Source organism: Anser anser (genome assembly GCF_964211835.1).
Source record: "Anser anser genome assembly, chromosome: Z".
NCBI classification, from domain to species: Eukaryota; Metazoa; Chordata; class Aves; order Anseriformes; family Anatidae; genus Anser; species Anser anser.
In genome coordinates, this window is record NC_139723.1 from 76,142,091 (window position 1) to 76,214,179 (window position 72,089).

At 41.4% G+C, this 72,089-nt stretch overlaps 1 protein-coding gene and 1 long non-coding RNA gene across 4 annotated transcripts; one reads left to right on the forward strand and one right to left on the reverse strand.

Moving 5' to 3' along the window:
• The first annotated feature begins 2,962 nt into the window (after positions 1–2,962).
• On the forward strand, positions 2,963–51,562 carry NPR3 (natriuretic peptide receptor 3). 3 transcript variants are annotated; one of them, XM_083816277.1, is made up of 9 exons: positions 2,971–3,610; positions 4,302–4,515; positions 10,310–10,432; positions 15,216–15,382; positions 33,299–33,434; positions 37,368–37,462; positions 40,486–40,621; positions 41,208–41,295; positions 43,803–51,562. In XM_083816277.1, the coding sequence occupies exons 2-9, from the start codon at positions 4,302–4,304 to the stop codon at positions 43,912–43,914; spliced, it is 1,071 nt and encodes a 356-aa protein (XP_083672403.1). In that variant the 5' UTR covers positions 2,971–3,610; the 3' UTR covers positions 43,915–51,562. The 3 variants fall into 3 exon arrangements, with proteins under 3 accessions (XP_083672402.1, XP_083672401.1, XP_083672403.1); XM_083816276.1 differs by having other exon boundaries at positions 2,963–4,515; positions 41,211–41,295; XM_083816275.1 differs by having other exon boundaries at positions 2,964–4,515.
• Positions 49,299–57,918, reverse strand: LOC310889178. Its single transcript, XR_014576422.1, has 3 exons — positions 57,645–57,918; positions 57,005–57,093; positions 49,299–55,099 (listed from the first exon to the last, which is right to left on the reverse strand). It is a non-coding gene; the product is annotated as an uncharacterized lncRNA (long non-coding RNA).
• Between the last annotated feature and the right edge of the window lie 14,171 nt (positions 57,919–72,089).

Sequence of the window (72,089 nt, forward strand, 5' to 3'; positions counted from 1 at the left end):
GTGGAAGCCATGGAAGCTCTCATTTTGCCTCAAGTGTTCTATCTCTGCAAAAGTTTCCTGATTTGTTGTTTTTCACCATATTATCTCACATTCAATATTGCCTTGTAGATGTGAGGAAACACAGCAAGTACTGATTGGGTTATATTGGGATATATCTCTCTATATATTTGGATAGGGCTGGGTTTTAGCCCCACAATTTATATATTTTAAGAGTATCTGCTTTTACAATACTCCCTGGGAACATGAGCAAAATCTATGACTAATGGTGGGGTGTCAGTCTTTTTTCATCCTAGGATTTGCTTTTGCATACTCGAGCAGCACATCTCCCATCCGGCTGAATTTCAGTGCACTTTTCAGGACCAGTGGAAAGGAAGGATAGGTGCAGCACTGTGTCACCAGCAGTAGGGGACCATCAAGATGTGACTTTCGCAGCACTAATGATGATCAGTGGTGTAGTGGAGGGATGACCTTGGGATCACCCTATACCTCTGGTACGTCCCAGTTTGCCTTCCCAAATTTTGTTCTCCTGAGTCGTAAAATAAAAGAAGATTCATCTGCTCACCTTACCTTACTTTGTGCTGTGAAGTGGAAGCTGTTGACAGCACCAGTAACTAGTTCTGCAAAGTGTTATTACTATATATATGCTTATGTTTACTGTGTGTAATTTTGTCATTTTGTAGCTCTTATATACAGATTTAGACAGAATTTGGTGTCAATCAAAAGACAGAACAAGTAAATATGACCCTTTTTTATTTTTTAGCATCAGATTTGTTCATCTTGATTTTTCATGCTGCAAGATTTTTACCTAAAGGCTGTGGTGCATTTTCACATAACTATACAAAGGTAAGACCACAAAATGCAAAAAGAGACATACAGATCCTACATGTAGCAATAAGAAATCCATTGTGTGTGTTCCAAAATATAGATTTCTTGAAATAATGAGAATAGATTTCTAGAAAAACAAGGAAAGAATTTGAAAGTCTGAATGGCACGATATATTTGCAGTGCAGATGGCACTAAAATATTTCATCTTTTCAGCCTCTAGGGGGGACTATGTTTTCAGCGAACCTGTCTGTGAAGGATTTTCTTAATCTGCAGCAGGCAGTTCAGACTGTTGCTAACGCTAGTTGGAGCGAGTCAAGTAATTCTTGATTTGTGTATGAGTTATTTCTGTGGGGAAAATAGTCTATGTCCGTAATGCCTTTAGTCCTAAAGGGCTAGTCTGAAGTCTCTTGCTGCAGTCCACGGGCATTCTGCCTGCTACTGATTCACGATTGCAGGATTTGTTCCTATTAAAAAGCATTTATGTAGCTGAAAAAAAAATTAACGTCGGTGGAGAAATGTTGGATTTATAGCTATGGAAAGTACTGTAAGTGAACTAATGATGAGGTGGATTAAGTGACATTTTGAATTGGGATTAACGAGGAAATTCTCATGCATAACTTTTTGGCTCGGAAAAATAAATCACAGGCTGGGATTCTTCTTTGTAAATTGCGTAAGGTGATGGGGAATGACTGAAATGTTCATGACACTTGGGGCCTGCAGAAACATTGTGACTCAGGTTGAATGCAATTGCTCATGCAAGAAAGGACCACATACCGTGGACCAAATCTTTTTCCAAAAGCATTGAAATCAATCGACACGACTACTGCTAAACAGTACTGGCTCAATGTTTTTTTCCCCCTTACTCTGGCCGTGCTTCTCCCACTCTTATTCATTCCCAGCAGTACTTTTACCTCACAAGGAGCAGCCAATGTGAAGGGTGGTAGCCTTGTGATTTATGGGCTTACTATCTCTTCCATCATGTTTACACAGCTTACACTCAAATAAGACAGCCAGAAGAGTATGGAGCTCACACGTAAAATTTAAAATATATTCTGTCGGGGGAAAGGAGGGAATCAAAAGAGATCCTTCCAGATTTCGGTGCTGTAAACACATCTGTAGGGTCACCATAAAGCAGTGACTACAAAGGTCAGCATTTCAAAATGTGTCTTAAGAAAATGTTTTTGCAAGCTTTGTGGTGAAGATGGCTGGCATGTTGTATATTGTAACATTCTGCTTAATCTCCAGTATGTTATACGGAGTCATTTACAGCAAAAAATGCCTGACATAACTTACAGTACAGGAACATACAAAACGAGCTTCACCAGGGTGGGTGTTTATGTAATTTTCAAGAACACTCTGAAGTTCGATTCAGTAATCAAATAAAACTACATTAGAGGCACATTTCTCAGGAAAGCTACCCATCTTTACATTTGTGACCTTTTTTTAAAATTTTATTTTACTGAGCTCTCAGATCCATGCTCCTAAAAAAAAAAAAAAAAAGATTTTTTTTTAATGATTATTTCTGTACATTGTATTATCTGTTGTTTTCATTCCACTTCCTGGTTGCAGTTGCACAAGCACTTACAGCTTTCTTTTCTTTTTAATCAAGGAACCTTAAAGGTGAGCAGATGGTCACCCCAGGAGCCCTGGTTTCCCATTCATGGGCTGCACAGTGAAGGCAGCAACAACTGTAAGTTTACACATACTGCCCTGACAACGACCTCTGTGCTGAACTAAACAAACCCCTTCTGTAAAGTGAGGAGCCGTTCACTCACCTTCCCAATGCAAACCTGGCACTCGCTGAGTGATCAGAAAGCATCAAACCGCGCAGCCCTGGCTCCGGGTTTGAGGATGCGTACATAGAAAAATGTACAGAGAGACATCCTTTAGGATTTTGCTGTTGAAAAGCATCAGGTGTCCAAAAGCCTCTTTCACAAAAGACTTTGCACGCCTCACACTGACATTGTTCTTTATTCCAGAACAGGAGTGTCCGTTTTTATACAGACTGTGACAAAATCTGACGCTTAGCAGCTTTACCATCAGTAAGGAGAGCTGAACGGGGATGCGTTTGACATGCTCTGATCGGGCAGTGCTGGCAGTGCTGTCAAGATAATCAGAAAAGTTAGTTTTCTTTTTTTTTTTTTTTCCACTCTGAGAAAATAATCTCTGAGCAACACTTGTCACGGGGGAAATCCGCGCTGCTTGTGGCATGAGCCACCACGGGTGGGAAGGGACCCAAAACTGTGCCTGAGCTCTCTGGGGGGCTCAGAAAGACCCCGGAGGGATGCAGAGCACAGCAGGGTGGTGGTGGTGGTGGGGACACCCCAAAAGCTTCTCTCCTGTTGCAAACCCCTCCATTCCCCCCACCCTCCCTGCCAGCGGGGACCCACCCCTCGGTGAAAACAGCCGCCCAGCGGCGAGCCCCCCCTGCACCCCGCACCGCCCAACCACCACGGGGGTCCCGTGAAGGGTCTGCCCCACACCCCCGCCCCGTGTGCTCCCCACAGCCCGGCCCGGGGGCGAGGTGCGGGGCCCGGGGGGGTGGCGGCGGGCGGGGCCGGGGGGGGCGGCGGGGCCGGCTCCTCCCTGCGCACAAACCCGGCGGCGCCGAGCCGGGCGTGCGGAGAAGCCGCGTTACTTAAGCGGGGAAGGGAGCAGCGGGGCAGGCAGCCCCGGCGAGGGGGAGGGAGGTGGATGGGAGAAAAAAAAAATTAAAAAAAAATAATAATAATAAAATAAAGGGAGAGTAGGCGAGGTGAAGCACGAATAACTTCGGAAATGAGATGCTCCGTCCGTGACCCGCAGGCTGGGGCAGGTTGTTAGTCTCGCCACACACCTGAGAAATAAAGCACGGCCGAACAAGGGGCAGGGGGTTGCGAGGGGGCGATAAGGGGAGGGTGGTGGCGAAAACTTTGCCGGAGTTGGGGTCGCCGCGGGGGGCGGGCGCGATGCCGCCCTGGCTGCTCGGCAGCCTCTGCTGCGTGCTGGCGGCGCTGGGCGGCGGCCCCGCGGAGGCGGCAGCGGACGAGGAGGAGGAGGAGAAGCTGATCCGGGTGCTGGTGCTGCTGCCGCAGGACGACGCCTACCTCTTCTCGCTGGGGCGGGTGCGGCCGGCCATCGAGTACGCGGTGCGGAGCCTGCGGGAGAGGAGCGGCGGCGGCGGCGGCGGCGGCGGCGGCGGCGGCGGGGGGCTCGGCCTGCCGCCCGGCTACGCCTTCCAGCTCACCTACGAGGACTCGGCGTGCGGCAACCGCGCCCTCTTCAGCCTGGTGGACATGGTGGCCCTGCAGCGCCGCCGCCCCGACCTGCTGCTGGGGCCCGTGTGCGAGTACGCGGCGGCGCCGGTGGCGCGGCTGGCGGCCCACTGGGACGTGCCCATGCTGTCGGCCGGGGCCCTGGCGGCCGGCTTCGGCGCCAAGGGCGGCGAGTACTCGCACCTCACCCGCGTCGCCCCGGCCTACGCCAAGATGGGCGAGATGCTGCTGGCCCTCTTCCGCCACCACCAGTGGAGCCGCGCCACGCTGCTCTACAGCGACAGCAACCCCGAGCGCAGCTGCTACTTCGCCATGGAGGGCGTCCATGTGGTCTTCCAGGAGGAGGCCTTCCACATGGCCGTGCACAGCTTCGACGAGACCAGCCGGCACCTCGACGTCGACGACGTGGTCCGCGCGCTGCAGGCCGGCGAGAGGGGTGAGTGGTGGTTGTGTGGGGCTGGGGGCGGGTTTGGGGCTGCGCGATGCCATGCCGGGATGTTTTTTGGGGACTGGGGTTGGGGACGGGTCGCCAAGAGTCATCTGGGAAGGGATTGCATGAGGGATGCGTTGTGGGCTGGGATCTATGGTGGAGAAGCTTGGCCGTGAGCATCCTGGGGCTGGGTGCGCACCAGAATGGGGCCGTCACGAAGGCTTTGCCCCATGTAGGTCTGTTAGCACTTCACATCCCCCAGCAGGGATGGAGGATCGCCCTCCAGGACTGGGATGGGATTGTTTTGTGGCACGGTAAGAAATGAGCCTTCTGCTGATGGTCCGGTTTACAAGCACGGCCAAAACTGCCCACATCTCTGCACATTTACGCAGACCAGCAAGTCTGTTGCTCATTCTGAGATACTTTTTTAAAGTGACTCTGGGTAGGTTCAAAGGCTGAGCAAAGATGTGTTTTTTTTCTCACCCTGCTGTGTCTTGCTGTTGGGATCCTTTTCCCCGCTCCTGCTGTTAGAAGCCCCATCGAGTAGTTCATAAATAACAAACCCATTTGGGGCTAGCTCTCATTTCAGGGGATGTGTGAGTGCTAAACCCGTGAGCGTGTGCAGTAATATTGCCACCAACTGCTAGCAAAACACCGTGCAGATAAATGCCTTGTAAAACATGCTGGAAAGTCACCCCTGCACCGGATGAACCGGCTTTGCATCAGGAAGCAGTAAAACGCTCCAAGTACTTTGGGGCATACAAATTTGTAGTTAGATGTACTTGAAAGTGAGATCTTGTCAAATGATGTGTGGATACATGGGCTCATCAAAAAGGTATTTTCTGCTAGAGGCTTTTACCAACCATGGATTTCTATAGTAAGTGGTTGTAAGAAGGGAAGAGATGTATTCCAGAAGTGGACTGCAGGATCAACTCAGAGAAAGTCCTCCGGTGTTTTTCAATAGAGGCATAGATGTGAAAAACACTTTGTGCAGCTTTTACATCCCCAGTTGCAGAATACTAAGGAGGTACCAAAATGAAACAGATAAAAGCTCGTGCTACATGTGACTGGCACAGTTCACGTTGCCATGCCGTAGGTTGCGGTGCTTTGACTGAGCAGCCTTGTGCTGGTGATGCAGTTACGCTGCTGTGAAATCCTTAACCTGCGAGGTAACTGGGGTCTAATGATGTATGCATCCTTAATTCTCTCTTTGTGGAAACACCGAAGCAGGTGCTTAAGACAGAGCTGTCCTAGTTAGTGCCATTAATGGAAATACACTGAATGAAGAGAAAGAAATGTAGAAGTGCTAGGGGAAACAGCTATGTATGGAAAGATGCTTTTCTGTTTTTTTAATCAGCCTAACTTGTGTGCATGTGCTTGCCTTTCCCAATGCAAAGAACGTAACAGTGTGATTGTGGCAAGAACAGATGAGTGTTTTCCCTTAGCCAAAGGGAGCTGTGAATGTGCTGTGGGAATGTGACTGATGGCTAAGGGCAAACCCCACTGTTCAGACCATGCTGACAGCCAAGGAAAAGACGCTTGATTTCAGCCCAGGCTTAAATGCTTTGTGGAACTGGGACCTTTGGTCTTGCCTTGTTCTGTGACTTGCAGACGAGTGAATAAAAGCAGCCTTCTGTGCCCGGTGGGGTCCCTTCCCTTCATCTCACCTCCTAATTTGTCCTCTGGTTCATGCTGCTACTGCAAAATGCAGCAAGTGAGGCCCTTCTGCCTCCAATGGTGTGCTTCTGGCTTTAAAGACTGACTGCACAGCTTGCCTTGCACATCCCTCAGGGTCTTAGGGGTGGTCCTGCTGTTTACAACATCTTGCAGGCTGTCAAAATATTTTAAAAGTCGTCTATCATGTGAAGGACCCACCATGTGCCTTAGCTTACCAGATTAGGGCTTCGTTTCTTCTTGGGACTCTTAGGAGGGTGCCTCAGGGGGTAGCAGGGCTGGTGGATAAGGTGTCACTGTCCAAAGCACTTCATTTTTGTTTGCTTGGTTTTCTCAGCAGTTTTTAAGGGTGCCTGTGTAACACCCACTGTGATACCATCCCATGCTCTCCCTTTTTGGAGATTGCTGCAAGTGGTGGTTCCACCTGCACGGTAGGGCTTTCTTGAGCCACCCTGAGTAAGAAGAAGCTTTAAAATGGATATGGGATATTTGCTCAAAACCCTTCCAGGGCTGAGAAAGAAGTTGCACCATCAGTTGGCCCAGGCCATCAGTTGGATGGGGGGATCAGTTGGCCATGGGGACCCATGCTCTGTGCCTTATTCCTAGGGCAGAGGCTGGCCCTGTGGGTTAGGTTGTGTCAGGCTGGGGGGTTGCATTGGGTTTTCGGGCCCCCAGCAGGCGGGGGCACGCTCAGCCACCCATTGTGTTTGCCAGCAGGTGCCTGTCCAGGCCCTGGAACCAGTTCAGATGTCTCAGAGTCATAACAAAATCATGAGGAAAAATACAATGATAAAAGTTAACTGCTCGTCTTTACTGAATGTCATTAACAGCTCAAACTCACTTGCGGGCTCGGTTCCCCACGCTGTAGACTTGATGCTGTAGGCTCAGGTCAGCCACAATGTTCATGAACCCAGCACTGTGCTTAAACGTGTTCTGCCCAAGCACGTAGTCCGAGGTGTCCCCTTTGCTAAGAGCTTACTCCTCTAACTGGAATTAAACTAAGTATTTGCAGGATGAGTCAAGAAATGCAGAATATTAGTATTAGAATGACCGTGTTCTGCATGTATTGTGCCAGAGGGAGACCACTTTATATCTGTGTGTATACAATAGTAAGGTATGGATGCAGATTAAATAAACATAATTTAGATATCTGGAAGATTGTGAGAGACTTGCCCTTAGCTTATTTGCCTCAAAATCCTGAAATATGTAATCTTTGCTCTCCTGCTGGGTTAAAAACCACATCCAAATAGTTAATATTACTTCCCTTACATTCCTTTAGAGGCTTACAAAATATGACTTAACATATTTTAAAATAGTGTTTTTTTTTCCCCACTCTTTTTCTTATTCCATTTGCTCAAGATCTTTTACTGGTGTTGTGGGAATCTCTTTGATTCCATCTACAGATTACAGTTTTATGATAGATGTGAATTATAAAGGCAAAGTCAAGGGGGAGTTGGGAGGGCAGCAAGGAAACATTTCAGAAGGAAATCTCTCACCTATACTGAAATTAGGAACAGCAAGACAAATTCATTCCTGATGTGTGTCTGGAAAAGATTTGATCCAAATTTTATTGTAAGAAATTCTTTCTTCTTTTCGTCCATGCTAATATACCTCACAATAGTCATGAAATATGCCTTGCTCTGCTGCTCTGGAAATTGTTACGTTGCTCTGCTGTAATCAGTAGGACAGAGCTGTGCATGGTAAAGCTCTCCTGGAGCATGGGGATGTACCAAACGTGATTCACCCCTGTGGTGCATCTGGAATTTTACGCCTGTCATGGCACCCAACCAGAAAAGCGATGGAGAAGATTCATTGTCTGAGAAGAAAGGCCAAACGGGCCAAATTTTCATTTCTTATAATAGCAAACACTTCTAACCAGAAAAGCTGAATGTGGTTTTGATTCAGTTTTATTGTTGGGGTGAAAACATTTGCATTCGTTATTGTAGTTTTTGAGCCCTGCCATGTGTGACGGCATCCTTGGAAACGTGCGTGCAGTTGGTTTCAGATCATCGTCCCAACAAGTTCTCTTATGACCTTGCTGTAGGATATAGCCACAAAGCACGCACTAACACAATACTTTGCGGTATTCTGTTGTCAGTAGCTTCATGCTGATAGTCTTGTGGATGCATATAAAAGTTTATGGTACAACATGCTCAGGGTGAGAGGTGTCTCCCCGTTGCTGAAGACCTCGCCTGAATTTCTGCTTTCTTTTTGCAGAGAGACTGTGTGAGAGGGGCATAGTTTACCCTGCCCAGCAGGTTGGGGAAGCAATTTCTCAATCAGCATCATTAGTCTAATAAAGAAAAACACCTTAGGGGTATGTTGATGTATCACAGAATCGTCTAGGTTGGAAGAGACCTCCAAGATCACCGAGTCCAACCTCTGACCTAACACTAACAAGGCCTCCACTAAACCATATCACTAAGCTCTACATCTAAACGTCTTTTAAAGACCTCCAGGGACGGTGACTCAACTACTTCCCTGGGCAGCCCATTCCAATGCCTAACAACCCTTTCAGTAAAGAAGTTTTTTTCCTAATATCCCACCTAAACCTCCCCTGGCGCAACTTTAGCCCATTCCCCTCATCCTGTCACCAGGCACGTGGGAGAATAGACCAACCCCCACCTCTCTACAGCCTCCTTTAAGGTACCTGTAGAGTGCGATAAGGTCGCCCCTGAGCCTCCTCTTCTCCAGGCTGAACAACCCCAGCTCCCTCAGCCGCTCCTCGTAAGACTTGTTCTCCAGACCCCTCACCAGCTTCGTTGCCCTTCTCTGGACTCTCTCGAGCACCTCCATGTCCTTCTTGTAGAGAGGGGCCCAAAACTGAACACAGTACTTGAGGTGCGGCCTCACCAGAGCCGAGTACAGGGGGACAATCACTTCCCTAGCCCTGCTGGCCACACTGCTTCTTATACAAGAAGCAGTGCAGAGAAGTATGATAGAAGTATGAAGAGATTGAGGACAGACCAGCCTGCTGGAGTGGAGGTGGTTGGGCAGTGCTGGGCTGGGTGGAGAGCAGACCTCTGCTCTAATTTCCCAAGCTTCTGCTGCAAAATCTTTCAGGATGGGACACAGTGAATTTAGCTTGAATGCTCAGGCGCTGGGCAGGGTTGCCTGAAGGCCTTCTTACCCCTGAAGATCACTGGCAGCCATTTGGGCACCCAATAACACTATGTAAGGTTGCAGCTGTACTGTCTCCATGCCCATCTCTGTTTTGCCTTCCAGGCAGAAAGGGAGCTGGGGACTGGTGGTGACATCCAAGAGGTTTGTCACAGCTTTCCTCCCATGGGCTTGTGGAAGTGGGGATCACAGCGCCTGCACGGAGCACACCTGTGGGGCTTGTAGGCACCAAAGCCCTGGTTCAGCTTCTGATCTGTCCTAAGCGAGGCTCTGTGATATTTAATCTTGTAACCATGTTTAATCTTCGCACCCAAAAAGCAACAGTCATTTTTCCATTTGTAGCTGGCTGAACATTGTGTCCTGTCAAAGGTGGTTGCCAAGGCTCATTATATAGTTGTTGGAGGTAGTTGTGTCCTGGACAGATTTGTACCACTGTCCCTAGAAGCTGTCTTGGGATGGAGTGAATCAGCTGCAGAGATGCTGCTATATGATAACTGTAGAGAGGCAACGAATTCTACACTAGATACCCAAATTTTGTGTAGCTGAAGTGTAGGTAAGATGAATCTACCCCAGACGGTTCAATAGAATGGAAATCAAAATGGTAATATCACTGTATCATCTCAATTCTCCATCTTCAGATCATCCTATGCTCCATTTGAAGTATAACTGGCTTGTGATTGCAGTCAGTTCTACAAATATATGCAGTTGAAGAAATTTGAAGCTAGAACTTAACACATGTTGCAGGAGTAAGGAAAAAAAGATCACATATAGGCTCCATGTAATAATTTTCAGAGGAGACAGCAGTAAAAAGTCAGTCCGTGTTTGGTACCTGTCTTCTGTGGGCGGTTTGGGAAATCAGCTTTCGTTGTTGTTTGCGTTGTCACGTTTGTTGCAACATGGGGAGGACAGCTCGGGTCATCGTCTTTGGCAGCATTCGTGCTTAACAATCTGTTCCATAAAGTTCTTGAACTGTTCCTTATCTGTGTTTTCCATTTTCTTCCACCAGTTGTAATCATGTGTGCCAGCGGTGACACAATCAGGAACATCATGTTGGCTGCTCATCGGCAAGGAATGACCAATGGGGACTACGCTTTCTTCAATATTGAACTCTTCAACAGCTCGTCATATGGTAATGTTTTTCCTGCCCAAGTATGTTGCAAAGTCTTCTGTAAACCCAGTAATATTTTTAGATTCCTTAGTCTCAAAATACGCTGTACTGAATTCCAGAATACACCACTGTCTCCCCATCGTTGCAATTACCTTCCACTTAGGCTATGACATCGCAGGAAATAAAAGGGACCCGGCAGCTGTTGTTGCCACTGAGTGGATCATGGGATAACAAATAATGGTTTTAAACTAAAAAGGGTAGATTTAGCTTAGACATCAGGAGGAAATTCTTCACTCCAAGGGTGGTGAGGCTCTGGCACAGGCTGCCCAGAGAAGCTGTGGATGCCCCATCCCTGGCAGTGCTCAAGGCCAGGCTGGATGGGGCTTTGGGCAAAAAAATGGATGGTGCTTTCAGTCTGATGGGAGGTGTCCCTGCCCATAGCAGGGGGGTTGGAACTAGGTGGTCTTTAAGGTCCCTTTCATCCCAAACCTATGAAATCCACTGTAGGTGTTACTTACTTTTAGGGGAAGCAGCACTAGACAGGCATGTTAGCATCCAGGCGTTGGCATCCCACGCTGCAGCGTGTGTGCGCTCACCTCCAGCCTGATGACTATCAGATCTCAGAGCAGGGGCACTCCTGGCTCCCTGGTGGGCTGTGGTCCATGCAGCCAGCTGAGAGGAGGCATGAGTGATGGCAGGGGCTGTGGGCAGCTGCAGGGCCTGGGTCTCCAGAAGTCACCAAGTGAACCAGTCAAGCTTGTTAACTTGAGCTTTTGATTGCAAACTGTATCTGCAAAACTATCCAGCAGTGTTCTATTTAAGGGAAAGCACAGACAGTCCGAATGTACTAGACTAGGGTTCAAATGAGTGGCTGATTTCACCCCAAGTAAATATGATAAGATTTGTCAAGTTAAAACCTGACTTAAAAATATAAGTTGAATACATTTGCTTTTTGAAATACACCTATGTTTAGTTACATCTGATACTATGGAAGTGCATGGTAGGGGCTAAACCTACTCTCAGCTGCTATAGCTCAGTTAAATTGAAGGTAATACTGGAGCAGTGTGTTTACTGACAGAGTTTTAAACAATGTCAGATGACTGAAGCTGGGGAAATCCTGCCTGGGAACTAGGTTTAGCTGAAGTTGTCAAAGTAGATTTTGAATGGAGCAGCCTCTTTTGCAGGTGCATAAAAAATAGTTCCCCTCACAGCAGGCTCCCTTAACTAATCCAGTGCAAATTATTTTCAAATTGAAAACCAGGTGGGAGTTGAGAAAGAAGGAAAATTGTTCTTTCAAGCCTAAAAAAGCTGATGAACAGAAATAACTGAATTCACAAAGGGATGATGTATTTTGTTTAATGAATCAGTTAATTGCAAGTTAAATTCTTTTACATAAACTGTTATCCATCTACCACCTCTGAGATTATTTTACAATAAACAGTGCTGTTTGTTGAAAAGCTCTATAATGAACACATGTAACTGTTTAAATTCAGAGATACAGATAGGTACAGAAGTAAAGATACCCATACATGTGTCTAAGTTAGCTAAAGAAGTGCCAAGTTCTTCCAGCTAATAAGGAAATTACTTAAATAACTGAAAGATAAAACTGCAGAGCACGATCAAAGCCAATGGTTCAAATGAAGGTTTTCAGTTTGCTGACTGAAATTCAGTGTGACTTCATCCCCGGTAGCATAAGTGAAGCCACTTGGCATTACAGTCCTAATCGGGACCATGCAAAAAGCTGAGTCCATATCGGCAGTCACATAACCCTGAGGTTTCAGCCCATCCGTAGACCATGGGAGCTTTGCAGATTTGATTTTACATGTGCCTAGAAACCACTGATCAAATAACCCCTCTGGCTGCCATTGGTGCCTTGTTACCACTGCACTGCTGCTGCGTTTCATCTCACAGAGTAAAAATGCATCAAAAGTGATTCATCTGGCCCCAAGTACAAGTCTGCTTATGAGCTGGGCACCCTTTGGAGTCACAAGAGAGAATTAGGCACCCCTGGACAGTGATTCATCTCATCCTTAGGTGTCTGAAATGTCCCAGGTGAATTATTCCCTAAATCTGATGGTTTTCTTGCCTTGGCTGAAATGAGCAGGGTAAGTGACTTGGCTGCAGAGAAGGGGAAACACAGGAGCTGGCTGGGACAGGTGATTCCCAAAGTCCTCTTTGAGCAGGTGATGCTCCTGTAAGACCAGGAGGTAGGCTGCTGCATTTTGTAAAGACTTTTGCATTTCAGAACAGTGCTTGCTAGGAGGCAGCATTGCAAGCCCCCAGATCAGCATCCTGCCCCCGGGGGACCCTGGCACTGTGGCCAGTGCAGTCGCATGGGGGTCTCAGCATGATCCTGCTTTGCATCGCAGGTAGCACAGCTTACTTGCAGCTTTTCCAAGAGATAAATGACAACTGTCTGCCTCCTGTCTGTGGTGTTAGAAAGTGCAATTTCCTGATGTTTATAAGTAGTAATTCTTTTAAACCAATTTTTCTGTTCTGTGGTTTTTTTTGTGGATGTTTCCCACGAGGATCAAAATGACTGTTAGAAAATGACTTCTGTGCAGGTGGCTATCACATGTGGAAAGCAAACATAAAAGAGAAATGCAGAGAAATTCCACCTAAATTCCTTGTTCCCAGTGCTGGGAGATATAAGAATTGTAAGAGGCACAAAATCTAAAAGTGGCAATGATAGACAAATTGGCACTTTACCTTCAAGTTCAGATGACTGTATTGCAGTTTGTTGTTGCCCTCTGTTCTGAATATTTTTAATTTTTCAGAAGAGTAGACATATTAAATGCCAAGGCAGCAATAATTGCAGAAAAGTGCTGTGGCAAGACTATATCCCGCAAAATAATCCATGAAGGAATTTAAATATGGAAATTATTCTAGGAACTCTGTTATGCAAGTGTAGCTTCCCTGTTCCCAGTGTCAGTATTTTTAAAAATAAATATGTATAACGGCTAGGACAGAAACTTACATTCCACCAGCACTATCATTTTTTTTGTATGTAATCCCACTCTTAGCCATCTGCTTCTGTAAATGCAAAACATAGCACACCCCTCCATGTAACAATCTCTGCAGAACATTTTAAATGCTGTACCTCTGAAATGCAGGTGTGCAGCTGGGCTGAGTTTTTTTGGCTTCAAGGCTCCAGTAGAGCTTTTCTGTATCTTCCCATTTCTTTTTTTTTTCTTTTCTTTTTTTTTTTTTTTCTCAAAAGCAGTAAAAAGGACAGGGTGCAGACATGGAAGGGAACAGTGCTACCTCTGAGGGCAAAATCATGCTGCACGATGCTACTTGCTGTCTGGTGTTTCCACCAAGCCTGATGAATGGATTCCTGCTGTAATTAATTTTAACCAGCTAAACTTTGGGTTTGGAAAGAAATCTCAAAACCAAGGCAGACCAATCTAGACCTACTTGTGCCTCCTGCCCTATGCTGGGGGTACTGGGAGCTGCCATTGAGCCAAGATCAGCATGAGGAAAGACTTGCTCTCCTGAGAAGTACAAGTCCTTCAATGTTTACGCTGTACTCTCTGAGGAAGGAGAGCAATTTTTCAACCGACTTTAAAAAAAACAAAAAAAAAAGAGGAAAAAAAGGAGAACCTGGAGGGTCTTGTTCATGCATTTGCTCTTCCACAGGCACCCAGTGCAGCCTGTAGTGCTGTGCAAACAGCACTGAGAGTTTGGCACCTAGTCTCTGTTGCCATTAGTATCTTTGCTTCCAAAGCACTCACTTTTCTTGGTCCAAACAGCACTGTGGTCCTCTAACCAAGCAGGGCAGCCATGTACACTCTCATTTCAGGGTCCTGTGTGCCTTCAGGTCACCCTTGGGACCTTGGTATTAGTCTTCGTCATGGCTCATTTAGCCATGGCAGGGAGTTCCTTGCTGTTGTTCCAAAAATAAAATGACTATCTAGCTTTTAATTATTTGTTAGTTTTTAAAAGCACATTGCTTAGGGCTATCGTTGTTCTCTGTAGGTCTCTCTTGTTTATTGTTTATGGAAAATAGCACAAAATCTGATCCAGGGTAACCTTTCCATTGATGTCCTGAAGCTATGGATCAGGATCTCAGGACCTGCTAGCGTCAGTGCCTGTTAGGCAGAAGGCTGTTAACTAACAGCCTGTCAGCTGTCCTGCTTTTTAAATTCTGATTACTTTACTGGTGGTCTGAGTTAAATCATGCACCTTCTGTGACACAAACCATGTAAATACAGCATAGGTGCAGAATCCCATTTATTTGTAAGTGTTTCTTTTCCATTAAGAGCAGGGCTGGTCTGGCAGCCGCTGCACACATGGTTTTCTCCTCCACCGCAGTGGGAGAGCTGTGGGAGAAGTAACTACACCATCGGCCTCCCATTCAGGGTGATGATCATACTATTGACTTTACTGGTGCCTTTCTGACTGCCCAGGACTGAAGAGTGTTGCCAATGGGATGATATGATATAAAAACTTCATGGTCAGATCCTCCCTCACTTGTTCTAACTTAAATATCTGTGTGTTCAGGATCTGGCTTGTTTTTTTGCTCTGAGATGTCTTCTCATGCTTAGACTTCAGCCTACCCCTTAAAAATAAGCAAGCACAGCATGGGAGTAAAGTTGTCTTTCTGTTTGCACGTTTACTTCCCACCAGCTGTTCCTCACTGCCTGGTTTCCAGCTCTTTTTGGAGCAGGACACCTCCTTCGTACTGTGCCATCTCCTCACAGTGCAGGAGAGGGGACTTTTGGGTGGAAAAAGGAAGGTGGTCCTGTAGTGGTACCTAATTTGGAGTTGGAAATAAACTTTTTTTTTTTTTTTTTTCGCTTAGGAAATGGTTCTTGGAGGAGAGGAGACAAGCATGACCTTGAAGCAAAGAAGGCATACTCGTACCTCCAAACCATCACTCTGCTGAGGACCGTGAAGCCTGAGTTTGAGAAATTTTCCCTGGAGGTGAAAAGTTCTGTTCAGAAGCAAGGTCTGCATGAGGATGATTATGTAAGTACTTAACAGGCTTCAGGTATCAGCATCTTTTTAAAATACACTCTCCTAATCAAAGCAAAAGTAGCAGTGAGCCCTCCTCAGGACAGAAACACCTGTGTTCAGTTGTAAAAACCCACTCTTGCCTATGCAATCTATTTTTTTTTTTTAATTTTTTTTTGTGGTTAAAGCAAATAGCAGCTACAATAGATGTGTTTAGGTTTACAATAGATGTGTTTAGGTCTGTGCACCATCATCCATGGCCACTTGTCCTGTGTTTATCCCAAGTACTTCCCTGACAGTCAACCCTTCCCTATGACAGGGAGTAAGCCTTCCAAATACACTAAGAAAGGGAAGGTGCTTGAAGAGAGATTGGTCCATTTTAGCCATAGGAAATGAGGGCTGTAATACAAGTAGTTCCATAGGAATAATAACTGTTGGGGGAAAAACTGTAATCTCTTGCAGTCAAGAGCATGAGACAAAACTTTCCTTTTTCATACATGCCTACAAAGAGAGGAATAATGAACCAATGAAGACATAAGAAATTTTGGCTTCATAGACCAAGGCAGTATATTATGTTGTTTTTCAAGTAAATTCAAGTGTTGCTGTGAAGTAGACCATGAAATAAGATGCTCCAGCAAGGCTAAATTGGCTTGAAAGACATCACCTTAGCTGAAAGGAAAAAAAAAAAGTGGGACATCTGGAGCACCTCCTTTAATTTCCTAAAGAAAGATTTGGGGGAATTTATGCCCTAAACTCAAGAAAGCAACCCAAACCCCTCATTTGATTGCTCCCACTTAGGCATCTACCTCAGCTCTTTACTTTAAGCTTTGTCTCTACCACATGGAGGTATCATCTTCTAGTTCAAAGCAAAAGCGTGGCTATATTTTATTTAAATATTCTAATTAGAATGTAATGCTGAGTCATGTTGGTGGCTTGTGTTTTTACTGTGGAGCTTTCAGAGTGTAGGAAAATAGTCTTGTTGACATTCTTTGCCTTGAGTTGAAAGAGAAACTCCAACTGGCACGTTCAAGGTGCTGCTCTCTGAAGAACCTGCTAAATGAATTTTGAACAAGGTATGGGACTAATTTGTGCTGTCCTTCCCTTTCCCTCTATGTGCCCTTTTGCAGATGTCACTTAACCAGACATGTACCTTGAAAAACTGCTGCCTCTTCTTGGTTCTGGTTGGGGAGAAGTACAAATCTAATAGTAAAGATCCAGTCACCCCCAGAGAGTTTTGTGGGATTTCTAGTCCAGGCTATGTGACATTTTCCCAGATAAGAAAAACTGCAGAGAGCTCAGGATGCTTTCTGCCCAGCTCATGGGTGCTGGGCCATGTTTGGGAGAACAGTTTGGAGCAGGAAGTGTGGAAGCTTTGCTGTTCTGTAGGGTGGGGATCCACTGCAAACCATATGCCTGTTTAGCATAGATGCTGAGAAGAGGCCACTGGACAAATATGAGCCCTGTTATGGTCAAGCAGAACTACATCCATGAGAAAGTAAATTTTGCAGGCTGTTTTTTTGAGGATACTCCTTGAACACCCTTGTACTTGCTACCAGATATCCTTTTTCCTCAGTCCATGGTTGCTTTTGCAATCAGACGTCTGCTGGTGATGCTCCTGGCTGTCGCAGGGGAGCCTGGCTCCCCACTGCCTCATCCTCAGCCTTTTTCTGTCTGGCTTTGTGGGCTGCCTGCCCATATATCCTCTTCCCACCTGGGATCCAGAGCCTTTTACGTTGTTCCAAGCACTCCAGCACTCAGAAATGTCAGCCTTTGCCAGGGCGAGGCAGTGGCATGGGGCTACTGCTACTGACTCTTCTACTTCTCTTCCTGCTCTTCCCATCCCACCTGGCTTTCTGAATACTTCCCAGCCCATTCTCACTGGAGCGGAGGGAGGACTCATGATCTATCTATACCCACTGCAATTTCTTCTTGTCTGAAATAGCAGTTCTTGACTTTCTAGAAGCTGATGGTGGAGGCTCTAGGGATCTGGGGCTCCCATGTAGGAGCTTCAGATCTTGGCTATGAGGAAAAGAGGTTTGGTTTCAAGCACTGAATGTCCTGGTATTACGTGGGTATTTAATGTATATGGATCTCAGCAGATCCTACCATACTTCATTTTTTTAAATCTTCGTAACATAATGGGAAAATAAAACTTGTTTAAGAGGGCTAGCCATGGGCTGGGTATAACGAAAACATTAGGTGTGATATTTCATTAACAGTATGTGAATTTTATCTGACTTCAGATGCAAAAACATTTATGATGAATTTTGCATTTCCCCAGTATGGTCAGTGAGGAGATGGTTCTTATTCCCTTAACTGATTGTCTTACTGCCATGTTGAGAGGACAAACATTTCAGTGAAGTCTTCAGGCTTAAGGAAAAAACTGATGTGGAGAAATAAAAAGCCAAACTGAGGACTAGTTCCTTCCTCTCTGAAAGATATGTGCATAGTGGACACCTCGTTAACAGTACTTCTTCTGGCAGCATGGGAGGAAAGTGGCAATATTAGCCTCAAAGCATGCTGACCAGGGCTGTTTTCTCCAAGGAAAACTCGCTGGGGAGAGGTCATTCAGCTGAGTGGGCTGGGAAGTGACAGAGACAGATTTTCTCTGCTGGATTCTGCTCCTAAAAACAAAACCTATGGGGAAAGACAGTCTGTGGTACAGTCTATCTCAAGTCCTATCAGCGGGTGTTGAAATATAATCCTCATCCTTTTCTGCAAGCTGTATCCCAAGAGGACAAATTCAGACAAATCTGGATTTGAAGCATTTAGCATTTCTGCTTCTCTGTGTGGATTTTTGCAGTGTTATGGGAAAATGGGGCCCTGGATCTATGGCCTAAATTATCTCACAGTGACCCTAGCTCGAACAAGAGTAGTTAGCGCTGCCATTTTGTCCTGGCCTCTTGCCAACATTAATCCTAAAGGCATTATTATCTACCAAAAAAGAATATCATAAAAATGGAAAATAACCAGATGACAGAAAGAAAGATAAGGGAGACAGAAAGGGCAAAGTCCTAAAACAGCAGCTGTCAAATTGCTGGACTGGAGAACATATGTGGCCCTTGGAGGACTATCAGGTCAAAGACTGCTGGTCATCCTCATCTCCAGCTGTGAAATCACACAGGAAGAAGTGGAAAAAAAAAAAGTCAGGAAATGTGTTCTGGATACATCTTTCCCATGTCAGAAATTGCTGTATTTTTTTGCAGGGATGTTACACTGTGACGACGGCGAAGGTAGAATAACGTGTACCTTGTGAGTGAGCAGAAAAGTGTGGAAAAGGCAATTTCTCTGACTTGCCAAGAAATCTCTGTTGTGAAGAAAAAAGCTTCATTAAACCTTTTAGCTAAACAGCTGTGAAATTTAAGAGATGTAGAGAGTGTCTGAGAAGGCATCTTGTATTTAGGTAGGCAGTAATTGCAGAGGATGGAACTAAAAACATTGACGTTCACTGTCTGCAACATCCCATTGCATTATTTTTTCAACAAGCATCATGTTCTGTAGAAAGCCTGACCATTTTATTTACTTCTCGGAATCTGTCTTCTCTGATAAAGTAGCCAAAGGTAGATTTCTTCCCCCAAATCCATTCGGATTTGGGGTTCTGATATAGGGACAAAAGGCTTTAATGTTGTTACACGAACTATAACATTTGTTCACTTCTCTAATGTTAACATGTTGCCAAGGTATTAACAGCAGCATATCTTGGTCTTTATGATGCAGTTGAGACCCTTGGTTTAGTAGCAAAATATGGGACAAATTCCACATGCAGACCTATAACCTAGGTCAGGCAGCAATGGTAATTGCGTGCTTTTACTCGACAGAAGAATTTGAAACTGTCTCTGAATTGGTGTGTGTGTAACTCCCAACAGATGCTCTAGTTAAAAATGTTTATGAATAAATAGCGTTTCAGTTAAAGTATATGCATAAGCCATTTTTATTAAATAATGCCGAACACTTAATGAATTGATGGTAGGCTGCAGTTTGGAAGTTCTTAATGCACCTTCTGTTCTTGGCTCAGGCCTAGGATTCAATAAATGCTTTTTTTTATGTCTAACCCAGTATTCTGAGCTGGGATGATTTTACAGCCGGGGATATTTGCTCTTCTGAGGTTACAGACCACCCATGGCTTGTTTTTTCTTCTCATTTAAAAACTGAAAGTGCAACTAATTAAATATTTCTGCTGTGTTACCTACATGACAGCATTGTTCACTAGGTAAATGGTGGATTTTATCCTAGCCACAGTCCTTTTTGCATCACTGAAAATAGGCTGCAGGAGAAGGGAACTGGAGCCCAGTTTGCCTGTAAAGTTATCTCAGTGAAAGAATGAGCACAGAGCCAGAACTACACAGATTAATTAGATGAGTGAGATGCTACTACTTATTAGAAAGGGCAAGTCTGTTATTTTTAATGTTTTCAGCCCTCTGAAATGAGAAATGGTCAGCATCAGAGCAACTGTTCAAGCTCCAACAGCTCACTACAAAAGCTATGTGGGAGGTAGCTGTGCTCATAAAGTTTATCATCTCATCCATTACATCCGTGCCAGACTCTTCCCCGTGTGTATTCCTTACGTCAGCCTTTTAATTAGGATTGTACACCAGCTAAGATAAGGGTTGGGAGAAGCAAGCAATTCAGTCATGGCACTGAGAGAGATGGTAAAAATGTAACATATTCAACAGTGTATGTCCCACTTGTGTTTTTCAGGCAAAGCCAGGCAAGATTAATGACAGCAGGCTTTTGTGTCTCTTCTGACTACACCAGAATGGGGAGAGAGTTTGGGGGAGATTTTTTTAAACTCTGCCAGGGAATAATTTGTTCAAATGAATAGGTCTATTCAGCTGCTGGAGTGCTTTGCTAATTGTGTTCAAAAGAATAAAAGCAAACCACAAGCTGCTTTCAGCAGCCGGAAAAAAAAAAGGTTTCACATGCCAGCTTATTAACAAGATGAATTCTATTAGTAAAACATATTTAGGATTTTTGAGACCAGCTCATAACCCCATGGAAATAATGAAATGTTTTCCAATTTCCATAAAAGCAATGTTGATCTCTGGGCTGCTAATTTTTGTGAACATAGCAGATGCATTTTTGGATGAAGTTAATGCTTTCTCAGTGATATGAAAGGCAAGTGTCTACCACGTTGGGGTCTTAGGCAAAACTGCAGCATAATAGTATGTTATTTGCAGTTAACAGATGTCATAAAAGACAGGAAAAGAAAGAAATTATTCTTCTCTTCCACAGGCTTTCTGTTTAGTTTTTCTAGCCTGCCTAAGCAGATTTTTGGAACTGTTTTAACCATGAACAAGATAATACAAAACCGTAGGTGTATCTGAAAATAGTAACAACTGAACTCTTTGGGAATGTAAAAGTTTAGAATTGATCTTCATATACGATGTTGTATATTTTCCATAGCCCCATGTTTTCACTTTGGTTTCACAGACATTCACATTCCACTTTACTGAACAGACGCAGACATTTATGGGCAAGGCACTCTTCCTTTGAAGTACTTGCTAGAAATACACCTTATTTTCCAACATTAAAGTGTGAAAAATCACAGAATCAGTGTCTTCCAGTAAAGTTTTTATAAACTGTTTTTGTTTGAGGCCTCTGCATGCTATTTGCATTGCCAAAGATCCAAAAGCTAGTATGTCCCATCGAGGTCTTGTTTTTATTTAAGTTCATAGGAATTTTGTTACTGATATTAAATGGTCCTCAGGTTTGGCTCTGTTTGAATGAAAGCAGAAGACTGTGCATTTTGCATTTTGTGCAAAATAACACTTAAAAAGTGAAAGACCTCTGCTAACTCTTTGTTTTTTGTTTTTTTTTTAGTTGGTATCTTCTTCTACCAGTCCCGTTCCCTGAGTAGCTTGTGAAAATAATATTCAGTTGAAAGCTTCCTTTTTAAATGTAGAAGAAAAATCTGACATAAGTCGAGCATAAAGTGGAGGTTTGAGCGTGCCTGTCCTGTGTCAGGATGCTGTTGGTAGCAAGCAACAGGACAAAAGCAGGGTCCTGGATGCACAGCTGGTTGCTGTTTTCTTATAGGAGCTACCTGCATTGCTAGCCTCAAGCTACAGTAAAATATGCGGGGTTAAGATTTCAGTGCTTCGTATTCTTTAGGGACCTTAAGAAAAAGGCAATTCTTCAATGCCAGAGTTGTGTGTTCCTGGTTTAAGGGCTATGGGACAAAAGAGATGCTGCCTCCCCAGAGGCAGATCCCACACTAAGGTCGTTCAGGAAAGATTTCTTGTACTCATTTAAGCTATTGATGTTGTGAAAGCTACCCCGAATGACAGCAGGGGAGGTCTGACTTTGTGACATTCAGGTAACAACGTTCCCAAAAGATTCACATAGGTGGGAGTCTGTAATACCACAGGTTTGCTACACTGGCAGACTTGTGGCTGAGTACGGGGAGCTTATAGAGCTGGAAGGCAGCACTAAGACCCACTCTGCAGAGCTGCACATCTTTTCACCAGAGAGGAGGACGTGCCAGCCCCCGTGTGTGAGTGGAGTCACCCACTTGCAGACAGGCAGGCAGTGGAGCTCAGATATGCTCTGCCTGTGTATAAAAGAAGTTCAGCATACAGCTCTGCCAGCTCAGATTTTTTTTTTTTTTCCAGTGGATATTTAGCAATTACTCTAATGTGGAGGGGTTAATATAGTCAGCCTGTGAGGATGGGCTGTGTGAATAAAGGCAGCGGTGTTCCTGTGCGTAGAAGGAGCCATAGGAATCCACTGAAGGATACTCCCAGCTTTCCTCCTCTCTAGCAGATTTTTTTTTTTTGTCAGTAAGAGAAGCCCAAGACAAAATCAAAAGGTTTAGTCCATTCCAAGAAGAACTAATATATCAAGGCAGAATGAAAAGACAAGGACTGTCTATGTCCCAGAGCAGATGAATAAGAGGGGCATGAGAAAGGGGCGCAGGACAATGGGAGGAGGGTAGGTGAGGAGCTCCGGGTAGCCTTCACTCAGGCTTTGGGAACAAGGCGACATTCAGTAGGCAGGAGGACATTTACATTTGGTGGGACATGTTTTCACAATGCTTCCAGTTAGCCCACCAGACTGCAGACCACAGGATACCTTTAGACAGCCAAATCTAGCAGTATCGCAGGGATTGGGCAATTAATAGGGAAACAAGAAGCTAAAAGAGAGTTCTAAGTCTTTTGGAAGGGCTATAAATCTTCAAATATTCAAACTTTAACTACCGTGCTGCTGGTGGTGGGTGGTAGGACATGTTCCAGGTGCATAGCAGGAACATTACTGCCTGCTGACAGGTACACGTACGTGTCTTTGGGGACAGATGCTGTACCTCTCCTTTCCTGTGATAGTGGATTGCTCGCAGATAGGCCGGTGAAGGGATGGTTAATCAGCCAGCTGAACACTTTTCATCAGATATCCGGTATCTGAAAGAAAATAACAAAAACAAGTCATCTATTTTTAAAATATTTGGAATGGAAACGTGATTAATAGCTGCCTGAGGGTTTGCATTAGTTCCGTGCCATTAAGGTTTACAAGTCAGTATGCCCAGTTACCCTAGTATTAAACAAAAGGATCATTTGTCATGGCAACCTCAGCCTCAGGTGAGCTCTTCTGGCAAATGATTTACTTCTCACACAGGGGTACCCCAGGTACTCACAGGTCAGCCGGCTCCTGGCTTTCAGCTCCTGGGAACTCACGCCCCGGGATGCTCTGCAGGCCAGGCTGGGGAAGGGAGGAGATCAGGCTACCGCAAAGGAAGGCTTCGATCATGAATTACTCTCATGCTAGCACTGCAGTTGTAGCCCCAGAGCTTTTAGATGAAAGGGGCAGGGGATTTGAAAGGTCTGGCTGCCTGTGGGTTGTTTTTTTTTGTTTGTTTGTTTGTTTTTTGGGTAAAAACTTGACCGTATCTGCATATAGCAGGGAGCTCGTTACCTGCCTGGGCGAGAGTAACAGGGTCATGTCCATCCATTCTCCTCCACATTATCTGCTGTCAGGGGTAAGACGCTGTGCTGGTGCTTATGAATCCTGTTCCTGTGTACCTAGTTTTTGCCCAGTACTGAATAAGGAGCTTAGATGCCTAATCCCAGCTCCAAGGGTACTTTTGAACTAAGCACTACTTTTGGCTGTGCCTAAATGGTCCGTGTTTATCCAGCCCTTAAGACTGTTTTTAAAGCAAATGCTGTGCTGGATAGCGTTTACTAACCTGCTGCAAAGCAGAAATGCCATTGTCCTTCCATAGCTCTGTGAGCAAATGCTTATGATAACCCTGTGATGCTTTTTATTCTGTCAAAGGTTTCACCAGCCCACCTTTATAGTACCTATTCACAAGCTAAAACATAGCACAGGTAAATTCAGTTTGAACATGCGAGTTTTCACAACAGTGATTTAGTGATTTTTGCCTTAGTTTTGCATGAGAACTGATGTGATCTTGGGAGTTTGTTGCATACAAAATAAAATATTTCCATGATTTTTTTGTGGTTTGGTGATAAAGTTAGAAATCCAGAACCCAAAACAATTGCACAAAGATAAACATTTAACAGAAAATGCCCTTCCTGTTTGTCCTAGCCCTGCATAAATTTAAACCAGTTAGCTTATTTTAGCAAGTGGAACTGATTTTTTTGGATAAGTGACTCTGTCATCCTGAAAACTGAAATATGTTCCTACTTGAAAAACAAGCTTACTTGCTGACATTTAAAACTTTATATCTAATGAAAGTACCAGTGTGGTTTTTTGGTTACTAGATGTTCATCTGCAATTAAAATGTCCCAACTGTTGCATAAAATGCTAACTTAAAACGTAAGCATTCATTCCAACTATAGAACAGGTTATCATCAGACTGCCAATGGGGGCCTTAAAGTCTGTTTAAAACAAGCACGTTTTAATTTCTGTGTGTTCAGATGAAAAGAATAACTTAATATCTCTCTTGTTTTGCCTCTGTGACTAGAAGTACAACTTCTGAAAATAGTTTTGTAACTCATCACATGAATGACTAAGTAGTTTGTTAGAAGGCAGGAAATCCTAAAAATGTCTGCTGTTTATTTTTAATTGACAGCGATACCTTTTATAGTAAAGGTCCCTTCAGTAGTTAAGCAGAGGTAATACAATTCTTTGTGCTAGAGATCCTTCGTACTAGTTATTTACGTAGAGAGTTATGAATATGGTGAGGTTCAAGGAACACATTAATACATGCTCTCATTCTGCCTGTTGCCTTGATCGGTGGCTTGGAGTCCTTCAAGCTAAATTAAATATGTGAATATTTTGTTTGTAAAGTACATGCAAAGGAAAAATTCCCCCACATATTTATTCTCTAGGTAGTTCAATTCTGGTACAAAGCAGCGCTGCTGCTTAGCTGTGGCAATTGCACTCCTTTGAGACCAGCATTAAAACACAATACAGAAGCCAAAACACAGAGGATTAAAGTGCTTGGTTCCAACTTGCTGAAGAAACCAGTGAGCGTGTTTGATAGAGCCAGGAATGCAGCCCGTACAGGCTTGCAGGGGGGAAATCTTGCTCCAGAGATGTTCCCCTTGCCTGGACCAGGGCAGTTCCCCCTCACTTCCCTGTGCTTTGGCCATGCTGTTGGAGGTCTGTGGGGAGTCAGATGTCAGACGGTGGGGTCTGGTCCAAAGTTGGTGCAAATCAGCAACTGTGAGAGCCCCTTTACATGAGCTGATTGTGGGTGAGTCTCTAATCTGCTAAGGTGGAGACTCCCGTATCTGTTTAATGGAAGGAGCGGGTTTTGGTTATGTTTGGAAAGCTGCCTGTTGGCAGCAGGCACTAGGGGTTTAGAGCCGTTTCCTAGATAATCATACAAGAGGGTTGCAAGCAATAAATAAGCAAACAACAGGCAGCTCTCACAAGCAGCGTGGTGGTGGGGCTCCTCCATGCACTTGCTCATCAGCTGTGCTGCGTCGTGTCCAAGCCACTGTTTTACAGCGCGGCTCCCCTGCAGTCTAGCACTGAATAGGTCTCTCCTTCAGTTCATGGCTGAAACAAAAGAGCAGCTTGTGGCTGCCCTGGCTGGATGACAGTGAGTAAATCTACCAGTTTTTCAAGAATGGGGTATTAAAAAAAAACAAGGAAGAGAGCATGAAGAATGGGGAGGAGGTACAAGACCAGCAGAGATGGTTTTGTGGTTTGTTTTCTTTCCCTAGCAAGAAAATAACCTTCACTGACAAAATCCCTGAACTCCGTGAAATTAGCAGCTTTTTTAAGTAAATCCCAGACACTGGTTGTTAATTTCTTTTTGTTTTCATTATTTTTTTTATTTCAGCAGATCTTTTTATTGAACAAAGGGCTAGCTTCTGCTCTGCATCTGGCTTTGAAGTGGGTGGGAGTTTGTCACTGTATTTGTTGCAGGCATTATTTCAGTCCTGTTGGAGTAGGCGTCCTCTTGTCTGGGTGGAGCAAGGGTGATAATGCCGGGGGTGCACATCAGCTTGGGTATCAGTTGGGTCAGCTGCATGGCTGAACAGTGTAAGCAGACAAATAAATGCATGACCTTATCCTGAAAGAGAATGGCTTAGCCTCGGCAGGATGTCTTTGTGTCCAAATCATGCAGAAGGCACTTCCAGGAGAGGAGCCCTGTTTGGTCTCCTGACTGTGCACCTCCCCTTGCTGCCATCTTCTGGGGAGCTGCATGTGCTCCTGTAGAGCAAAGCATCGCTGGTAAGCCCCATTGCAGAGGATCTCCTACCCTTGACAGCCTGCAGCATGTCCTGCTTGCTTCTCTCCTTTACACGACTGTTGCAGACAGCTGCCAGGGATGAAAATCTGTGGCACAGCAAGCCAGCCCCAGCTAGTGATTTGGGTGGGGAGGAACTGGGCCCTAGAAGAGGTTTCTTCCCCTTTCTCCAGAGGCTGAGCAAAGATGCAGGTGATACAGGCATGAGCAGAAGCATGATTCAGAAGCAGAAGCTTTCTGAATATCTTGTCCTTCAGGTGCTTGCAGTCTCTTTCATGGTGGAGGTGGGCAGCAGATGTGCCGTGACTGCTGCTATCTCTCAGGCGTAATCACCTCCCTGTTTTTCCACCTATACACCTTCTCTCTTGACTTACACTTTGACCTCAAACTCCTGTAGTTTGCAGGGCCCATGCCATGTCATGTGCAGGGCCTCAGATGGAGGCTCACGTCTCCATTGCCACCGCACTCAGTATCACTGTTGTACCAGTAACTACCAGCGAGGAGATGGAGAAGAGCAGGCAGCCTTGTTGGAAAAAGCCTTCTTAAGGTTAAAAGGAAGAGATGTCTCATTCAGTTGCAGTGCTAATAATTTGTCACAGCTGTATTTTTAACCTTCAATTTTAAAACAGAGCATAAGCCTCACTTTGCAGAATTCTATAATAAAATCACATGCTCCCCTATATCACAAGCCTTGTATGGGTTTCCACATGTACACTGTCTCCTTGTGAAAGATTAAATTGATGCTTCATTGAGAAGTGCAACAGCATTTGAATAAATCTCTATAGAATATGCACAATGATTTATTATTATGTGATGTCTCCGTATATTTAGGAATGCTCAACCCCTTTTTCTAAGAAGTGATGTGGGATCCAGCCACAGATAACAAATGAGGCTTGGGATGGCCATTTGTCATTTGGAAAACCAAGTCCTGAGCTCTGGTCTAACGTGTTCTTGAGCAGGTGCCAGCTTATGTATTTATGTATTTTCACAGAGTTGGGATCAGTGAATACATTGAGAGGCTGTCCTTGGTTGCATCTGCATTGCCCAGAGTTTGGCGTAACGCCATATATTCTTCTCAGTTGTGAATTAAGTATTGAGGAAATGGCCTTCTCTGGAGGAGGCATGTTATTTCTGTTATTTTTCTCTTTCTCTTCCTGTTTCTTTGAACCACTAAGGTCCAGTTCCAGTAGGGAACTGGTCTGGCTGCCCATGAGAACAGGCTGTATTTTTAGGATGTAGCTATTTAAACATACAGCTTTAATTAACTGTTTTACAGCTTTCTCCTCCCTTCCAGTTGCTGGACTGGTTTCACAGTGATACGGTCTCAGTGGGAACAGGTCAGGTCATGCATCTGTAGGTACCAAGACATGCCGTTTACAACAGCTGGCTGTGAGTGAATCCTGTGGCTTTGCATTTGTTATGTACTTAGGAGTCCTTGAAATCCCAATCCAGATGCATGGGAGTAGTGGTTATCCATAGACAGGATTTAGAACTCTTTTAGTTTCTGCTTCACAGATGCAGAAATCACATCTGCCACGCAATTATGGTATGGTGGTAACACGCAGTATGCTATCTGGTGGCAGGACTACTGCAAAGCTGACACTGGGCAGAGCGTTGCTGGTTTCAAATGCATTTGCCATATTTGCTGATAATGCTCAGATACTTACAGATACTTTTCTGTCGTCTTCAAATTCTCAGTCTACATCTCAGTTTCATCCAGAGTTTCTTGGTGAGTTTAATCAAACCAAAAGTTTATCAGAAATGACTGCAACAATCATATTTTAACCTTTTTATTTAAAAAAAATAGTTCTTAAGACCACATCAATTTTATCTTCCTATTACCTACTGTATGGAGATCATGAACACCTTATTCTGGGCTTGTGCAGCTCAGAGCAAGAGTATAGCAACTCATCAAGGAACTGCTGAGGGCCCACTGGGCATCCCACAGACATAAAGGAGTACTTGTAACAGTGACAACAGCAGCAACAATGTTTGAAAGAAAGCATATGACATCAGCAAATGGTATAAAAGATAGAAGTCCTTGTTCCAAAATTACTTGAAAAGTGTGTTGCTGGATAGTGAGTCATTCAACAGAGGAAACCAAAGGTACGCATCCAGAAATGGATGTTAAAAAGTTGACAGCATGAGGGATTCTTGGAAAAGCTAATAAAGAAAGAACAGTAATTATAATTGCCTTGTTAAAGAAGGATTAAAAAGAGAGAACTGAGAGTTAAGTTACAACTGCTTAGAAGAAGACTACTGGGACATGTGAAAACAAAATGAGATGGTAGGAGAAAATCTACTGAAAATATAATGTGTTGCTGTGCCACAGAAGTTCGTAGTCATGTGAAGCATATGAATCAACTTGGCATGAGATTTGTTTGAAATGCATCATGGTGTATATATACTGGAAATATAGTTTCTTTATTTGAACTTTGTTGCCATATTTTTACTGTCATACTGTAGTTTTGTAGCATAACACAGCATTGCTAAACCTCATGAGTGTTCACTTGTAGTATTCATAGTCCTGAGGTTAGATGAGCTTCAGGTGATTATAGCACCAGACTTCCAAACCTGATTGGTTAAAGTTGCATCTCCGTGGACAAACCTGAAAGAGAGTGAAATATGAGTTAACAGTTGGACTTGATGATCTTAGATGTCTTTTCCAACCTAAATGACTCTATGATTCTGTGTTCTATTCTATCAGTGGACTCTGCATGCATTAGCACACCAGAGCTTTAGCACAAACTCTTAAATCCACATCAAATATGTAAATTGGTGAAGTTTTTGCAAAAAGTCTGGATACACCTCATACAATTCCACCAGAGTCTTCACTGCTTCTGCCTGGGACTGTGGTTTGACAACTTGAAAGGCCCTGCGGGTGTACTGGGAAGTAGATTCAGGCACCCATTTGGGGGAACATTAGCTGTTTGCTTTTGCAGTAGAGAGAAAGTAATGACGATCCTCCTCACCTTGCACTGAAGTGGTATGAATTGCTGTAATTGCTGTGATTCAGAGCTGGGCAGCTCCAGATGGAAGAGAATAACCTTACTTAACAGTCAGTGGGCAGGATATGGAAAATTATGGGTCCTGCATAGCTGTAGCTTGGCTGTCTTCCACGTCGGTAGTATTTTGCATTGCTGTGTATGCTGTTAACACCTTGGTATATATGAAAAGTGTGGTCACACTATAGCTGCTTGGGGAACCATAACTTTGAAATGTGTAAAATTTATTCATGTGATTTCCACGGAGAGTTCCTTTTTCTGATGGAAGATGGTTAATTAGAGTAGAAAGGTAGAAAAATAAGAGGCAGTTGTATACTTATCCAGTTATGTAGTTCTCATATTGTACCTTGAATGGGGCTTGTAAGTAATTGGGAATATATCTTGATGGGGCCTTGCACATATTTGTACTGCAGCCTCCAAAGAAGCTCAGCAAACCTGGCAACTTCTTTACTGCCACTTTCATTGCTTAAGGACCCACAGTGGTGGGGTGGCTCTGCTGTGCAGGAGAGGTCACAGCCAGCAACATGGTAACAGATCTGATGTGCAAATTATAATTGTGGCATTTGGATCTCAGCTCTAATTAGAAAAACAGCATAAGCCAAAATGAAAAATACCACTGTAAAAAAAAATCTACTTTTTATTAGAGCTCAACTAAGAGAACTGTTAGTTACCTACAAGATTAAGTAGGTCTTCACTATCTTTTATAATCGGAGTAGTTTTGTCCTGAGACCTGTCTAATGTTGAACCACGCATTATTAGTTACCATGGAGGCCTTCAAGCAACCTGTAAAGGTGTCATCCCAATTATTCTGGTCCTTATTTGACACATTCATGGAATGTATATTACTTCTAGCCCTTTATAACCCTTTTGCTCGTGGTTGTATATTTCTTGCAGGGAAGGAGAAGGAAGGTTTGGGTAGTGGTTTTTTGTTTGGTTGTTTTTTGTAAGTATTTGTTCTTGTCTCTTTGTCAGGAAGTGGAGTGATAGGACAAGGGGTCAGTTTAGTTTTAAACTAAAAAAGGGTAGATTTAGATTAGAAACAAGGAAGAAATTCACTCCAAGGGTGGTGAGGCCCTGGCACAGGCTGCCCAGAGAAGCTGTGGATGCCCCATCCCTGGCAGTGCTCAAGGCCAGGCTGGATGGGGCTTTGGGCAACCTGGGCTGGTGGGAGGTGTCCCTGCCCATGGCAGGGGGCTGGAATTAGGTGGTCTTTAAGGTCTCTTCCAACCCCAGCCACTCTATGGTTCTGTTACTGTCAGATATTCTACAAACCAAATAAATACAGGCCAAAAAGTATAAAAATCATGTTGAGGAAAATTCAGTGTCAGTCCGTTTCATCATTTCTGGTAGCCAAGATTTAGAATAAATGTAGAACAGAAGCTATGTTTGAAAAAAAAAAAAAGAAAAAGAGAGAGAGAGAGAGAGAGAAAAGAGAATAATAAAGAAAAGCCTTCTTAACAACAAGGTACACATGGTCAGAAATTTCAGTTATTGTCCAGAATGGACAATCCTGGGACTATGCAGTACTTGGGACACTGTTCCAGTAAGTCAGGAGTGGTATCAGATGACAATCTGGCACAGACTTTGCAGTCTTTATTCAGAGTATCTGTTGGAGGCAATTTTAGTCAAAGGCAACAGGGCTGCAAAATGAACCTGAGTGAGATCTGAACAAATAGAACAAAGAAACAGCAAGCCCTTAAAAAGTATCTGGAGCTGTTATTTAGCTTTGTAAGATTTCTCCCATCTCAAATATTGTATCCCTTCTAGGTTAGAGCCCGTTCTCTTTGTAGAACCATGACAACTTCTAAATGATCAAAAAAGATGATAGGGAACAAAATTTTATGCCCTTCGTGGTATTCTGTATCTCGTTTCAAGAACTTGCGCTTGAAAATGTCACTGGAATAATGTGAAAAGTAGCCAGTGTCCAACATGAAGCTTGGCTGGGGAGTGCTTTCCAGCTCTAATTAGTAACTTGCATTCTTTTAGGAAAATAAATGGCATAGATTACCAGTTTCACATTCCTTGACAACGTAAGATAAAATGATGGGGTTTTGTGCAGGAGGAATTGAGAGGTGGCACAATCATCTTGTGATGATTTCCCAGTGTAGCTTTTCCTCTGTAATGTCAGGGCTTGTGGCCAAGAGGTAAGATAGGTGGCTGCAGTGATAACCTCCCAGACCGCCAAGTGAGTTTTGCCAGGGCTCATCTGGCAAGTCCACAGCCTCTGCAAGAAGGTTTGTTTCCAGGCCGGTTGTATGGGTGAATTTCGGATCGAGCAAGTTAGCTGACAAAATGGATTTGAAGGTTTCTCTGTTACACTGAGAGGTCTTCGCCATGGACGAAGGAAGTGACAAATAGCTTTCCTTGCAACTGATGCCAGCCACAGTCTGTAAATCAGCCAGCAGGGAGGTAAGGCAGCTAGAGAGACTCATTTCTCTCTGAAGAGAGTGAGTGTCACATCCAGAAAGGACATGTTTGATCATCCACTGTCTACTTGGACTCTAACGCTGCCACATAAAGCAGTTGTCGAGCTTTGTGTTTTTTGTTTTTTAATCCTGAAAAATTAAGCCCCATGCTGGCAAAGCCTGTCCTTGTGTGCACTCTGTCCATCAGCTCTTGATATTCCACCAAAAGCCAGACTTACACCTTTTCTTTCGTCCATTCTCTTTAGGTCAAAATAACTGCAGCTGCCTTTTGGTCCTTGGCTGTAAGGCTGAGCTGAGCTGCTCTGTGCCTTCTGTCGTTTTTTCCCCTGTACTTGCGGTGCATTTTCTTAGTGAAACATAGTTTGGACTTATCTAAAAGTCCAATTTTAAATGTCAGAGAAATGTAAACTTTTGTATTATCAGTAAATAATTCTGAAATTCTCCTTACTGTTGGCAACTGGTTTAAGAGTGAAGGAATGTCTTGCATGTAATTGCATTACCAGGAGTTGGTTAGTTCAGCTCAGCCAATCAGCTATGTAATACTTTTTATCGGTGGAGTGGTTATTTACTTAACTGTCTACATGTTTTTATCTTTCAACTTTTTGTAACGTCCAACTAAAGCTGTGAGAGTTTGAACAGCACTTTATTTACCAACATTTTTAATTCTTTAGGTACACTGTAATGGAGGAGAAGCTAAATAACGTTTCTGTCCAGGAGAATATTTACAAAAATGTGCTGTTCATTGGAAATGGCAATAAGAGACCCCATAATGTTGTGTAATCTGTGTTATGCCTTTGCTAGTTCTAGTAAATCAGGAACTTTTCCGTTGTAGTGAAGCTGTGAGTGAATGGGAACATAATTCTTCCAGCTGAAAAGATAATTCATTCTGAATTACTGTTCACCGAGCCAGGATGCATTGACTGAGATGTGAGTTGCTGCTTACAAAACAAGCATACCTGTGCTGCTCAAGCCATGTGTGTCGGCTAATAATAATTCATTTCTTCATAACCGAAGCACGGCAGGCTCCTGTGTACAAACCTCAAATATTCCTGCAGCACTCTGCTTTTAACTGTTGTTACTCACAGTGATGCAGACCAGAAGCTGCATATTGCTTCTGTTGACTTGTGGGAGACAGAGCTGGTTTGCAGCGCTATCACTTTATATTAGGGTTAGAAAGCAACATTTCATTCAGTTCATGTCGCTTACTGAAAAAAAAACAAAGGATAGGAAACTTCTGCTGGCAGTTCCAGAGAACACATTACTGTAGAGGGTAAGCAGTTTCCTGCTTTGCTCATTTGCTAGCAGAGAGATGCTCAGCTGAACAGGGGCCAGAAATGGAAGTGGTAATCATTAAACAAGCAAATCCACTAGTTGTGCTCTCCAAAACAATCATGGCAGAACGTGCTTCCCAATCCTGCGAGGTGCTAAGACCTCTGTACAGAGGGAGGGGGACATTCTCGGGGATGTGGGATGAGGATGCTCAGCACCTTACAGAATCTCAAGTGGTCAGCTGCAGAATTTGTGGAGCTGGCCATGGGAACTGGGATCAGCACATTTCTCTCCCTATCTGCAAAACTATTCAGACACAACATTGAAGTGTGATTTGAATGTTCAGAATAGCAGATAGTGGTTAGCTGGTTTCAAAAATGCATCAAAAGCTACCATTGTTCCCCTGCTTTTTCTTCAAGAGACATTCCTTCATATACCTGCAGTTGACATCATAATTCTCTAAACTGCTAGTTTTAGTTAATTTGGAGATTCCCTCCAGTTAATTCAATTGTGAAGATGTTTTTTCACATGTCAATTACCATTGCTTTTTTTCTTCTTTTTTTTTTTTTTTTAGGTGAACATGTTTGTGGAAGGATTCCATGATGCTATTCTTCTTTATGCTCTAGCTTTACAGGAAGTCTTGAAGTTTGGTTTCAGTAAGAAAGATGGGGAAAAAATTGTTCAGCAAACACGCAACAGAACTTACGAAGGTAAGAGTTCATGTAGAATTCCAGCTTTCAGAGACAAAAAAAAAAGTCAGTTATTTGTTGGGTGCAGAATAAGGACCAGTGCCTATTCCACTCTAATATAAGAGGAAAATATCCATATGAAACTATAAATACCTTTAGGACTGGCTCACATACTTTGCCAGTCTGAATTTTTTCTGCATCGACCCTTGAGGTCTTACTCAGTTTAAAAAACTCCTAACAATTTAATGACCCTCACTGGTGTCGTAAAGGGATACAAATAATTTTCTCAGGCTCTTTCTTTCTTTTTGAAAAAAATTACAGCTGCTCACTTTACCGATGTGCATCTACTAGCTCTGAGATTGCCTCATTTTTTCCATTTGACTCTTTCTTTTTTTTTTTTCCCTCCACCAAAGACTGGGAATGGATCAAAGCAAGCTGGTGCCATGGTGCTGGGATTTTTTGTTGTTGTTTCTTTTTCTTTCTTGACGGGGCTCTTTTGGGCGTTGGAAGGATTTTCCCCCAGCCTCCTTTCAGGAGCTGTGCATGTTATCTCTGAGGCTGTAACATGGTGCCTTCCTGTGCTTAACCCTGTAGGTTGTGATTCCATGGCACAGCTGGCAAGTGAATGTCACCCCATTGATGCAAAGTGATGCAAGGGCTTTTGCCAGGAAGGGATTGCAGTAAAGAAACTGAGTGTTGAGTGTGACATCATTGAATTATCTGTCATTTCATATTATATTCCCATCCATCTCTTACAATATTCCAGTCTTTTGTTGTATGATTGACAAGATTTCCTATGGAAATGTCTAAGAGAAGAAAACATTCCCCACTGGATATAGTGGAGGAAGGCAAGAAGGACATCAGCCCCGAAACTCTTTTCTGTTCTCAAACTGTGGCCTGAACAGAACGGGGAATAGCCTCCAGTGGTTTAAGGCAACACAGGAATTGCTTTAAATTATGCTGATCACAGTCATCCCATAAGGAGCCCTGCATCAGTTGGAAATAGTGCTGAATGTGCCACTACCTCCCTTCACACCCACAGCTTCTCAAAACACACTATTTTAATAGAGGGAATCTGGCATCTAAGGATTTGGCTCACAGTTTGGCTATCCTGTGTATGAACAGATGCTCGAGCACAGCCTGTCTGTGTTTTCTTGCCTACTTCTCTGCTGCAGGAAGCCACCAGCTGATGTGCTCATGCAATTCTTTTATAGTACTATGTGCTTCATGCAGGTTCTGTGGTTGATTCTCACACCTGCCTTGTAAAACCAGACAGGAAGGAAAAATGTTCTCTTTCCCCACTTGTGAAAACCAGTTTGTTATTGCTGAACCTGTCACAGCTGTTCTGAAGATACTCTTTCCAGCTGAGCTGTGAGGGTGCAGTCAAAAAGGTCAAAATGCCATGTAAGTTGTACACCATCTCCTACCTGCAGCAGTACTTTGCTGGACGTAATTTACAAGGATAAACCTGATTTCAAAAGACATCTTCAACTTGGTGGTTTGTAAGTTTTTTGGGGAAATTATATCCCTTTATTCTGCCAGTAGGCTGCTCTCTGAAGTGAATGCAGCATCTGCATCATGTTGTCTGTATGTAAGTATCTAACAACAAGAGAGCCCGAATAAAATCTTTCCGCACTCATCCAAACACAGTTCTTTACTAAGGTTGCTTCAGAATTTCCTAAAAACATTTATTGAGGAAGACCGTTGCAGGAAATATCAAAAATTCAAACTCTGAAGCAGATGGAAAAGTAAAATATGAGTGTTTCCCATTAAAAATCCCATAGGAATTCTGAATTTCAGCAAGTTCTAGGACCTACTTCTACTAATCCAATTTTGGCTTCTTTGGCCAGGAAGGTGTCTGTTCCAATTAATGTCTCCTGTCAGATCCAGAAGCCAAGTCATGTAGAAAAGGATATTGCAGCTCTCTATAGTGGCCTCTTTTGGTGATCCAGTAGCCAAGTCATACCCATTCTGTTATCCTGCAGTAATCAAATTTGCAATTGTTTGGTTACTGTATTGTTATACTGAAGACATAGACAGTTGACAGTAAATCTTTTGTTGAACAGAGCATGTTTAGAAAAGCACAACAGGTTGAAACGTTCCTTGCATCCCTAAATGGAAACAGAGAAAAGATAAATGGAGGTGCGTTAATCTGTTTCATTTTTATTATTGTTAGGTGTGTTGAGGGGAATTTATACTCTGGCTGAATACCTGACCTCTCTCTTTTGATTAACAGTCACTGAGAACCTGATTTTCTACTGCTGTGTGCCTGGTTTATTAATGTAGTTGGTGTAGCATGGATGTAAAATGATGCCTGTTTGATTTGCACTGGTGTAAATGGCTGTATTTGGTGTCAGGCAGGGATCACAGGATTGCATTTTAGAATATCTGAGGTGATAAAACATATCCACAAAGTCTTGTGGTGTTTCCATTATAGTTAGGTTAGAGCTTCATCAGAGTAAATTGGTATTTTTTGATGGTTTTCAAGTGCCTGTTTGATTTACATAGAATCACAGAACATCTGAGGTTGGAAGGGTCATCTAGTCCAACTCCCTGCTCAAGCAGATCCACCTAGAGCAGGTTATTTAGGACCATGTCCAGGTGGCTTTTGAAGATCTCCAAGGAGGGAGACTGCACGACCTCTCTGTGCAACCCGTGCCAGTGCTCTGTCACCCAACAACTTCGTCACCCCACACAGCAATGAGTTGGAGCTGTGCTCTTCATAGGCAAGGGCATACACTGAAACAAGAGGGTCAGACTGAATATAAGGAAGTATTTTTCTTCCATGAAAGGAATCTCTTTAAATAACCCACATTAAATGTATTTGTGTTCTTGCACGATGTTTTTTCACTGTGAAAATTTTTCATTGTGACAGTTAAACACTGGAACAGGCTGTCTCAGAGAGGCTGTGCAGTCTCCGTCTTTGGAGGTTCCCAAAACCAAGCAGAGCCCTGAGCCCATTCTGACCTCCTAGCTGACCCTGCTCTGAGCTGGAGGCTGGACTAGAGATCTCCTGAAGTCCATTCAGACCAGAGTTATCCTATGAGTCTGTGATTCCAAGTTTCCCTAAAAGTTTCCTAGAATACAAACAGTTGAAGGCAGAGATGCTGTTTTAAGACATGCAAAATAGTAACAGATGTTTAATTTGTTCCTCGTTATCAAAAACAAATACTGAAATCACCAGGAATCAGACATGATTTCACGTATAGAATTTTGAAAGTGATTTCATCCTTTGAAGGGCTGCTTGGGATGATGCCACGATCTGTCAGTTAGGGTAGTTTTAGGAGTCTGAATGTTGTCAAAGTCTGAGCAAGATTGGCAGCTGGCCTAAGGGAATATCAAATCTTTCCCTCAAACTTGTAAAGGAAGGAAGTGAGCTGGGGGTCTAAAACTATAAAACACAAACATATCGGGCCTTTAATCCTATGTAAATGAATGCAGGATTTAATGCAGATGTAATGCACGTGGTGTCTCCTGTCTTCACTCCCTCCAGCATCCCATCAGATGGAAACAACTCTGGACTGGCTCTATGGATGCACCGACCCTGTCAAGTCTGCAGAGCACAGGGCTATGCCCCTGCATTCCTTGCAGCACACGAGCTGGGTTATCCTTACCAGTGCATCGTCAGATAGTTCAGGGCTAGGCTGTCTGTAAATAGCCCACATTAAATGTATTTCATGCGTGGTGGCTTTCTGGATTAGGTTTTTCTCACATGCTCCCCAAACAGTCTCACACATTTGATATTTAAAAAGGAGAAATGTTAAGAATTCAGGAATGCAGACACCGAGATGAAATTACAATTTCTTTTGGAATGCCAACAAAAATGCTGGGAGACTGATGAGATTTCCTGTCATATCAGTCTGTAAAAACCTGTCCACTGTTTTCTTGTTTTCCTTGGAAAGGCTCAGTATTTTAACTAATTAATTTTCTAATTCCTCACATGCCATTCTTCAGGCATTGCAGGGCAGGTGTCCATTGATGCCAATGGAGACAGATATGGGGATTTCTCTGTGATTGCAATGACGGACCCCGAGGCAGGCACGCAGGAGGTAAGAAAACAAACACCATTGCACTTGGCCACTGATGAGTTAGCCAGTGCAGTGTAACAACATCCTATCATCTGTTTACTCGGTAGGCATCTGTTTATTAAATATACACATTAAAAAGATATTGCTTAACTGTGTCAACCTGCAGCCCAAATCCTTTATTTAAAAAAAAAAATTATCTTGAAGTGTGATCCTAAAAAAATGTTTAAACTTTAATGTCTTGTCTTCAACAATTCTGCATGTCTGTCTTCACATTATGCTAGTCTTTAAAATTTAAAGGATGAAATATCACATGCTACTTAAACTCTAGTAAATTGTGAATATGAGAAACTATTGCTTAAAATAAGTCCTTTTATATATTGTTAAGGACCATTAGGCTTGATGTACACCACTTGAGTTATTCCAGTGGACGTGGCAGGAGCAGAAGCAGACAGACCGTGAAGACCAGGCTATGCAAAATAGCAGCAGCTGCACACAGTTAACAGCATGGTTGGATTGAGTTTATTAATACATAGATTGCTCTAAGTCCAGCTGAGGCATACAGCTTCTGTTAGTTGTGCTGTTTGTTGTGAAGTAAGCATCAGCATAAACTTTGATGGCCTCCCCACCTTCATCAAGAGCCCAGCAAGCCCAGAAGTAAAGCAAAGCAACAGTAAACCTGAGCTGGACACTTCTCTGTGTGAAGTCTGGTGAAGTTATTCTTCTTGTCAGTGCTGCAGCAATGACAAAGTGAAGAAGCCTGTTTAAATGAATAAGGGTGGCTAGTGTGTTTTGGTGTGTAAAAATGACTGAAAAAATCCAGCAGTAAACTGCAGACACTCCCAGGGGTAGGAGTAATCATGATTAATTGAAGTTAGGAGGACAAATTAGTTGGGATAAGCTTGGTATGAACAACTTGTATATTTTCTGTTTGTTCAGCCCATTAGCTCTTTATCCTGTTTATCAGTTTAATATCCCTCGCTTAGCCTTCCTTCTGTTGTTCTTTCAATTGCAATTTAATTTTTTAATTTCTTTCATGTTACCTTTAACTTTTTAACATATTGCTCATTTAAATTTTTTTCTGCTTTTTGATCCATATATACAGATAATTAATATACTTTACATGTGATTATGTATTACTAGCATCTGCTACATTCATTTCTATCCGCATGCCTCACTCTAAAAACGTTTCTTTGATGCTTTGTTTTATTCCTTTTGCCAATTTCTTCGGTGTCGGTATGAGAATATTTGTTTCTCAGTTGAGCTGAGTTAGATGAATCCATGTTTGGGCAGAGCTGTTTTCAAAGAACCATACACAGAGTTTAAAGCTAGATGAAAACATCAGTCCACCTAGTCCAGCTTCTACTTCGTGACAGGCAGGCGGGTTTCTTACCCTTGTGTGGACCCCTGTAGTTTACATGTGACTAAAGCTCACACCGTAACAGGCGTTCATTTTTCATTTGGAGGCACTGAAGTACAGTGACTGTCTCACTGGCTTCCTTGATATGTGTTTCAATGTTTAAACACTCTTGCTTTTTACAAATCTATATCCTATTTCTGATCTGAATCTGGTTGCTGCTCATAGCTACTTGTTGTTCTTAAGCCTTTCTGCATGCTTTCATATTTAGTAAATCCTGATGGTAGAGGAGGCTTACGCTGTAATAAAGATGCCTCTCCCACTCCAGTCTGATAAATTAAACAATCCCTCAATTAAGTCTGCTGCCTGCAAATGCTCTCTGAGGTTTTCTTTTCCTCTCCTTTTTCCATTTTACTGAATTAGCACTTATTTTTGAACAAATATTATAAAAAGTCTTTCCTCTAAGGTTTTAACTCCTTGTTGGGAGAGAAATTAGCTCCATTATTTCATGTGAAATCTACCTCTGTGTATTGAGCCAGGGTAAATGTTATCTGTCTTTTAACTATTTCTCTTCAAAACAGAGTTTAGGTAAAATATTTGAACAGGCAATCAGTGTCTTGAATTCTGAACCCAGTGTGCTTATAGATGTTTCTTATCCACAAGTTAGACAAATACATTTTTGATGTGTTCCTGTCACTGCTACTGACTACTTCATTGTTATCATATTTGGACTTCTACCTTTACTAGTGTGCATAGATTTTTTGAACTATTTTCAGATGACTTACACACTGCTGTTAGCACAATTTAATCCTGGAACTTTGCAGTAGATCCAGCGCACGATACCTTGAATAAAGCCTGAATTTATGCTTGAGGATGGGACTGAAATTCTAAAGTATCTTGTTGAATTAGTCTGAATTAATAGCCCATGCTACCAGAATGATAAGCACAAAATTGCCTTTCCTGTGCAAATATAAACAACTGCAGAAAGAGAAGGTGGAGAATGACCGGCTCTGTAATACTTCTGCAGAAGAGCTGAAGATTTAACTGAATATGATCAAGTATTTTCAGGTCCTTGCAAAATAGAAAAGTCCAACATACTAGGTACTTGAAATGATACTTTCACTTGGCTAAGTGACAGTCCTTGGCATTCAACCCCCTGTGGAGGAATTAAAGAAAGCCCAGGGAGAGCAGGAGGAATATTCAGAGGGTTAAAAATAATAATAATAATTGTGAACTGGGTTTATACAGAAGAAAAGCCTGAGGGTAGACCAGATAAGAATGTGAATATGTAAAGGGATGTTTCAGAAAGGAAGAGTCTCTATGTCCACTGGCAATTGGATAAGTAGTGATGGATAATTGCAGCAAGGGAGATTTGAGTTACATGCTGGGGAAAATCACTGATAGTAAAGATAGCTAAGTTCCAGAATAACGGTCTACAGGAATTGTCAAGTCTCCCTCTGGAGGCTTTTAAGAACAGGTTACATAAATATCTGTCAAGAATGCTCTTGTTCAGCTGATCGTGCCTTGGGGCGGGACATGTACTACATAACCTCCCAAAGACCCCTTCAGCCTTGTTCTGTGTGATTCAGCATCCAGCCACAGGAGTCCAAGTGAATGCTGCAGCTCTCCTGTTTGTTTTAATTCTCTAACATGTTAGAAAAATCTTTTCCTTCCTTTCTTTTTTGCATAGGTGATTGGGGACTACTATGGAAAGCAGGGACGTTTTGAAATTCGGTCAAATGTGAAATATCCTTGGAATCACGGCAGACTGAGACTAGATGAAAGCCGAGTTTCGGAGCACACAAACAATACACCATGTAAATCATGTAAGTTTTAGTGACTTAATGCCACTCGGTGATGAGAGAGAGGAACCCATGTGGCGAAGCAGTATAATGGGCCATATTGAATTGCTCAGCACAGTTGTCCAACTAGGACATCATGACTATGTCTCCCTACTGACTGTCTGTGAAGCTAGGGTTTGGCAGCCCTGGATGGTACGTGGTCTGAATCACTTTCCTCTCCTTAAACGTGATAATAATCGTGATGCCTGTGTGAGGCACAGCCCAGGGCTCTGGAGGCTTTGCAGCCTTCCAGGGGCTAAAAGGTAGAATCTGTTTTAGCCAGAAAGAAGGATATAACTGAAAGCCTAAACAGAGAATAATCATACTGATAATTAGCAGCTGGGGGACTCAGTGCTGAAGGGAGCAGTTCTTGCCCTTCAAGTTCAGAGTGATTTTCAATGCTATCAGAACATGCAGGAAATAGAGTAGAAGAGGTTCCCACAGAGTCCTGAACTCTGAATGGCTTTATCTGGTGTTGGTCATTCATTTCCTAGCCATGTGTATTTTCCAGTATGTGAATGCAAATAGTTCTCATTGTGAATATTGATTGTTCATTTTCCCCTTTTTCAAGCAGGTGGTCTAGGAGAATCAGCAGTTACAGGAATAGTCGTGGGTGCCTTGCTGGGAGCAGGCCTGCTAATGGCTTTTTACTTCTTCAGGTTAGTCCAATTCATTGAAAGTTTGCTAAACTCTTTACTCACCATCCAAACCTCTCAGCTGCTTGCATCACATCCCTGATGGGAGACAAAGAGGCATAATAATCGTCTATGGAAATATTTCTACCACAGACAGTGAATACACTTTGATTGTCCTTTTGTGTATATTGGAATCATTTTGTCGACTCAGGGCCTTGTTGTGTAACTGTTTACATCTTTGAGTAATTTTACTCATGGAAGTAATTCCACTGAGTTCTATTCATTCACAGCTACCTTAATAAAGTGGCCTGGCCTTGAAAGCCTGCTTTGTTTGGTATTCTTTGCCAGAACAATTGTGCAGTCTGTGATCACATAAGAGATTTATATCACTTGCCTGATACTTAGTTTTTGAGTATTGGGTGGAATTGTATGGGAAGCTAGAAAGGGATTTCTGTTTTGGTTTAAGAGAGCATTTGGATCTCAAAGCTGTGCATTTGACTTAATAAGCTGAGGTCAGTGGAGGGTGATCAGTGTTTTATTCCTGTTTAAGTAAAATAATTCTTACACTGCTAGTCAGCAAATGCAAAGTCTTGAGACTTGATCCTACATCGACAGACCAAATTATTGTTACACCTGTTCAGCATTTTGCATGTATTATTTATCCTATTATGGTACAGAAGAGAAAAGACAGACAGGACAATAGAATTAACCTCTGCATGTAAGAATCCAATCATTTAATTTAATAAAAAACATGTCAACAAAATGAAGAAGCAAAAATTGCATCAGTTTACTAGTGCATTTCCAGGGTTTCAAAAGATCTGAGAAACAGGATTTTTCATCAAATACTTACAACTGAAATTCCTCAGGATGGTTTTATTCTTGAATGTTTTTGGTGCTTATATTGTATAGGTCTGAGACAAGACAATTTATCTGGGACTAATTATAGACTGTTTGTCTTTAAAAGACAAAAAAAAAAGAAAATACAGTTTTTTATTTATATTGTATTTCATGAGAGGTTTTTGCATGTTTTATACATACCCAATCTGATCTGATAATTTTTAGGTATGTTTTTTAAGCATTGCTGATATTGGGAGGAATTGGTCGGTGAGGACAAGAAATGCCCTCTAACTCCAGCAGTAGAATATACTTAGGAAACATAGCATATCAGGAAGAATGGGTCAGATTTTCAGAAAACACAGTTCTAGGAATTGTGCGCCTGGAAGTGATTTTTACCTGAAGATTCTGTAGCTTTCATAGTGTATATGCACCTTCTGATTACATCTTTCTACATCTTTCATTTTGATCTCTAATCACCATGGATGAGCATGCAAATACAGCTTTGAGTGTGTGTGCAAACTCCATCAAAAGGTCTGGTTTGTGGTTCTGATATGTAGCTTTGAAAGGATTTAAACTCAAAGAGCTGCATTTCTGAAAGAAGGATTTATCTGTGGGAATGAGCTACTACTGAGTGTGCTCTGACTTAAATATACATAAGTGAAGTAAAGAACATAGTTTTTTCTAGTTGTTTTGGAGCCTACAGATACAGACACAGATGTCTAGGGAACCTTTTCAGAATAATGTAGGTACCCCCTTTCTATTGAGCCGTATTATCCAAATTAAAACCGTGGTGTTTTGAAAATCCTTCATCCACCGCCACGTATCTAGCACTGTCTTCTGCTACACATGCAAGTGGAACAGAGCTTTCCATGGCATGCAAGCATTTTGTCATGCACTTGCACAAGCAGTACTGTGTGCAGATGGGGCTGGACTAATGCCCTTTCGAAAATTTGGTGCCGAAACTCAGTAGAAGCATAAATGCGTGAAATGTAAACATGGTAGTCTTATGATTTTGGGGCATAATTTGGGTACTAAAGTGGAAACTGAAAGGCAGTCAGAGGGTTTGTTTGACATAAAAATTAGCTTAACAGGATTCTTCAAAGGCTCTAGAGGAAGACACACAGGAAAAAACTGTGTCTAATGCATGAGCAACTGTATTTACGTCTTATCTACCATCTACATCCCTCTTCTTAATTCATCTTACTACCTCCTCTGACATTATAAACAGAATAGCTTTCTGAAAGGGAGACAGGAGGATTAGTTAGCTAACATACAGCTTCAGTGAGAAATGCAGTTGAGTAAAGAGTGAGATCCGTTGTTTGAACTCTGCAGAAAGTGCCCCCCATATACAGGAAAGAAATTTGGCTTTGATCAGTATAAAGCAGTGATGTGACACAGTTCACATGACACTTCGCAAAAACTTCCTAATCACTTAGATCAGTAATTTTCAAAGAAGCAAATGTCTGTGTCTTGGTGCTTTGAGACTGCTGTGTAGAGAGTAACCAGCATTCTTGAGCCTGGGTAAAATGTTTCAAGGCAAACTACTTTAATCTTTGACCAGGGTTTCACATGCTGTCACATTTCATTTTTCAACTGGCACCCAGCTGTCCCCTACGGGCATTCTTTATAAGGGAAGTCCTGTTATCCTATAGCTGGAGAAGGATTTCTCACTCTGTTCCTCTCCTTTCATGCAGAAAGAAATACAGAATAACTATTGAGAGAAGAACTCGACAGGAGGACTGTAACATGGGGAAACATCGGCAGTTACGCGAAGACTCCATTAGATCTCATTTTTCTGCTGCATAAAGAAGAAAAATAATCCCATTCTTCCTGGGGAAAAAAAAAAGAAATGGGGAAATGGACACAACCAAAGACATCAGTGTAAAAAGAAGAGGCTCTTGAAGAACTCAATCTTTTAAGCAGTAATTCTGTCTTAATTTTTTTCAGAAGCTCAGGAATGATTTACTAATCACATTATGCCGCATGGCCTTTCATCTCATGAAAAAAAAAAAAAAGATTCAGTTTGATGTTATAGGATGTACTTAAGAAATACTGTCTTTACATATTAAGGCATATATTAAGGGCAGCAGATCTGGGTTTAGTTGTTGGGGATGCCTCATTCTGTTCCCTGTTTTTTAGCTCCTACTGTCTCCTTCCTTAATTGCATCTCACTCATGGGTATCAATATGGTTTCACAGACAAAGATGCTGGTTTGCTGTCAAATTTAAAAAAAGGGGGGGGAGGGTCATTTGGGGTATGAGCCTGCATCACTAGATCATTATCACTGATTACAGGGAATAATGCAGAATTAGACATACAGAGCTTAGTCCTTGGAGGGAGCTGGCACTTTGGGTGTAATTAACTCCACCGAGTGTAACGAATTCCACTCGTAGGCAGGTGGAAACACACACAAATCATTCTTCCCGTGTTTGTGTAATATCACAATCAAAAGCACTGATTCTCCCTCTTATGCACTGAGAGTTAGGAAAAACTCCAGTGAAGGATGTGGAGTTTCACTGGTGTGAAATAGTGAGAGAGAGACGACAGGCCTCTGGAGAAGGCTTGCCAATTCTTCAGTCTTGCATGTTTTATCACACTCTTCTCTCTCCACTGCCATCACCTTTCAGAGAGGCAAATATCATCTATGTGGAGCTTGCTCCTGTTCCCAGTGAAGTCAATGGCAAAATCCCATTAACTTCAGTGAGTGCAGGATCACATCTAAGATATGTAAATATGAAAGTGTGTAACTGAGGCAATTCAAAAAGTGGTCTTTTTCTGTAAAAATGACATTCCATGCTACCATTTTATTTTTAGGATATTTTTTTATCTTGTATTTTTCTATTAAAATATCTATTTTTGCTTTGGTAGGATTAAAAGTTAAGGGAGAGAATGTTTTGAAGATGTATTTTTTTGACAGGAGTAACATGCAGAGAAAGTCAACAGCTGTAAGTACATTTTAGAAGCAAAATTTAGGGGAGGAGAAGTGACTTTATAGATAGTAACAAACTTTTTGTCCCCCTTTCTTCTCCAGGCACGTGCAACATGCAAACATTTATTTTAAACAATATAAATGCAGTTGTCAAATTGTCTATACAATGATGGCTCTGATCCTGAACATAATGAACTGTTTGCATGTTAAACAGTCCCAAGTTAATCAGTGAGACCAACTAACTATTCACGTGTGTGCGATTAAACACACAAACAGCTACCTTCAGGAATCAGGGTGGTAAAATGCTGCTCTAGGGCTGACTTTAATCCTGCTGCCATTGGTATCCCTGGGAATTTTGCCACTGACTTTACCAGGAGCAAAACTGAATCTGTGATGAATTAGCTACTGGCAACTTATTTTATATTAGACAGAGGAGAGCTCTTTCTAGTCAACAAATGAACAGCTATTATTATAGATGTGGTAAAGAAGACCTGAGAAAATACTGTCTGTGAGAAAACCCAGCTATGACTATGACTGTAATGCATGAAATCCTTTGGCTCATCCTATTCTGATTTCATAAACAGAACTTTGTGGTCTCAGGAGTCACAGTCAGACTTTACACAATAGTTATTGTCATAACTGGCACTGAAGCCTGTGTTCTACAAAACTTTTATGCTCTGAGAAGCCAGAGTGCAAATTCGAAGAAACCATTTTGGGGTAGCTGGAAGTGAATGAAGAGCGAAAGCTGGCTCTGTCTTCTTTTTGCTGTTTTTTGTTCATGGGGAAATACTCCATGGAATAATTCCTTGGCCTGTTTTTGCTATTTCTTATATTGCACTATCTCTTAGCATATATAGTGGCTCATCACCTGCCTCTGTGCTCAATGTCCCAGGCAGCCAGAGGGCCAGGCTTCCTGACTGTCAGGGCAGCTGCAGGATAGATGATGGCTGTAGACTGGGTAGATCCAGCATCTTTAGGACTCGCTGTAACAGGCGTTGTTCACCTGCAAGATTTATATCTTCCCATTTTCCAGTCAGGGCCTGTATGACTTCTGCAAAGGTTTGTTATCCAAAGTAACACTGATCTCAATGGACAGGTTTCTGAAGTAGCCTCCATATCTCATGGGCACCAGAGAAGGATGTAGGCTCGAGCGGCATTCATACTGTCATAGAATTGGGGAGAAAAAACATTCCTGATTATTTTTTTTGATTTTTCTTTTAAGTATTTGAGTTTGTCTAGTGACTGGTTAAGGATTTTTATTTGTTTTTGTTTGAAAAAAAATCAAAGGGAATTTTGATCTACTTTTTGTTTTGCAAATATGCTTTTCAGTATTTTTTTTTAAATATATTTGACTACTTTTCCACAGAAAAAGGGAATGAAATATTTTAAACATGTAGAGGAAATAGGGTATGATTTAAAGGATAGACCTTTTTTAGAAATGATGTTTGCTATGAGTTGCCTTCAGTCTGAACTGGTACCCAACCAGTTAAGAAGTGAGGCAGTAGCATACATCTGCCTTTACCCTGTGCCACACACAGTCATGTCAGACTAGAAGATCAGAGCAACAGTATCAGACAGGGACAACAAATTGTTAGGACTTCTTTATTATGTGATCTTACTATAACTAAACATCAAAAAAAATTGCACGAAAGGTCACTCTTCAAGTAAAAATAATTCCCATCTTCAATTTTATGTAGGGTTTTTAATAGTGACTTCCAAAAGCGTTGTCATGAGATATCTGTTGATGGAATACTGATGCAGGCCTGGCCACAACTTTACAACCCAGCACTTCCCACCTTCTTTTAAAGGTGAACCTTTCTTGCTTGTTGGAACATTTCAGATCAATGGGCTTTAATCTTTCTAAATTGGTGTACACCAGCGCACTTTTCCAAAGGAGGTGTGGAGATCATTTAAGATGTTTCACATAAGTAGTTCTTCTTAGCTGCCTCTCACAGGCTGTGTGTTAATAGTTCCCAGGTCTTCCAGGAACCATAGATCAAAAACTGTCTTGAGTTTAGATTATTCAGCAGAGATTCTTTACCATCTAATGCACTTTTCCTTTCTGGTTCATGTGCATTAGCTCAATGCCACAATGTTTAGGCTTTAAACTCAGTAAGGGAATGTCTAATCAAAATAATAATAATTGATTCTCAAAAGAGTTTTCAAAGCCTACATTTTTGGCTTCAACAAATTACCCATATTACAAACATACATTGCAGAGCAGCACAAGGAGAGCCTTGACTCAACCCAGCACTTCAGAACACATTTAAAATATGCTTGACTTCAGCTTCTAAGTGCTTTGCTCACTTGGGACTAAAGGGTATAATCCTGGCCATGCCTGAACCAAAGGGAGCCTTGCTGTGTGCTCGAATTGGAGTGACGTTGGCCCCGTACTCCATATGTTTATTGCACAGTCTTACAGTTGTGCCTGCTAAATTGAAACTGACCTGATGGCTTCGTGTCTTTTGTTGAAGTGGCAAATTCTGCTAATTTAGCATTTCATTAAACTACCAAATATCGGTCAGCTTAATAGCTGATTCACCTCAAAATCCTCTTCTTGAGGATTATATGGACAAATTACCTCACTTCCACCCTCTTATCTGCAACATGTAGACTTCTGCTGCAAGTTGGCTGTTGCAGTATACTCTCCAAAATAGAAAGATTAAGCAAAAGTTTCAATAGTACCTGTGATTTAGTATGCTGGGATCCACAGCTTCAGTCAGATGCCTAGATACTTTGATGTGGGCCAGAGGTAGTTCTGGAAGTTTTGCTTATGGACAGTCTGTGTGTCCAGAGTCTGTGGGTCCATCGTACCCATTAATTATCAGTTTCTTTTGTGATGTGCCTCAGTGAAGATCAAATCTGGCTCAGTTCTGAGAACATTCAGCAATTGCTAAAAATTGGAATCAAAAGTGTTGTGCACTTTGCCGGATTGTGGCCAGAATTCAGCTTATTAAAGAGTTACATTTGTTGACTTCTCAAAATATATTTTGTTGATCTGCTTTCAGCATGTCCTTAAGAAATGCTTTATTGCATTATTGAAAGTATTTAATAGTTTTTTAATGGATAGTTATTGAGATTTAACTAATGCTTTGAAAACACTGGGGAGGATGGGAGTTGAGCTGGGCAAAGTAAGCCTGTACCCAGAGAACATGTTTTACCAGGAGGTAGATCTGATTCATTTTTGGGGCTTGGAGATCTAATTACGCTCTCATTAAGCAAATGAAAAAAAAACTCTCCTTGATTCAGTGGAAGCAAACTGAGGCCCTCAGTGAAGTGTCTTCAGGCTTTACACTCAGCATCTTGAAGCAGTTCAGAGTGAATTTCTCAGCTTTGCAGTAGAACAGGCTGCATCAGCCTTAGCTGACCTTGGCTCCAGAGCAATTTTCACCTCATGAATGCCATAATGCTCCTGGAAAGCCAAGAATAGACATCAAAGACAGGAAGCTAATAGTCCTGGTCATAAATTTCTTTGGCAATTCAGTCCACCTTTTCCGGAGCTCAAGACAGTTCCACATCCTTCACTACCCTCCTCTGTGCTTCAGCGTAGCCATGTAGCTGTTCTGTTTCTTCAGCTAAAGCAGTTGAGGTTTTTTTTTTTCTCATTTTCTCCCAGGGTAGAATGAACGCTGTTGAATTCCCTATTTTTCATGCTCTTTTCTCTAGCTTCAGAAGTACTCTGAAAGGAGACGGCCATTTTGCGTCATGTTGTCGGACGTGCTCCCTCCTTACTGGGAGGTGGCTGTTTTTTGTAATTTCAGCCTTTGCTCCTTGTTGGCATGCTGTTCAGCCACAGGCACACCTTGCGTTGGGCCACTGCCACACCAGCCTCTCTCTGAGATCTAGGCCCAGAATTGTCTGGTGTTGCCTGACTCTTGAACTATGCAAAGGTGAAAAATTAGGTTGAGCAAAAAGCCTCTGAAGTTTAATTGGAATTTTGCAGCTGGCATCCTTTCCTTGTAAGAACATCCAAGGCTGGCACCACAAATTGTAATTACAGGAGCAGTCCCATTGAAGTTAATGATTACTGGGCATCACTGTACACTTGGACGTGCAGTAGTCCAGGCATGGTCAGATGATGTCAGCCACTGTCTTTTGTTTTTACCCTAATTGTTGCCATAAAATGACATCAAATGTAGTGACCCCACCCAAAGCAGAGCAGATGGACACGGATGAGTTTCTAATGGAACCTTACTTGTTCTGGGGATCAGGAACATGCTATAGCAACTTGTGAATGAATGTGAATGTGAAATGTGAATGAACAGCAGTGAATGGCGAAGGAACATGTTCCATGGAGGCAATTTTAGCCCTTTTTAGAAACAAAGTAAAACAAAAGTTACTTTCTGGAATATATTTTTGAAGACACGCTGGAAAAAGTTTTGCCTTCAGATGTCATGTGTGTGTCTCCTCTCCTCCCCCCACCTCCCCAACCCCCTTTCTTTCTTGCTGTTGAAAGCACAAAAAGATCTGTGTGTGTGTGAAACCTTTCAAGTGGAAGAATGGAAGTGTTTGCACTGTGCCCATCCCTGCTTAGAGGCAGAAATGAATTCAGATGGCTTCAGGCCTGTATTTTTTCCATTCTCAGATACCATTTAACATTCTGAGACTGATGAAAAATGATTGATGAAATTAGAACAACTAGCTATTTGTGAGAGACCTCAGACCTGGCTGTCTACAGGGGTCAGCAAGCTGTGCAGCAGACTTTGATAGTGTTGTTTCTCTTCCAGAGAATGACAGGAAGCCTAAGCACTTTGGCTTGCCCCAGTGAAGCCTTAAGTCTGGCATAAATGCAACTCCCCCTTTATCTCACCAATAGAAGACAAAAGGATAAAGGTTGACGTTGGTGTTTTTAAGAGGTTACGGCTGGTTTTGATCAAGAAGATAATGCTGCCATGGCTTTGAGGCTTTGTTGGGGTAGTGTTTAGTTATGTCCAGTGTATCATTACATAGACTGTTTTATTATGCTATTACTTCTTCCAGAATTTACCTTGCAGGAGGCCTCTTACCTGACATAGACTGAATTTATAGTATACAAAACTAGCTTTCAAAAGAGAGGCTTAGAGTTCATTCAAAATCTCTCACTAACCACTAACTTAATATTCTGCATCAAAGGCAAAATATTCTCAATAATATGACACTGTTAAAGTTTGTATGTTAAGCTATAGTACTTCAGAAATCTTACGTGGACTCATTAGGTGTTAAATCTCTGAAAGGTTAAAATCCACTCTGTGTGAAGTATTGCTTGGTGTTTCTGTTATGTGAATGTTTCTAGAGGACACTTGAGCAAGCAAAGAAATGTACCAAAAAGGGTATTTAAAAATAATCTTGTTTTAATGGTTTCTTTTGTAATCTCAACTGGTATGCACAAGGAACGCGCAATTCTCTCCATCCAGACTAAGATCAGAGGGTTTGCTAATGTTATACTGAACCTTCAGCAGTTGTAATCAGTACAGCTGTGCTGATTCATGCTTGCTGATGGTCTGGACTTCTCTTTCTCTGTGAAGCTAAAATGCAGTGTGACATAGGAACAAGTTACCACTGAAAAGTCGGTGTCACAGTTAGTAATCCGTGGCCAGTTATCCTGGTGCCGTGTGAGATGATAAAGGTGTATTTGGCATCTCCCTGATGTAGTTTTGCAGCAGATGACATAATGAATTCTGCAGTGTAGGATGCAAATGATGAAGAGATCTGTTGAGAATATCGGGAAAATATCTGTGCAGTTGAGTTAGAGAGAGAGAAGAGGGAAAATACTCAGGGATTGATTATACTCCCATGATGATGCTGTTGACCGTACAGAGAGTGGGATCAAGCTCTTTCTGCACAGTACACTGTCTTTATTCAATATCTAATTTCTTAGAGACTCAGCAGAAAGCTTATTCACCTTTTAAATCCCACATAGCCCCCTTACCCAACATTTAAATGGGATTTAAGGGGTGCATAGGAGAGGTTGTACCATGCCTGTAGGCCTGGGTATGTGCTAGTAACGAAGTCTTCTTCCCTGTGCAGGTCTAAAAGTGCTGAGAAAACTTAGGTAGAGTGGCAGGATGAAGGCAATGGGTAGAATTTGCTGTGTTTCTTGTGCATAATGTGTAATTACCACAAAACTAAGAGGACTCAGGATAGACACTGTGGACGTTAACTTTGTCCCCTTTTTTGGGTGATGCTGTTCATTATTGTAAAAATACTGGACAACAGAGAAACCTATTATCAGTCTAGTAGAAATCGAATGGAAAGCTGCACAGTATATTGTACTGATGTAAGTAGAACTATCTGCATATAATGTGATTTTATTTATTGTTGTTTTTGTGTAGAGGAGAGTGAGTATTCATGACTGTGGATATAACCTTTGTTTATTTGTGTAATGTATTTTATTTCTTTTACAACTTGGTCATTTAAAATACCTACATTCATTGGTGTCCTTTGACTTTTTATTATGTGCATTTTCTTTTACACATTTTAAAAATGCAAAAATATCACATACCTAAATTGTAACAAAATGTTTCCATTAAAGAAATAGGAATATGGTATCACCTGTTTCCCTGGTGTCTTTTGTCACATGTTCACTACTCTTTTGGTCTGTTTCATCTAGAGGGTAATATCAGATGGTAAGGAGGTAATAACAGGAGGATTATTGAGGGCCATTTAAAACCCTGACTTTTATGATGACTAGCAACTGATTAAAACAGAAGTCAGTCTAACCTGTCTTTGAAAATATTTCCCCTAGCATATTAAGGTCTGGGAGCGGTTTTAATGGGTATAAACAAGTGGTGAATATTTTTCTACTTATTCTCAATCCTTCAGGAATGTAAGTAAATAGGAATCAAATATTATTTAAATATGTTGGAACTTTATCTAGCAAGCACTAATTTTTATAGCCTGTGGAGAGGCAAAACTCACACATTTTACCAAGCTCTTTTCTTTGCAGCAATCTTATCAAACTGGGGGCATTTCATAGGGTTTCTTTCCTGTGCTTTTAGATACAGTCTTCAAATTGCCCTGTTTTGTCTAGCCGCCTGCTTTCTGTAAGCATGTGTCTGTTGTAGCAATGTTGCCAAATTTAAGATTCATGCTTGAGAGTATGCCAAGCCTTTATAATCTAAAATAACTGGGAAATGAGCATGAGGAAGAAATATCTGATCGCACTTGTATCACAACTACAAGTACCAAGAATTCTCTGGGGAGTTGATACAGAGATGGAAACATCCTCTGAGTTAACTATGGACCTAAAATCTTTTTGCAGCCCAGGAAAGGATAAAGAGTAAAAATACAGGCTCGGAGAGGCCCATTCAATTAGGAGAGGGTTGAACTACTTTCTTAGCTGCAATGCCTTCCACTGGTAACTGTCCCAATATGTCACTAAATTTAATAAGCTCAATACTGCCATCAGGTAAATGAATGCTACCAGTTTGTACAGCTGATTAAAGGTGCAAAGAGGTTAACTTTCCTGAATTTGTATAAAATAAGCCTGGCATATGTTAAAATTCAAATTATTTTAAATCTGCCTCAGAGATATACATCTAATTTTATGAATGTTGTACAGACACAAATTACTATTTTTCTGTATTTCGCTTGATTTTTTTTTTTTGGTTTTGTTTTTAAGCTCTTATATTTTCATCTAATTCTAATTACAGTCAAGAATTGTCTGAAATTAACAAGAGATTTTCCAATATTATTTTATAAAGAATTGTAGAAGGAATTGTCTAAGTACTGTTTCATGTTCCTAGTAACAGCAGTGTTCATTAAAGAGGTTCTGTGATCTTTTTAAAAACCCACATTTTACATGACTCATCTCCAGTGTCTTCAAGCAATTTACGATTCTAGTCAGGATAAACTGAAGATTATTTCACTAATGTTTTCTAACATTCTAAGTTTGCTAGAAGTGAGATCAATAATGATACATGCTACCCTGCTGTTAAATTCTAGTGATGCATCATCAGGGAACACAGCAGGAGAAACTCTGGCATCTTTCCGTAGCCATGGAAACAAATCTAATCAGCTTCAATAGCATAAAGTTTTGACTCATGTTTGGGAACATGTCATGAGACATTATTGACTGAATTTGTGTTCAGTATATGGCCCTCATGCTTTTACTGCACACCCAGCATGTTGTTACCTCCACACTGGTAGGACTTCTTTCCACTGTCACTGACTTTTTTTTTTCCTTTTTTAGTGTCTTCTTTGAAATGAATGTTTGACAGGTGTGATGAGTTGTGCGCATGTATACATACATCAGTATTTATGAAACAGTTCATCCAAATGCGTTAGTTTTCTTTTTGTCAGGGTCATCAGCCAGTGTGACAGATAAAAATTTCATCTGATGAAATTACTTATGGCAATTGATCTTCAGTGGTAGCAATTTTGGGATATCATTCTAGATATCCTGTAACCTGGCTAGACACATTTTTTTGTGGCTTTCTTAGGAAACTATTTCTTGAGGAATATTCATCACATTTCTGAAAAAGTATGGTGACAGTTGAGCCAAATCTTGGTCTTGAAACTCAGCCAATGTTTTCTTGACTTGAAAGAGTACTGCCAATGAAAAGTAATTGTACAACTGACAGAACCTCTTTTGTTGCCTCCTAGGAATAACCATAATTCTCAGTCTGTGATGCCAAAAGGGTCTCCCTGTGTACATATACTACTCTTGGTATATTTTCCTGAGTCATCTTAGGACTGGTTTGATGGTCTTCAATCATCTGCCTCAGAAAAAAACAAAACAAAACAAAAAAACAACCCTTTCTATAAGTAATTACTCTGTCCACTACAGCTATTTGTTCTAGCAGTACACTGCTTTGTTATCATTGCCCATTGCTTCTTGACACTGCCATTCAATTTACACAATAAACCCCTGCTTTCAAATTTTAGATACATACATATAGCTTAGGTACTAGCTGAAGTTGAAAACTGTCGCCATGGATTTATGTTTGTCCAGGACACAAGGGGATGTAGGAAGCCCATATCCTTGGAAGCCCTGTTCTTCTTCCACCTGTACTTCTGCAGTACTGAAGCCGACGATTTCCCCATCCTGCTCTATTCCTTGCACTCCCTGTGTGAACAAGCACTGAAGTCCAAATACTACTGTGCTGCCTACAAACCAGCAGCTTCACAACTGGTTATTTCTGTCTCCCTTTTGGGGTCTAGCAGGCTAAAGCATGATCAAACCACACAAAACATACGGCAGAAGTTGCCCTTGTGCCCCTGCCTCTTGCCTGCTATTAGTATAGTAGTGACACATCTGGGAAAAGTCAGTGTCCCAGATTTGGATCAGGTATAGATTGCAGTTTTTCCAAGGGAATAATCTAAACTTTAATGCTGTTAGCGAACCAGTGACTTGCTGAACTCTTCTGCTGTTGTATAAAAAAATCAAAATGCCTCAGTAAAGGCATTTAAAAATAATTTTCCCATAATTTAAATGTATGTCTAGACAAACAGACTACATCAGGGATTTATCATTTATTTCTCTTGCTGCAGCAGAATAATCATTTTATTGTTATTTAGACTTCAAAGGGAAATATTGAGAAGACACACTATATACCATGGCTTAGGGGCCATTCTTCCAGGAATGTGAATTTCTGGATTTAAACCCCTCTTCAAACCAAACAGAAGAAAGATTTGATCTGGGACTTGTTACTGCCCTTGTAACTGTTACTGATTAAAAGGGCAGTAGAGGGAATAGTGTGATTTATGAGATCTGGCCAAATTAGGTGCCCGAATCAAAGACTGGACTAAAGGCTCTGAAATCTGAAGAAGGAGAAAGCTGCTCTCATAATGAAACTTTTCAGATAGTGAGAAAGTCCCGGCAGCACTGTCACCGATCTTGCACACATGTATAATATGCGCCTGCTGAGCATTACCAGAAATGATTATGTTAAAGTGTGAAGTATGCTGATACTCCCCCGCAGTACCTACCTCCACGTGCAGGATGGAGGGTCTGAAGGAATAATTCACAGCCCCTGACTGAATCCTTTCATGCAAGATCTCTTCATAACAAGGGAAGGGATCCCTGTTTGATTACTGTGGTGTTGTATGGGATATCGACTGGAATAACATTTTAAGACATACCTGTGTAATGCATCAAAGAAACAAGTTCAATGAATAGGTATTGATAAACACCCTCAACTAGTTCAGGAGAACAAAAAGCATGGCAAGAGCTTGATGAGTGGAGGAAATTAAGTTGGAGGAATTACATTACTGGGTAATGACGAGAAAAAGGCATATAATAGATAGAGGAGTTCAGGGCTTTGGTATCTGTTCTCAGAAGAAATTTACCAGAGCAGAGAACTGGCCAGTATCCAACCTCCTACCCCCCTGGGATAGAGAGAAATGAGGCTTTCTACTGGGTCCTGGGCAGTTTTAGGGAAGAAATAATGGAGTCTCTGACAGGAAGGCACCAAAAGGTTTAAAGAATGTGGACTAGACTCTGCCCTTCTGCATGCCTTCTTAAACAGAAATAAACCTCAGAACCACCTGGGATTCACCCAGCACCAGTTATAAATAGGAATAACAGAGTAAAGACATCAAACAAAGGAAAATGTAGGCTATGTATCAGGAAAAATTGCATAAGAGTGTGATCTATTAGCCCTCAGGCACCCCTCCCAAAGGGGGTGCGGGTGGAATTTCTGTTGCTCAAAGCATTAAAACCCAAAGCCCTTGGGAGTGTGCTGCAGGAATGATCCTGCACTGACTAGAGGGAGGATGAGGTGATTTAGCTGGTGGTCATTCCCACCTCCAAATCCCTTTTATGTATATGCCAGGATGCCTTTAGTGACAAAGCTACAGTTCAACGCCAGGGCTGAAAGCAGCCTGGACACAGCTTGAGAGTGATTCAGAAGAAGTAGACAGGAAAGGAGGTATAGAAAGAGGGGCGGGGGGGGGGGGGTTAATTTAACTGAGACAAGCCAAAGTCTATAAAAAATTTTCCAGTTCAGTTTGGGATGGGAACTGAGGTTGAAACAAAGAAAGAGTGGTTAAGCGATCCCATCGGTTCTTGAATATTTATAGATTCATGTCACATGGCAGTGGCAAGTACGCTAAAGCCTTGTTAACACTGCTTTCCTTAGTCAAAGCCTGACAAATTAATACAGATATTAAGGGCTCCTGCCACTGTGCAATAAGCCCTCACCTGGGTCTGACCTGTCTGAAATTCTTTCTCCTGCCTGAGCTGCAGCTGAAACAAAAGTTTCCACCGGCACCAGCACCAAACACTTAATTTCCTCCTCCCTACAGCTCCCTGTTCTCTGCCAAGGAAATAAAAATGAAGGAGAAATAACCTTTCCTAATCATGAATGTCTGTATAAGAGATCGTGTTTTATTTCACCTCTTTACATTGTCGGTCCTTTCTATAGCCTCTCTTCCCTTGTTTTTGCTTGGTCATTTTTTTCCCTTTATTTCCTCCTTTGTCCTCTACAGTCCCTCTACTCCGTACCTAACCTCCTTTCCCTCCCTCCACCTGCCAGTTTTTTTAAGTGCTTGCTTTCTCTCTCTTTAAAGCTGGTTTTAAAATTGTTGTTTTCTTGTTTAGAAGAGTCCACCTGAGTTGTCTGTGCCTGGTGAAAAAGCCTCCATCACCCTGCAGCCTGAGGCAGTGAATCTCTGGCCCAGGAGCCTTTCCTTCGGGTCCACCAGGCTGTGCTGAGGAGTTATGCATTCTGCTCCTTTTGTCACTGTGCGGGCTCTTTGTGCCATTTTGCATCTGTGCTGCTGCAGGGACTGTTACTGAGGGAGAAAGTACCTTTGTCTAATATTACTAATGCTCTGATTTTATTTCTGGCTCACAGCAGAAATGTAAATAACCACAAACTGCATTCCTTCAGAGGACATTGGTTATGCCATCTGTCCATTAGCGATTGCCACACAGTGTCACAATTATTTATTTTTTTCATAAAAGATAGCACAACTTGCCTTAGGACATTCTGAAGATTTTTTAATATTTTTTTTTAATATTTTTTTTAGAAACAATCAGCTTACCTCTGATTTCTCAGGACTTAACCTCCCAGGCTGGAAGAATGATTAAAACCCAATTGCAACACTGCAGCCTTCAATTACGCAGAGAACACCTGTTGAAAACGAAGTTTATTGTCTATTAAACAGATATTAGGAGCCAGTGTTCTGCTAGAACATAATGTACCTAACTTGGCAGGCTAATGTTAACAGGATAGTACCATTTCAGAGGGAGGAGGCAAAGACACACCCGTACTTTTTCCATGATGCCAGCACAGTTCTTCCTATTCCTATAGGGCTGTAAAATTTGAAGCTGGCTGTATTATCCTTAATAAGACCAACAGCCCTATGTTCAGGCAACAAAGAGAGCTACATCTCAGAAGAAAATCTTTGAACTGATAGTAACTGCATCTTAGATAAAGCTTCACAAAGGTACAAAGCCCTTCACAAAGTTTAACCAACACACACCACACGGCATTGACAAGAATGTATTGAAGTTTTGACTGAACTCCAGCCCAATTTTCCTAGTCAAATAAGTTCTTTGACTGAAACTCTATGTAAGTTGATATGTCCCATGACTAATCAGGCATCTGACATGGCCCTTGCATTTCTGTTGTTGATTGGACTAAATATTGAACCTGACTATGGGGCAATCCCCGTAACTTACGTGCATCAGAACTGGCTGATTGGGTTAAGATGCTTCCAGATACCATTGGCTTTGAAAAAGGACTGGTGGTTTGAAATCTCTCTGTTCAGCAGTGCCTCATCTGAGATATTCTGATGTAGTTTGACTTTTCCAGTGGCAAAACCTTGCTCTGAGAAAATTAGATCTACATTAGATTGGGTAAAGCAGGACCATATTTAAACAACGCATCCAAAATCACTAGTCATTTGGAAAATATAAGCATTAAAAAGTCACTGAAAACAACAAGGAAACTGTACAGGAAAATCTGAAATACTAAAAAATAAAAATAAAACAAGGAAATGATTTTTAACTATGTCAAATACTCATAAGGAAAGGCATGTGCTTCTTTCATTAAAAAGTCAAGAACAATCCTAATTCATTTCCTTTTTGCTATTGTGAATTGATACAAATACCTCCTGGAATGGCAGAAGCCCCACTAACCTTGCGGATATAACAAACCTGAAGCCAGCAGTTGGCTAACACCCCTATTCAAAACACAATCTGAAACAGGGCTTTCAATCAAGACCTCGCCTCTCAGGTCTGCAGCTATGGTAAGTTTAAATGCAGACGTGTTTACATTACATTTACAGTGCTCCAGTGCTCTGTGTTTCACACGTTGCTTAGGCTCCCTTGTGGTTGCAGGGTTAACTGGATTAATTCAAGCTTCCCAAGAAGGTTAGCATCCTAGGTGGGAGGCAGGAAGCTGGACAGTTTTGCAAACTATCCGTCTCCTTTTGCTAATAGAGCATATTGTTTCCTATCATATTTAAATTCTCAAAATCAAGGAGGTAATATTGTACTAGCTAAATACTGCGTTGCTAGCAACTTAATAATCCTAGACAAATTGTATCAGTGCATTCTTATATGCAGCACACTGTTTTCTGTTAGAGCATTCTATATGTATATGAGAAATACTAAAATCATGCATTAAATACACAGTGAAACAGAGCTAGGTTGTGTATCTATGTGTTATTTTCAAAAGGTTAGGACTAAGTGCTTTTTAATACCATAAAATTCATGCCTTCTCTGTAGATTTACAGATTTTTCTCCAATGCCTGGAAGAGAAAATTTATAGTTGAGAAGCAGCTGTTTTTAATGGAAATGATTGCCCAATTTATCCCCTCTTTTCCCTGATCATACTTCTTTTCACTCTCTTTAGGTGTTGTAGCATTCAAAAAGGAAAAATAGAGCTCTTAGTGTACTAAGTGATGAACCTGAGAAATTATTCAAGATCTGCCAATATGAGTTCAGTAGAATTATTTCCACTGTCCCACCACTGAAATTGGCCCCAAATGAGTACAAGATTTCAAGTGTAAATGACACTATCAAAGCAAAATACGTTTGAAGATAAAATATATCTTTTCAATGTTTATTCCAAGTTATGAAACATCTTGATATGTTTTCAATTTGTTGCCGTTCTTACACCCGGTCAGATGGTCACATATGAAAAGCTTTCTATGTGAGTTTGACTGAAAAATATTCATCAGTGCTGTTTTCCCTTGGAAAATTACTGGGTAAATTTTGTTTGAAAAATATTTTCTATTTTCTGATGAGAAATATACTTCATCAAAGAACTGAAAACCATTATTTCAGTCTGAGGTAGTCCCAGCAGTTTTAAGTGGAGGTGTTCAAATGTTTTGATGCCACCTTACACGACTTTCTTCTTCTCAGTGTTAGCCTGGCAGACCAGACTGCATCTTGCAGTTTTCATAGTGTGTATAAAATACGCATTGTCCTTTACAGAGGAGAAAGCTGAGTATTGTGAAAAAGAAAAGTCTGGTGAGCCCTGCTCATAATACTCTTTCCTTCAAAACCCTTGATCAAATGTTACAGTGTCTTGAACTGAAAAATATTCCTTTCTATCAATCTTTTAAAATGTTGTTTTTCTGCACAGAGAATAGCCCTCTTTGTTTTGAACAGCTCTGTTTTCAAGCATGGAATACAAAAAAAGTACTCAAAGGTAAAGTAAACATATTAAGAAATATTCACTATTTTTTACTGAAAAACACTCAAAGTTCCAACCAAGAGTTTTTTAGCAAGGTAAAACTTAAAGGGTTTCTGTAATTAAAGGCCTCATTAACCCTTCCCCACTGTTTGCTTCGTTTACTAAAGGAATGGGATTATTCACTCATTAGGTTGTCCATCACGTTTTTAATCAGGTGGCTAACTTCAAATACATTTGACAGAGGGGTGAAGGGGTACGAAGCACATCTGGAGTTCAGAGATTTCGTGCAAATACAGGCAGGATGTGAGAGTGAGCATGAGAGAGAAGCAGCTGAAGGTCTCTGCTGATCTGATGGAAGGAATCAAAGCTGGCTTCAGCATTTACCATCTCTGTTAGCCTGATGCTAGCCAGTATAAACCCCTGCACCAAGCAGGTGATCAAGCATGCTGTCCTAGGCCCATTTCATAATAACAATTTTGAATGGTAGTGTAAGTCAAGAGTCATTATTTTTCATTTGGCATTGAAATAAACAGAGGAAAAGGACAAGGAAAGGGAAGGATAAATATTTTTGCAAAACACATCTAAAACACTAATGAACATTAAATCATTTCCACAGGAGTTTGGATATCAAAGGAAACAAGGAAGAAACCCTCCTAAGTTTGTTAAATTGAGAACAACTACACTTATTTTTGTTTTTACTATTATCCGGCATTTTCCTGCTTCCTAACATTATCATTATTAAATTAAATTAAAGTCCATGCTAAGTGTGATTTAACACAGGAGATAGAAAGCCAGAGGGGTCTGGTTTTCGGTATCAGAGGCATCTTTGTTGCGGAAATTTGTCAGCTCCCAAACGTTGTCTACACCACATAGATCTGTGTACTTTGGCAGGTTTATAGCCCAGAATCCAACTCCCCAGAGACTTGCTGCAACTTGTAAACCCATAAGGAATTTTTCAGGCCAGTTCTATATCCTAATTCATTCACTTATGAGAACAGATCTATTATAAGATATTTTTTTTAAGTCTTTTTCAAATACCAGCTTTCTTCGTCATTCTTGCATTAACAATGATTTGAAACATCGACAAAGATGTCAGGTTAGCTCCTTGGTCGAGGTAGTTTGTTATCTAGGTAGAATTCCTAGGGCTTTAGTTTTGTTAGCTGAGGTGGAGGAAAGTAGAGGGGATAGAAAACACTTCAGTATTTGTTCCTGGCCCTTTTCTTGGATTTATTTCTAAATGTACTGTTTATCTCCTAGGTCCAATGCCCGTATATGCCAACAGTTATGTAGTTGGGTAAAGGAATTCCAGACGAAAAGGGAAAAAAAGTGAACCAAACAATCATCAAATGAGACATTTAGTTCTGTTTGAACCAGTAGATTTCAGATAATTTGAAACACTCTGGAGTTTTTGATTTCGATCGTTAGCTGGGAGGATAGCCTACTTACATTTCACTCCCAATCTCTTCACAGAAATATTCAGCTTATTTAACTAATCACTAATGAAGCAAAACTAATCACTAAATAAACCATTTTACTGTATATTACAGTATTGTTTATTACCATTATTTCACTAAACATCTACAAATCTTTTTTTTTTTTTTTCCAGGAAAAAAGAATCAGCAGCTTCTTTCACTACAGAATATTGAGAAACTTTCAGTACTATGAAAACATAGCTCAGTAAATGACTTTATACTTTGTCCCAGGATTATAGACTCTTTGACTGCCTGGATTACTTTCCTTGGATCTTTTATCATTTTTTTCTCAACAGTAGCTTCCAGTCTTCCCCTAATGTCCTCTTACTCTTTCATGTTCACTTTCGCTTCTCTTCATCCTTCTTAACCTTTTATTTATACTATTAAAGCCACAGTTATTATATATATATATATATATTTTTTTGGTAAGACGCACCAAAATATGACTCATTCCTGAATGCCAAAAAAACATTGCAGTGATTTCAGACACCATTCCAGGAGGCCGTGAAATTGGGTGCTTGCAGTCACAGTGTAAGATGTACATTAGTACAAAGAGGAGAGCCAAATGGCCCAGAGGGGGCTGTTGCAACACCTTAAAGCCCTGCAAGATCCTCCAGGGTGCCACCATTGCTGCCCAATGTGAGGGAAAATGGAGATAATTCACTGATTCAGCTGGTTTTTCATTTCCTTGCATAGCTCCAACACACCTGCAGTGCAGTCTCACTGGGACTGTGAGGGACCAGGAGCAATGATGAAATTAGTCTCTGGAGGACTGACTGTCAAATGATTCAAACAGCATTGTGTAAAAGCACGTTTCTGATAAAGTATTCATACACCATTTTACAGTGTTTTCATGTAACCCCTACTTCCTCCTATTCTGTTCTGGTTCATTTACCTCGTCCATGACTATGGTATGTGAGAGTGTTCAGCAAGGGTGTGATTACATCTGTTTTATCAATACACGCCATTCCGTGGAAATGGGACCAGCAATTAAAATTAAATTATGCTGCTTTTCCCCTTTGAAATCATTGATGAAAAAAATAATCTAAAAATATTATCTTAACCTTTTGCTAATATCACAGTGAACCTTTGGTTTAAGGTCTCTATTTAACTGTTTAAAAGAGGAAGTGATAACAAATGCTCCAAGTAACATTGTTCCCAAAGACGTAGGAACTCTGTCTCCAAGAAAAATACTTAACTACTTCTTGTTTACAGGAGGTATTTTCTCATGTTCTTTTCTGCTCTGAAAAGGTCCAAAGCTTACACTAAAAGAAGGAGAAGCACCTTTAATGAACTCAAAAATAAAATGCTTCACTTTCATTGTAGCTGCACTGACACAGGAATGGAACAGAAGATGTGAAACGTACCCAACAATGAGTTTTCTCAAGGTACTCTGCGGAACACATAAGTACAAGTGGAGTTAATGATATCTAACCACATTAAATTGCAGATAAATTAGAGCCTTCTTAATTAATTGAGAAGTATTTCATTTAACCAATGTTTCTAACAGAGACTTTCAAAATTGAACTGACATAAATAAATCAATGCTGCAAAATATCTGGTATACTGTTAACTAAGTTAACATGTTTAGTTAAGAAAAAAAAAAAACACATCTTTTTGCACGGTGCTGAATGCTAATTTTATCCACACTCCTTCCATTACATCGATGGAGCTGACTGGGACTAAAAGTGGCATGTGACTTTAATTTTGATGTGGCATGACTTTAATTTTGATTTACTTATCAAGGCACGAGTAGGAACCTGCATGTTCAAGGGATTTTGATCACCAGGCTTTACTTACAGAAATAGTATTGCTGGAATCAGAGGAGAAGCAAGTGCCTCATGGGCTTTCCTGGCCTGTGGAGTGCGTGCTAAAAAGACTCAGCGCTTCTGGAAGGCATAATGGTTATGAAACCGCTAAGTATTACCAGTTGAAACAATTTTTAGGATTTATGTTACTGGCGTGGAGACCATAACCTGGCCTGCAAAATTCAGTTGCTTCTTCAGTTTTCTGCAGCTGTCCTGGACAGTTTTTGGATCTGGTCTCTGGTGGGAGTTCTCTGTTGAATGCTTACTGACAAGTGGACAGAAAGACCCTTGTTTAGTTGTTTCCCTATGTGCAAGGGAAAGAAAATTCACTTTACCAGCTACTTTGAGGAAATCTTCATCAAAAGAGAGAAAGAAATAGAGAAAGAGAGAGAGAGAGAAAGAGAGGGAGGGAGAAAGAGAGGGAGGGAGAAAGAGAGGGAGGGAGAAAGAGAGGGAGAGAGAAAGAGAGGGAGAGAGGGAGAGGGAGAGAGGGAGAGAGGGAGAGAGGGAGAGAGGGAGAGAGAAAGAGAGGGAGAGAGGGATAAAGAGAGAGAAAGAGAGAAAGAGAGAAAGAGAGAAAGAGAGAAATAAAGTGAGAAAGAGAGAAAGAGAAAGAGAGAAAGAGAGAGAGAGGAAGGAAGGAAGGAAGGAAGGAAGGAAGGAAGGAAGGAAGGAAGGAAGAAAGAAAGAAAGAAAGAAAGAAAGAAAGAAAGAAAGAAAGAAAGAAAGAAAGAAAGAAAGAAAGAAAGAAAGAAAGAAAGGAAGAAAGGAAGAAAGAAAGAAAGGAAGAAAGAAAAAGAAAGAGAAAGAAAGAAAGAAAGGAAAGAGAAAGAAAGAAAGAAAGAAAGAAAGAAAGAAAGAAAGAAAGAGAAAGAAAAAGAAAGAAAGAAAGAAAGAGAAAGAAAGAAAGAAAGAAAGAAAGAAAGAAAGAAAGAAAGAAAGAAAGAAAGAAAGAAAGAAAGAAAAGAAAGAAAGAAAGAAAGAAAGAAAGAAAGAAAGAAGGAAGGAAGGAAGGAAGGAAGGAAGGAAGGAAGGAAGGAAGGAAGGAAGGAAGGAAGGAAGGAAACTTTTAAATAAAGTGGTATTTAACATTTTTAAAGGTGAGGAAAACAAGCCAGCCAAACTGTCTGGCCACTGGTATTCAGTGTCAAAGACAAAGCTAAGGAACGTTAATTTGTCTGGGGTTTCAATTCTTCCCTTGTACAAGGCAATAAGAGTAATTACAGCGAAGTCAATAAGGTCACCCAATTGACATGAAACAAGGCCTCATTTTTAAGCCTGGACGTGGATGTTGGGTTAGTATCAAAGTTCTATAGCTATAGCCAGGAAAAGAACCCATGGAGGCTGACTCTTCCTGGTGAAGGGATGGCTTTTTTCATTTCTAGTCAGAAATATGTCTATTACTCAGGATAACAATAATAATAATGAGGAAGAAACTGGATTTTTTTAAAGGATCTTTTTAGTTCATAGCATTTACCCTGTGTTCTGCAGTGATCAGGTAGTTTAAAGATAGCTGAGAAAAATCTCATCATGAGAAGCCTTCCCAGAGGAGGAATTTTTCCCAGTCTGTATTAGTTAGTGATTATTTTGTGTCCTGAAGCAATGGATTCATACATAAACATAAACTATAATGCCTATGATAATGTCAGGTTCCTATTTGAATTCATGGAGTCACGTGCCTGTGAAAAAATAGTATTCTCTATGATGGGTTTTACATTCCCGTGCCTTGGGTATTTTTGAAAGGCAAATTAGAGCCCATTACATAATTAATCTGAGAGAAATGGGTTATGGCACAATGAAAAAATTGTCTCTCTGGACTTTTTTCATATGCTACAACACCCCAGTGCACCTAGGTGAAGGATTCATGGTATATAGCAAAGCTAACATGAAGAACAGCAAGAAGAAAACTGGAGGTTGCACATCTTTTACAATTCTCCTGAGAGAGACACTTCAAGACTATAACAAACACAGTCATGAACCTGGCAATGACCACTACTATAACCCCGTCACAGGGCAGATCACTGTCAACTTCCTACTGCTCCAACCCATTTCTGAGTCTGCACAGGTCTGAAGAGTCCTATCTGGGGATGGGAATACTGTAGGACCAATGCTGATCAGACTTGCATTGCTGGAATATTTATATGGCCTGCAAAATCTCCTGCAATCTCCTTTTTCTCTTACTGTCTCATCTCAGCATGGTGAGAACCCCTCCTGCTATTTCATTCAGAGAGCCAGAGTAGAATACAGAGATGCAAAGCCTGACTGGTAAAGGATGCTTTCCTCACTCAGATAAAAATACTTGTTTTCAGGCCAGGTTTAGAGCTTTCACAAGAGTATGTGGACATGAAGCAATGCAATTTGACTTTGCCAGCACTCTGTGTCATAAGAAATCTTTGTCTAGCCACCCCAGAAGGAATTTTGGAGGTGATTATTTCTCGCATAATTTTGCAGTGAGAAAAGACTTCTCACTTCTACGTGAGTAGAAGGAAAATGATAGCCAGGACAGCAGGCCGTGCAACAGCATGTTGTGACTGTGCTACCCTGACTGCGCTACCCTTAATCAAGCTCAAGTGCTAACCATTTCTCATAGAAATTATTTCCTGTCTGCTGGATGTATTCCCACAGCACTAATAGAGAGCTCGTATATTGCTGTAATTGAAATAGCTTAAGTTGTCTGGAAGCCTTGCTTTGTGCAAAATGCAACACGGAACATTTACCATCAGATAGCAGAAAATACAAAGTTAATCCAACTAATGTCTATGCTGCTTTCAATATATTTTTTTTTTCAAATTGTTTGATGAGCAGAACTAATAAAAGTTCTTTGCAGGATGCAGTACACTATGTTCCCCTTTTAATAACCCTGATCCTGTGACTCTTTCACAAAATCACTCTTTGCTCTCAGATTTACCTTAAAGCATCCCATTCATTTTCCCCAGTATTTCCTCCCTTTCCCACCTTCTCCAATGCCTGCTGTAATACATTAAAATACCAACAGGTTGCCCTTCAACCTGTCCCTTGGTGGTGGTACTAATCCACTGATTTTCAGGAAATGAAGACGAATGTAGTTTCTATACCTTTACAAGATATGCTGGAAAGCAACCAACAGATTCGAAAACTATGTGGAGTTTCAGAGGGACCGTCAGACAGACATTGTGCATGGTTAAAATAGTGCACACATTGTATAGTCCGAATGTTAGAAGAGTGATACTTACATTGCCTGCACAAAATAAGCACATACACCTGTTAAGGAAGGAAATGCTTGTTTTTGATGAGTATTTCCACATACAAATACCTCTAAGTACAAACCGGTCACTTTCATATCTAGCGAGAGTACATGCAAATCATCCAGGCACCGTATACTGTGTTTAGACTTCAATATATTGCTATTTCTTAAACATGCTGTGTGCTCATTAATGAGTATTTGAAATGCATTCTACAGCAATTATGCAGGCCTGTGTGTTTATATAGTACTACTGATCTAAATCAACCATGGAGCTAAATCTAAGTCTATTAAAAAATGTATATAATCCAGCTCCTCCTCCTCAGGCAGAGATTTACTGAGTACTGATCAAAGGCTACTATGCTTTTCCACAACCAGAAACCCCTCTATCCTGGGTATTGCAAATCTGACACCCCATTTACATATTTGCAAGCAACTCTGACATTTAAAAAAAAAAAAAAAGGAAATAAAAATTGAAAGGAGCTGATCCTAAATTGAAATGGGACTTATGCAAAGTGTGTGTCCTCAGGAAATTGGTCATGCCACCCCTTTTGGACATTCTTGAGGTTGCTGAGAATAGTAAAATGATGGTTCTGTTCTTAACTCTGATTCTGATGCCTAATCACCCCTTTCTGAGAGCTGAAAGCCTGTGGTCCATGAGTTTAGACACTGTGATTAGTACAGGAGCCACAGACTCCCCAGTGTCTTAGCATAACCCTTCACAGAGTTCCCTTTTGTGGGCAGTCTGACTTACAGTTCAGGTCTTCAGGGACTCATGGTGGTGTAGGCAGACAGACGCAGACCTTGAAAAAGATCCAAATCTATTAATCTTTACTTCTTGTAGAATAAGTGATATCCAAATCCAGACAAACAATAAGCCATCTGTATATATTTGCCTGCTTCAGTTTCCTCATACTTAAGCATTCTTTGGGGTTAAGTCACTCTTCTAAGGAGTTCAGCATTTTCTCCTTCCTACTGTACTTTGACTTTTCCTTCAGAGCACAGACTTGAAACAAACTCTTGTCTAAACTACTCTAAAATTTCCACTAAGAAAAATGCTTTCTTTTGTAACTTACTTTATCTCGAAAAGCTTCCTAACTTCGCTTAATTTTTGTGTCTTGTGGTGCACAAACTTGAAAAACTAGTTTATCCTCAGCAAGTTATCTGTTTAGCCAAAGATAATGCCATTTGAATGCACAATTATCACAAAGTTTAACAAATTATAATTTTCTTCCAATATTATCTATGTAGCCAGTGCAAGAATTTTTCTTGATATTGCTGCTCAAGCTTAAATTCCTGGGGAGGCAAAAGACAAGAGTGAAAGCAATAGAGCTCCACCTCCAAAATAGATGTTGCAAACTGACAAAGTCATGTGCATATGAAGAATTCATTTCACATGGACATTTTCAGTGACCTTTTTTCCTACCCTATTGCAGAAACAATATTCTGCAATAACTATGTCCACAAGGCCAGCTGTTTCCTACTCCTTTTCTACAACAATGGCATAGAGACAGCAGGGGCCTATTTCAAAGAAAGCACATAGCATTCTGGGCAGGAATCCTATGGTGCTTTTACCAGATGGTGAGCTAGCTCTCTGTGTTCTGGATCCTCTCTTGTGGTGTGGTGTGATTATATAGCAGAGCCAGCTGGAATCAGCCAGAATTGCAGGTCTTGTGGTCAAGCTACACATTTCCACTGGTTCATCTCCTTTTGGTGCACCAAAGCATTTTCAAGTTGCCGTCAGCTACTGCTAAAGGGAACTCTTCTGTCTGCCATGCCACTAGAAGTCTCTCATACAAGAGACTGAGATTTCCACATGGCATGGATTTAGCAACAGAAACCTCACACCATTTTGACAGGTCATTTAGCAGCTCAGATGAAGTGATGGCACCAGGAAGAAGAGGAGAACATGAAAGAGGAAATAACTCTTTTTGAAATAATTTCATTTCCTGAGCAGAGGAAAGAGGCAGAACGTGCTGGGAAACTACCATACCGCAGATCTGTCACGCTTAGTGGAAACTGCATAAATTAAAGTACTATGAAGATCTCTGTTTTTAGGATCCCTGCCATGCCAATCTTGGGGCTATAAAAGCCGCAGGATGGGCCATAAAGCATTAAGGGTATGGTACACTCTTAGTGTCTTTACCTGCATGTTCCCATGTGATACCAATGTCTTAATAGGACCCATGCACCCATACTTTGCCTGCTGCACCAAGATGAAATGTTCTAAAGAAATATAGTTTAAGAGATGTTTCTAGAGTTTTGATGGCCTGATTACACTTCAGGGCAGCTTCCACAATGCCAGAGTCAAAAACTAATGTATACATAGAAAAAAATGAGACACTGCTCCAAAAAACACAGGGGATGCTCCCAGTGCTTAGATCTTTGCAATGCTTTGGGAAAAGAAAACAAAAACAAAACAAAACAAATCAAGTTTACCTGCCATCCTCCTTGCCCCTGAAGTCTTTAACTGGATTCCTGCACAGTAAGATGTATTAGTACATCCTGAGAAGCTACAGATTGACAGTGAAGTGTGCATTTCACTGTCTAAGCAGGACTAAACAGGAAAAGAGAATGCTTAAGTGGATGATTTTGAACACCACCTACCTTGTAAGTGCTTGCTTGCTTGCTCTAGTTTCAATGAATTCTACTTTATAACTACAAAGGACAGCTTTACTCATGGAGGCAGAGAGCACAGACTTTGCAAAAGAGAGGTGTTCCTCTCCAGATGGCAACTAGCAAAAACAAATTCAGAGAGGATTTGTGTTTCTACCTTGAAGGTGGGAAAAAAAAAAAAGAAAAAAAAAAAAAGACTGTGCATCTAGTCTTTTAAGCATGGGAATCACACTTTTATGAAAAAGAGAATTACTTTTCACAGAATGGCACATCTTAAATAGATTACATTGGTAGGAGAGACCACTGTATGCATTGTATTTTGATGAAGTGCAAGACCAATGCTTTTACGAGCCATTTATTGTGTTCTCCATGTGGCACTCTTTGCTTTACAAGAAACAAATCATATGTTAACAAAAATGTTCTTATCAATCAAACAAAATCCTCTTGCCATCATCTGATGTGTAAGCTTTATAACCACAGAAAAGATAAAAGATCTGGGGAAGGTCAGGCTTTTTGTCCTACCAGTCTCTCTTTTAGAGTTGAGCAGTGTGCTCAAAGCCTCACTTTCAAGCAGAAGGTCCTGTCCCATCACCAGTGGCTCTGTCTGCCCTGTGAAGGGTGATGGACATACGCAGAGAAAGGTGCTGTGCAGAAAAATTCTCCTTTGACCTGGCAGTATTCTCAATGGTTCACATACACGACTGGATTGTTGCACTGCCTGAGGATACCGTGGTCTCTGAGGAAACAACAGGAATAACTTGCACTTTTGCAAAATTGTCTTTTCATCCACTCTAAGGGCTGCCTGCTCTTGGGTACTATTGTGGAGCAGGTAAATGCTCTCTCATGTCAGAACAGTGCTGCCCAGAGTGAAAACAAGTAATTTGCTAGCTGCTTAACTTTCTTTTTTTTTTTTCCTCCTGAACAGGCTGTTTTCACTTTATTCCTGGAAGCCAATAGGAGTTTTTTGGCCCATCTTCTCTTCTGTCATTCTTTCTTACCCCTTCCTCAGGAGGCCAGTACTTAACAGATAATAAGAAACCTTACCTTGAATGTCTTGACACTCTGTTTATATTGCTTGTAGAAAAAACATCCCTAACAGGGGTTAATTTTTCCCTATTTAGACAGTTTGCAGAATAAAAAAAAATGGCTTTCTCTGTGCAAAATGGTGAATCTTGTTGCAGTGAACCACACGCTGCTACTAGCTGTGTGAAGTCATGGTCTGGACCACTGGACACCAGCATCTGGCTTTACATTATGCAGTGGGACATGTTTAGTGTTCAATCAATGAAACATCCACAGGCTTTGAGATTGAGGCTTTTTCCTTAGAGGCAATGAGCCGATCGGATGTGAGCAGGTCAGTATCTGCACTTACGTGTCCACATGCAGCTCTTACAATTTGAATATTACTCTTTTACCTTAACATTATTAATGTAATGTTCATACATTATTAGAAGGTTAGCATTAGGGTTAAAATTATTAGAAGAGGTTGTTCACAAGACTTAATGCAGATTGAAGAGATATGCAAGAATGCCTAACTAGGCAAAATACTCCAAAATCTTGCTGGATGGGAAACACCTCTTTATGTATCTCCTTGCTGTTCAGTTCTGTCATGCTGTCCATCCTCTACACAAAAACAGAACATCCCTTTGGTGGTTCAAAAGGTTCACGGTTCATTCATCCTTCAGAGATTTCTACACAAATGCCCTCAGCTTTTGTGAGAGTCCCTGTCTTTCAAGGAGGAGTTCCTCATTACTACAAGGGCATATCTCACCACTTTTCAGTGTTGTCCTCCATAATCCTGGATGCTGAAACAGCACCTCAGACAAGGAAAAGGAGAAGAAAAATCGGGATGCACATAACTAAACAACCAAGAAGGTAGCAGAGAGTAGGAAAGAACTGGAAGACTGCTGTGAAGTATAGATATATACATGCAAACATTAGTCAGCAAACATTAGTCAGGAAACTGGAATCTTTTTCAGGGCGTATAGGAAAATTCACATCAACTGGCAAGAAAATTCACAAAGAAAAATATATCAAGCAGCACAGAAAGAGTAAATGTGAAAAAACAGTGATGCAGGTATGCTCACAGTTACTGAAACAAAGTTCCTAGTGTCAAACATCCATGAAATATCCTAAAATTTCTCTTAGCATTAAATTATGTGTTGAATTTCTGTGTATAAGTACCATTCAAACTGGAGCTCAGGTTCACAGGCTTTCAAAAATGAATGCAATTAAGCTCACTAATCAGGTTTGAAAAATTAGATCCTAGGAATCTGCACTAGCACTGTGTAAATAATTGATTTTCCAGTTGGCTAGCCCAGCATTTCTGTTTGATTTCACTTGAGTGCACAGAAGAGATACAGGGTCTTCATTAGCATGGAAAGAAGAAACATCTTAGCCTTTTTATACTTCAAAGATTCCTATTGAAAACCACAGAGTAGATACTATACCTTGATACAGTCAAAATAAGAGGTGAGGTTTAGTTAAACGTTAAGATTTTGTTTCTATTTTAAAATCTACAAATAAGCTTCTAGTTTTGGAAAAATGTTACGTTGTTGGTATCTGATGTAAATTATCTAAAGGGAGATGTGACAAGCAGCAAATGTGTAGTCTTTGTTTCAGCACGTCCAAGTGAAGTCAATTTTTTAACAACCAACTCTTTTCCAAAAGCCTTCTGTTCATGTTTAGGTTAGTATGTGCATAGCATTGTGTTCAAGTGCACAAACACTTACAGAGACAAAATGAGTTACACCAACACATACATAGATTCTTCATTGACTTCTCTTGCAATAAAAAGTCAAATATGCCTGTCATCAATGTTTGTTACCATACAGCAGAAATGTGATAATACATAAAAAAAAAAAAAAAGACATTTAACCTTGATTAAAACATGGCTCCACGGGCTGGCAAATTTAGGTTTCCAGGAAAGGAAGTGCAAAAGAACACACTGTCTGTCATAAGCTGGGTGGAAAACATTTCTATGCATAAGGTGACATCTTGTTTCTGATATGATCTGGATACCATGGTCTATATCATGACTTATGATAACAGGGTCATGGTTAGCTTTACATTAAATAAATCTTGGTGGTTTGGTACATATTTTCATGTGAACATTTATTTCAATTTTAGTTTACGTCTGTACAAACCAGACTGTTTCACAAAAGGGTTTTGAAATGAGACATGTAGGTAGATGACATGGGTGGAAATCTGCAGCCTGAAATTTGCTTAGAAGCCATCACATTCAGCTTTGGGATATGCAGCATACCAGGACTCATGCAGAGTGCAAGGCAGGGGGGATCAAAGTGTTTGCCAGTCTCTGCACTGTGCCTATGACCTCATCTGAACTGCAGTTCTGTACACATGGGA

Coding starts and splice junctions, on each gene's coding strand:
- NPR3 (XM_083816275.1), top strand. CDS start 3,774: ATGCCGCCCTGGCTGCTCGGCAGCCTCTGCTGCGTGCTGGCGGCGCTG. Junction 40,622..41,207: donor CAATACACCATGTAAATCAT/GTAAGTTTTAGT, acceptor CCCTTTTTCAAG/CAGGTGGTCTAGGAGAATCA. Junction 41,296..43,802: donor ATGGCTTTTTACTTCTTCAG/GTTAGTCCAATT, acceptor CCTTTCATGCAG/AAAGAAATACAGAATAACTA.